The sequence below is a fragment of the Sprattus sprattus genome (genome assembly GCF_963457725.1).
Source record: "Sprattus sprattus genome assembly, chromosome: 19".
Classification (NCBI taxonomy): Eukaryota; Metazoa; Chordata; class Actinopteri; order Clupeiformes; family Clupeidae; genus Sprattus; species Sprattus sprattus.
In genome coordinates this window covers 4,350,391-4,412,894 of record NC_137917.1, presented here as the reverse complement: position 1 = coordinate 4,412,894, position 62,504 = coordinate 4,350,391, and the positions used below count along the sequence as shown (strand labels likewise).

At 43.7% G+C, this 62,504-nt stretch overlaps 2 protein-coding genes across 2 annotated transcripts; one reads left to right on the top strand and one right to left on the bottom strand.

Moving 5' to 3' along the window:
• The first annotated feature begins 13,070 nt into the window (after nucleotides 1–13,070).
• On the top strand, nucleotides 13,071–17,329 carry LOC308380028 (acidic leucine-rich nuclear phosphoprotein 32 family member E-like). Its single transcript, XM_080857308.1, has 7 exons — nucleotides 13,071–13,247; nucleotides 15,146–15,295; nucleotides 15,545–15,667; nucleotides 15,901–16,036; nucleotides 16,585–16,727; nucleotides 16,825–16,882; nucleotides 17,113–17,329. Exons 1-7 carry the CDS (start codon nucleotides 13,194–13,196, stop codon nucleotides 17,202–17,204), a joined length of 756 nt encoding a protein of 251 aa, XP_080713434.1. The 5' UTR covers nucleotides 13,071–13,193; the 3' UTR covers nucleotides 17,205–17,329.
• Nucleotides 17,330–28,832: 11,503 nt separating this feature from the next.
• On the bottom strand, nucleotides 28,833–48,868 carry plekho1b (pleckstrin homology domain containing, family O member 1b). Its single transcript, XM_080857747.1, has 6 exons — nucleotides 48,572–48,868; nucleotides 47,733–47,879; nucleotides 36,602–36,742; nucleotides 33,250–33,354; nucleotides 30,521–30,622; nucleotides 28,833–29,942 (listed from the first exon to the last, which is right to left on the bottom strand). The coding sequence occupies exons 1-6, from the start codon at nucleotides 48,596–48,598 to the stop codon at nucleotides 29,160–29,162; spliced, it is 1,305 nt and encodes a 434-aa protein (XP_080713873.1). The 5' UTR covers nucleotides 48,599–48,868; the 3' UTR covers nucleotides 28,833–29,159.
• Nucleotides 48,869–62,504: the final 13,636 nt, after the last annotated feature.

The following is a 62,504-nucleotide window of genomic DNA, read 5'->3' as shown; positions in this document are numbered from 1 at the left end:
ATGAATGCTCTTTACAAATACTATAGGACAAGCGCACTGGATAAACGACTCCGCTTCTTTAAAAAACAGCACTAGTATTAGGGTTGTAAGCGATTAGCTGTCACATAGCTTGTCCTTTATTAAGATGAAGGTGTATATGACCTCTTAGGCAAACTTCATTTAAATTAATTGATCAAAATTAAATGGTAAATATACATCTTAGTTTTAAATTAAGTGACAAGAATGCATTCACATGCACATGTACGTACACAACTAAGGCATGTGTAAAAATAACATTTCAGTATCCACAACTGAGTAATTAACAAAAATGTGTTTGGGATTTTTATTGAAATAACTCAGATTTCACTATGAGGAATGGTTATTCTATGTCCCAGCTCTGTGAAGTATCTATGAGAAACAAATCCAGTTGGTGTATTTTGGAGGTTCACAGAAACACTTAACCAGTCACAATGTCAATTTGACTGATGTACTGAAGTGATGATAAGAGACCACCTGGAGGACTCCTTACTGACCCATGGTGATGTATGTGTTTATGACGTAAAGTTATTGGGGAAAGCATGTTTTGAACTTCTCCAGGTCATACCCTAGGTCATAAAAAAAAATGTCAAAGGTCAAACCGGTTTAATAATACTTAGGTGTTTGACAGCTGAGCGTGGCTTTAAATTAGCCCAAAATTGCTAGGAGCTGACTTTATTACCAGTGCACCATGCTGTTTTAGCCCAGTCCTCTTGAAGACCCAGTGCGGGTCTATGGCCCCATGAGGGCTCTGAGGTGCTTGGAAGGGAGGTTCAAGATAAACAGGGCTGGGATGGACACAGATGTGAGGTATTATTCTTTGGGACCAGACAGCTGGATCTGATCTACTGATCTGTAAAGGATGTGAAGGTACAACATGTATTTACACATGTACATTTACACATTATTGTAAATGTATTATTAAGTGGGTGTGTGTGTGTGTGTTTGTGTGTGTGTGTGTGTGTGTTTGTGTGTGTGTGTGTGTGTGTGTGTGTGTGTGTGTGTGTGTGTGTGTGTGTGTGCGTGCGTGCGTGTGTGCACGTGCACGTGTGTGCTTGGTCCTTTTGCACATATATGTTCACTTCATGTGTTCAGACCATTAACAAAAGGAATGAGACAAATCGATTTAATCAGATATAGTAAAAGTGTGTTTATGCTTACTGCGAAGAAGACTACATGACATATAAAAGTAAATCTCATTTCAGTTTTAATTACATTGAGGGTTAGGTCTAAATATTTATTGATGAAAAACCATACTAAAATATAAACAAGTGTAAGTCTTTTCACAAGCACAACCCCAACCAAGAAAACATTTCTTGAATAATATAACATCCCTCATAGGAGGTCCAGTAACCTGTCTGTAGAAAATAGAGTCAGGAGTAGAAGTGCTTCTGGAACACGTAGAGCACTGTACAAGTATATTAGGCGTGCTTGGATTACAATTACTGATAAAATCGTTGGCTTCATAATATTGTATGACTTTTAACATAAAAATGTATGGCTTTTAAATAAAATGTATTTCTCCCTTGTCCCTGAGATCCGTGTTAGTGTGATGTTCATGACTGACGATGTGCAGGCAGTGCGGGTGATTTAGAAACTCTCTCTTGGCATCTTCATTAAATAACTGGAAAAAATACATAAACACATTTTTTGTGAGACACAAATTCCCACCACAAAGGCAGACACATTTGCTTTTTTGCGTATTTCATTTGAGGCCCAAAACAACAGGGCCGAGGTCTTAAGGGTGCTTACGAGTAGCTTCTAATTGAGTTTTTCCTTATTGTGTTATATCTCTATGCCAGATCAAACTTAAGTTAGATGAAAAAATATACTGTGTGTTGGATGTATAGCAGGCACAAGATGACTTCATATCCACCACAGATGGGAAACTTCCTAATTCACACTGTAAGCAACATCCCAATGAGCAGCAGCGAAAAAACAAACAGAAGTTCTCTGACTCTTTGCCTCTTTTCCTCTGCGATCTCCATAGGTTTCAATGTAAATACATGTTTGGCTGACGGCCAACTGCTTCCCATCTGTGATGACAAGCTCACACGGTCCTCGCTGGGCTCAAATGCTTGGACTGACCTTTGTGTGTGTTCTGTAAGATTTAGTCCCATTTAAAGTGCGTGAAAGAGCTGCTGGATGGAGAGGGCCAGGAAGATGATGGAGGCTGAACATGTGACCTCTGAGGCCTGGAGTGGAGCAAATGACCATTAGAATACACCATACAGGGAAGAGGATAGTTACTGGCTTTGGCATTTGGATAACATGGCAAGTTTACTTGTGCATTCACTTTGTAATGAGCTGTTTGGTGTTCATCACCCACTGAGCAACAGAAATATATATCTGTTAAAGGTATTGGCTAACATCTTTAGACTTGGTAGAGTAGCACTGATTAGATCCCTGGTTGATTTCTAAATGTCCTCTAATGACTGTGAAAAACAACCATAAATGATGTAAGCATGATGAAGTTCTCTTTAAATGATGACATCACTAACAAAGCTGTGCAATACACTCATGCAGCTACAATGGCAGTCACGCTTTCTGACTGTTTTAATCTGTTTAAAACAAATTTTCACTTCTCTTAAATATTCTTCATAAGGATATAGTGACTTAATTGACTGATGACTGATTAACTGAAATAACATTATATTGTGAAAAGCGGTACCCAAGTACCTTGTCTGTTGCTTCTTCTGTTTTCTCCGAAAGAATTTCAAATTGTTCATAGCTGAGAGAGGAGTTTACTAAAACCAAAAATAATTTGAACATGATGTAATTTAAGTGAAAGTGGATACGGCATACACATACAATTAAAAAATGTATGGCACGAAGAAAAAAATTGAGGTTACATACTGTAATAGTAGTATTCAAATGTAGTATTTTCATAGTCATAGTCAGCTGTTGTTGCTTCATAGTCATCAACTTTTTCAACACTCCTGCCTGTAGATGATGAAAATGATAAAAGCTCACTTAATGAATTCCAGTTTAAAACATGCCTACACATCTTGTAGCATCTCCTATTTGAAAGACAAATATTGGTTAATTACCTGTGCATAGACAGATACAGACTATGTGCATCTACAGAGCATAAAAAGCAAGGCATGAGGGAAACCAACACTCCATTCAGTGTTTGGATTCAGACATGGGAGACATGTGTTTCACACACCCTAAACTGTTACCCAGATAAACATTTCAACCCCTCTCCCACCTTATACCCCAACAACATCCAGCAGTGTTAAATGCTTTGTTTTGATAACCCATAATGCTCCATAGAGAGAAGGAAGGACAGATGGAGTGTGTATGTGTGTGAATGTATTGCAAGTGGCTGTGTGTGTTTAAGGGTGGGCCATTAAGTCACGCCTTATAGGTGCACTCATACTCCGGTGTTTCCTGAACCCTCTCAACCCAGTGAAGCAATCTTCTGTGAGTTATGCATCTAGAGAGGCAACAAGTCAGAACAATGGGGACACCCAAAGAGGAATCTATCCCTGAGGAAAAGGATCTCCAGCCCTGGCCAAGGGGGATACAGTGGGGTGGGAGCCAGGCCCAGCCCTATCAATCACACTATGAATGGAGGGCATAGATGCTTTTGTGTAGGGCGGCTAATTTGCCACAACATGAGAGAGGGAGGGTGAGCTACACAGACAGTTTTGGGTTACAACCACTGGAGTCTCTCCTGATGAACTCACTTCATGTTTGTGTGATATATATAATATGATATGTGATTTGTGTAATATGTAAAGAGCAAATCTAGCCATTGTAAACTACAAATCTGCACGGATAGCTGATGATTCCGGTGAAATGTAGTCTAGTGTATGAGTGGAGCATTATGAAACTATTTTAAAAATGAAAAGAAAAAACATTTGTGGAACACTCAAATTAGCTGCATCACTGACAGACCGAAACTTGGGGGAAAAGTGGTTTGGGAAATAGGGAAGTTCTTTATGCCACTGAAGGCATAAAACAATCTAACCTTAGTGCTGCTTTTGACGCTATAGAGTTACAACCGGCCCTTTGAGGGCAACCATATTGCTGATGTGGCCCAGGGTGAAAATCAGTTTGACAGACAACAATGCAATTATGGGTTCGGTGAAGTGCACTTCTTGGCACTGAAATAGGTTTGCTTTGTGTCAGTATGGAGCAACACAATAGACTTTCCAAAACCAGATTCAAGTCAATGCAGTTTCGAGTGTGACTATTATGTAATTAATGGTACACCAGTTTCAATACAGTCCCTATAGTGACTATAATGCAATTAATGGTACACCAGTTTCTAATAATGCTTTGTATTACCTTTGTACGCAATGGTGGGAAAACAAACCACAGTTGATAGCAACCACAACTGTTGCTCATAGTGTTTTTGTAGACACAAGCCTGTCTGAAACATGTCAGAACAGCCCTGTTTGTGTGTGGTTGCTGCCCTCTCACCTCACATCAATACTTCTTGAGTAAAAATGCTATGCTGGCAATGAAGAATGTTTTCATTTTCATGATGCAATTGAATCACAAATCAAGATCTGAACATTACCCCCTTTTTTGTTCAACTGTCACCATATTTAGAAACGTAACCACTATTTCCTTCATCCGCATAGCCCACAGGCAAAAAGAGGCAAAACTGGACATGTCTCTTCGAATATGTTTGAATACCGCTTCACCCTTTCTGACAATAGAGAGACCTCCTTCTTCTACGGCAAACTACATGAATGAGCATGTGAATGAAAGGTCTTCATTGAAACAAAAGGATTTCCTTCAAAGCAAATAACAAAATGACACCATCTTCAGTAACTGGCAACGGTTGGTAACACTCCCATAACCTGGCAGTATCTCAGTTATCTATCAGCTGTGAAATTAGACATATTGATGATCACTCATGTGTTGAAAATGGTGCTGTAGAAAATGAAGGCTAATGGATCTTCGTGTCATCCACAAATGGAGGAAGCTACCTCGAAGTGCATTGATAAGATCAAAAGTCACCCACTCCTCACATTAATACTGATTACCAAAAGAAAAATTAAAGTGGTGATTTTAAAGCCACAATATTAGCAAATGCACTACATTATCATAATTGATAATACATAGTACTGGGCACTAGCCTACATCTTACACGTATGAATATGTAAATATACAAGACAATAGCTGTAATGTGTTAATAAGCTATCTCTACTCTAGCTTTAATCTTTGGATAGGATTCTTGTTCAAGTTTGGGTTGGTGCAATTCACTGCTGTCTCTCCAAGGTGTCAGGGATATTTCCAATGCTGCTGGATATATAGACTCCAAATGACAAATGACACCTGAGGTATGTGAGCAATGCCAGATGTGTGGCCATTTCCATGGATTAGCCTTATCACCCAGTCACTCGTTTTTATGTGAGGCTGACCTTTACCTCTCAGTGAAGTTACATAGCCAGACAGGGATTTGCCCAACTTTGCGGATGTGCTGACTTGTAGTGTTTTCTCTTCCCAAAATTGTCTTCCTCCTTTGCATCCAGAAACTCCCTTAGAAGTCACAGACAGACAGACAGCTTTGAACTGGACTCTCTCACAACGTTCAGTCTCTGTCTAAGTTATCTGTGTACTTTTTCTCTCTCTCTCACCAGATTCAACAGTGACATTAAATGAAGACCCCCCCCCCCCCCCCCCCCCCCCCAATGAAAAGCATGATGCAAAACTAACAAACAAGCAAAACAAAACAAAAACAAGTAAGATTAAGGGGGGGAATTGATTTCCCAGAGTTGTAAACCAATACTGTCTGGTTGCCTGGGGTGCATCCACCACACACCAGCCCAGGGGAGGCAGATCCACTAACAAACAGCTGTATTAAGTCCTCTGAGGATTTGCAGCCTCTCTTTTTGGCTTTTTTCCCCCCTCTCTTGTGAAAACTTCAGTAGACCTTACAGACAACATTTGGTACTATATTTTCTTTCACAGCAGGATTGTCTATGTCTATGTTCAGACTGAAACTAGATCTGCTCTTTTCTCTGGCACTGTTTCCACACATACCCTGAGGACAATTGTCATCCCTGACTCACTGTGCGTTGTGAAAACCCACATGTCTGTGGGTCTGAGTTTGGGGAGAAGTTAGTGTCTTTTTTATTGTGGAGAGCCTCATAAACCTCATGCCTACGCAACAAACGTGTCTGGCAGCAATGTGTGAGAGCAAGTATTGTCAGTAAGTTAGTGTGTGTGTGTGTGTGTGTGTGTGAGTCTGTGTGTGAGCCTGTGTGTATGTGTGTGTGTGTATGTGTGAGGAGAGCTCTGGCCGGCAGTACTCACCCCAGCAAAGAGTCATGAGAGTTCCAGTCACCCAGAGAGAGAGCAGTCGCCAGCGCATGTTGGAGAGGAGAGTGGGGAGTGCAGGGGAGAGTGGGAACAGAACTGCAACTGGATGTCTTGTTCTGTGCGTGGGGGGTGTTTGTATGTGTGTGTGTGTGTGTGTGTGTGTGTGTGTGTGTGTGCAGGGGTATGGGAGCATACTGATGTACATGGGTGTGGGGGTGGAGGAACAGAGAAAGAGGGCAGGGCCAGAGCCGTTTGGTGCAACTTTATCTGCCTAAGAAAGAAACTTGCAGTTCAGCGCTCATCTACTGATTCCTATCAAGGTCCTCATTTTTCTGGCAGGCAGCGAAGGTGAGAGGAAGGAAAGGTTCTCAGGCTGACAAATCCAGGCATGTCAAGGGAGCAGTGTTATCTCAAGTTCAATCATGACATTTGATCTCTGAGCTGGAGTACTGATGGAAATATAGTATGGGGGCTCATCATTTAGGATTTAAGATTACATGAGTTTTTAAATTTCACATGTCATGTTGTTATGATAGCACATATATCAGCTCAAAATGTAATTTGCTTATTAATACATCACTTACATTTATAATACATTAATTTTATTCTGCCAGTATGCCATCAACAGCACAGTTGAAGACAGTAAATGTGCTCTCTTAAACTGTAATCACTCACTCTTAAAATGTAATCTCTCACAAACACAGAGAGAGGGGGGGAGAGGGAGAAGGAGAAATCCCAGCAATAGAAGTATGGAAAAACAGACAGTGCTCCACAGGGACACCCCAGAGGTCTCTCCTCCTCCGCTGCCCTCTTCCTGTCCGTCTATTCTCCAGCTGCTCCTAGAGAGGACCTGAGCAGGGCCAGAAGAGAAGCCACTGATTTCTAACCAGTCCCAGCTGTGTAAATCCAGGAGTAGGTTCCCAACCAAGGGAGTGTAGGGGGGACTACCAGGACTGACCTCAGAACAGTCACTGAAATCATACAGGTTTTATTTTCTAAACTGAAACACAGGTCTTTCATTCGAAGGTTCTTTCCTTATTAGAAAACTCTATTCAGATAAGATAAAAGACCGTTAGAGTTCCGACACTTCGCCCCTCCCTTTTTTAACGACTGTACCCATCACTGTCACCCAGACTGCAACCGTTGGAGCACGCCCTTGCCTGTAGCACCGGGGTGCCAGCAGTGCTCTCGGGAAGAAGGCATGACAATGAAACTTCATACCTGAGAGGAATCTCACATGAGACAAAACACTACCCGCTCCTCCAGGATGCTGCCCCTGCCAGTAAAATGGAACCTGTCCCAGGGCCATTCCAGAGTCACTTCACGCACGGTGCCAAACAGCTTTGGCCCGCACACCAGAAAGAATCCCACTGTATCTGTGAAGCAGGCCATCCCTCTTCATTAGGACTGCTTTGAGACTGAGCAGTCATTCATTTGGACTACATGCCACCCCACCCCCCCACCCCCTGGGTTACAGTTAATTCCTCAGCAGGGACAGAGGGTCTGGTATGTGCTCCTTTAGCACTGTTTTACAAGCACATTTAATTGAATGTGTGCAGACTTGTGCATATTTTGTATATTTTGTATGGAGGGATATTTCATTTTTTGTTTCCTGTATTATACTAATCATTGTATTTGCTCTCGGATTAGATTGCCATGTTTGAACGGTAGATCATTTTTAAAATTAGTTTTAAGATTCTTAAAAAAAAAAAAACATTGTATCTCACTGTGCATATCTGATCCCACTGTAATGTGAAACTCAATATAATAATCCTGCAACGGCACATTCTTTGGTATGTTACAATGGCATCTGCTCAAGAAGGAACAAAATAAGAGGTATGTTTTAGAGCTGAATTACCTTTGAGATCATCCAAAGAGGACATGTATCGGCATTTCATGGACTCAAATGGAAACAATAGTGTTTTGTTACCTAGACCTAGCCAGAAAAAAGGAGATGAGAAGAAAATGAAAATAAGAAGGTTATGTTCATTCTTTTGGATCTTCTCTCGTTTGGATCTATAAGGTGACTTCAGTTTACTCAGACCTTTTTAGAAGCTCTGAGACATATCCAGAGCATTAATACTCTATGTTTTATTTGCGAATGGAGTGTACAGCATTACATCAGCATATTAAATTACACTTTTTACTGACTGTAAATACATCCCAGCTCACCGGAGAATCACCATGGAACGCCTCCAAAATATAGTCCATGAGTCTCTCCAACTCCCCTTTACAGGATGTCTGTCAGAGAGCTGGTTAAACTGTCAGCAACCTCACGGTTAGGTTATCTCATGTCTGAGGAGTTGTCATCGTCCTGCCAAACAAAGCTCCTGTTGTAGCTCTGCTTTTTGTCTTACACAGACTCCATCAGGAGAAGCCCAAAGACAGGCACAAAATCAGGACCCTGATAAAGGAGCTCAACCATTCGACCACTCTTTGCCTTTGAAGGTTATCAGTGCATCAGTGAAAACAGCAGCTTGTCATTTGTGTGGAAATTGACGGGAAGCAGGAAACAGGGCCTCTTTCTGATCGACCTGTGGGTAGAAACAGATTCTCTATGATGTCTGGTAAACAACATTCTTTTGAAATATGATACATGGTTGAATGTGAATGCATACAATATATAGATTCAATAGATAAGAGCATAAGAAACAGACACACAGAAAAAGAGAAGGCACGACAATGAAAATCCAGGGCGTGAATCAAATTAGCCTCTGGTTGTCAAATGCTTTGAAGTCCATATCAGAATACAGCTGTCTTTCTTGCACTAGATAGTGAGTCATTGAACTCTGAGGTTAATTTGTGTCTGTAATCTTTTGTCTCTGTCATGCCTGCAGCCAGTGGGGGAAACACCATGAAATAAGAATGGCCTAAGTGATGAACCAGTGGCATTTATCAGTCTGGTCAAGCAGTTACCAGAGATGGAACATGTGACATAGTAATTACATAGCCTAATTCTGAATTTGTCTATCGTCTATTTCACATGATTACACAATGCCCTTTTGTCCTGTATTTTTTTTCTAGTTAACATTTGCTGAATGAAATACTATTTTTATGACACGCTGGTGGGACAAACTCACACAATGGAAAAAAAACTGAAATGAAAGTATACAAAAAACTCACTCTCTGTGAGGAATTTTTAACATATCTTTGGAACATTTGGAACATTTCATAACAAGTCGGGGGGGGGGGATTCTGACCTCTGCTGAGACCCAGGGACAGATGAGAGGAGCCAGTGCCTCCTTACCCCGGGAAACCGTGCAAAGAAGGGAGTACATTTGTCAGTCCAAACATACAAACAAATGCATGAGCTCACAACCTCAGGGCTACTAACCCTTCACTGAAAACGGCCCCATCAGCCCAGAGCGGGGTAAATATTACACATCAGATACCTTAACTATTGGCAGAGTGCATGCTGAAGGATGTCTTTATGGATATCTTCTCAAAGTAAATGTGAAAATGTAATTGGAACAAAACACGGTGGAAGCCATTTCTATTTCTTCAAGCAAAAGGATTCGTGAAATTATTGAAATAAACATGTAAACTGTCACTTTTACTGTTAAATGATATGTTTGGTTTACACTAAGAGAACAGCACCATGTTGCAACTTTCATCTCTGACACATTCTTTCTAACGCTTCTCTGAATGCTGTGTTGCTGTTTCACAACACTTGAGAGAATGAGAATTTCCAGTGACCCAGAACAAAAACTCAGATGTTTATGGAGACGTCCTGCCGTGTGTAAAATGACTCCTGATAACGACTGTGTATCATGCCAAGATCCCATGTTGCGAATCACTTAAAAAACACAGAGCTTCTGGAATGCCTTTCGAAAGGGACGGCCCAGTGATCCATGTGTTGCAAGTCAGACTGTGTGTTCAGGTGCTATTCCCATCATTAGAATCAACTATAACTCCTCATCTCACTGACACACCTTCAGAGGGGCTGAATGAGTTAGCAGATGTTCATGGAGTCCTCAGTATCTGTCTCATTGATCACACTGTAATTCTCACAACCTAAAGGTATGCGTGTTGGTGTCATTAAACTGGGGTACTTGTCCCCCTTGAGCAGCTCAAGTGGAGGGGCTTTATAACAGAGGACCTCTGGACTTCAGTAGTAGACTATATATAGCCACATGTTCACGGTCATTGGGTCATAGTTGCCCTCAGGAACATAGGCTGGGTTTCGTTACATTAACTCTCAGCCCCGTTGATGTGGGAAATGTTTAGCACTCCATTCCAGTCTCTGATCTCTTGGGCAGTGTTATCAGCTGTATGTCTACACATATTATGAGCTGCTAGGTGACTGAAGTAATGCCCCTAACACACACACACACACACACACAAACCTCTGATCTTTAAAAGTACATTATAACTCTCAGGCAACCTAAAGGAACAGATTTGTCTCTCTATGGAGACTCAACCAGTATATAACAGACTCTTGCCCACAAGTGTAGTAAAAACATTCTTAGGCCCATGGATCATTTCTGCCTAATGTCTGCTTGTCAATGATAGCATACATTTCTCATGCCAGCTGTGTCATGAAGACAAAGAATCCCCTAAGCTTTGCTCCAGGTGCTGTAGAAGAGGACAGATGCCACTGATGCTTTGTAGTGACTAAATAATGCATCTGCGCATTTGACACTTACCAGATTTTCTACTGACCTGTGATTTTGTACACAGAAATCCATGTGGTTAACCATCGCCCTAATCAGCACTCTACTGAGCTATGTACAGGGTACAGTACTTACCCTCAGGCATGCTGAGTCCACTTCCTGTTCAGCAAATAGCTCAACTCTGTAGTGTCATGTAGGCCACAAATCAATGAAAGCACTAGGTTTTCATAACGATCAAATACTTAACCCCAGACTCAATTAAAGTCTCCTCAAATCCATCTTGCAGACATTGAGAAGGTGAAGAAACATTTACAGAATCTGAATGCAGTCTCGTACAAGTTTTGACAGGTAATAGATAGCCTAACCAAGTATCTTCACTATCAGCTGGACTATCTGTAAATCAGAGTTAACTACAAGACAGGTTTGTGTTTCAAGTCAGCGCAGGCTTAAAATATAGGTGGGAAATCACAACCGATCACAGATGAAAGAGCGCATGTTGTTGAGTTCAGAGGTGTGTCAGCGCATCAGATTGTAGTACACTATCGTATCCATGTTACAAGGTATGAAAAGAGCAATACTGCGGACCTGAATCAAACAAATCACTTGTTAAATCTTGATTGCGAAACTCCATAATTGGCCTCAAGTCAAATAATACTAATAACAAATTAAAATATCTTAAGCATCTGTTTACACTATTGATTTTTTTGCTTGCAGGAGCTGGCTTGAACATACGTAGTTCAGTTCTTATTTCGGAACATAGTCAGTGCTCATTCATTTTCAAAGGTTGTTTTTCTGACTCTGAACAATGATTCATGGTGTGTTTCTCGGTTTATTGGGTGAGGTTTTTTTGCCGATGGAAAAAGAAAGTGTAGGCCTAATTGTTCTGGTGGTCTCCACTCCCTTCCCCACCCATTTGGATCAGCCAGACAGGTCTGGGCCCAAGGGTTGGCCATGAGGACATCATCTTCCCCTCAGGTCACTTCAGCAAACCATCCCTATTCACATTTACCAAAATCTCTATAGTAACCCAATTTGTACGACTAGTAGGCTGGGGTACAATTTTCTCAGTGACAAAAGATTTTTTTAAATTGCGATTAGAGCTTAAGAGTCCGTCACCAACACATGCTCGCAAATAACAGTTTTTTTATGATGGAATGGGATTTTATCAAGTCAGTAGGTGGATGATATTCTGTAGATGGCTGTGAAAAAGTAGAACAGCTGTTGCTCATGTCTCCCTCAACAACAATTATGCAAAAGGTTTTTTTATTTTGCAAAAAGATTTGTGTTCAGTCTGTGAGTAGAGGTGGTTGAAGACAAAAATATGTTATTACACAGAACACACACTACAGACGTTCAAAGTGTTTCACTACGTGCACATAGGAACTAAACTGCAGCCTTGTCTTGCCTGCCACCTACTGGACATTGTCGATACCACAATTCGATCTACCGCTCCTGCTGTTTTGTAGGTCACGGGGTCAATGTGTTTCGTATGGTCCTATTCCGAAATGTTCTGGTATTAATCATTTCCCATAGAGGTATAATAGAAAAAAAAAACATTCATAATCATGTCAAATTATGACTGACTCTATATTATTCGACATGTAAAGATAAGTGGGTTTGTTGTGAAAAATGGAACCTGGTACTTATTCGCCTGTTCGCAAGGACAAATTCATATCCGTGTATTTACGGCAGCCATTTTGTTAATGTAACAGCTGAGCTAATGGGTATCTCGATTTCGTTGAATAAAAAAGTAAAGAAAGCTCATGGGTAGTCTGCAGGCTATTTTAAATTCCATCAGTGGCGCGGGGAGCTTGCGCTGGACATTTAAATCATGTTTGGATCATTCAGATTAAAAACACCGTAGGCTGTCGTTTATGATATGTCCATCTCTCTTCATGGCGCCAATGAGAACAAAGAGGAGGCGTTAACCGAGTTTAAAAAAGCCATAACAATAAACTCATTGGTGAACTTCTATTGATTATCCATGTCACTCTGGCCTATCCCTATGCAGACTTTTGCCATATTATGATAATTAATATGACGTTTTCAAGGATGCAAACCCGTCGACCAATACAGTTGTTCAAACATTAACTGACCTCCTACCAACGTAAAAGAGGCGTGGTTTACCAAAGGGGTTTGGTTTGGAGTTAACATGGTGGCTTAGTTATCGTGTTGCGGCCATTGACTAACAGTGCGCGGATTGTCCAAGCTCAACACTTTCTCTTTCTTTAATTTTAATTTGATTGGATTTCGACCTTGAAGTTTCTTTAAACCAACTCAGAGATGGATTTGAAGAAGAGAGTAGAAAAAGAAGTTGGGAGTCGGGCCCCGGAAGAGGTATGGGATTTGGACTATTCATAAGCATTTTGATGCTAGCTAGCGTTAGCCCTTTACGTCTAATGTTTGGCAACTTGGCTTGCAAGCCAGCCTTGAAGAAGTCTACAGACATAGTAAACAACAACGGGGAGTACTAAGCTGTAGCTTAAACTTTGCATTATGCATGATGTGAAACGTAGTGTGGTATAGTGTGAAAACAAACGAATTTAATATTCGACTAAATTCGTGAGTTCTTCAATAAAGATGGTCCCGAGTCTTCAAGCAGTCGAGACGAAGCCAGGAAAAAACGCGGTTATCTGCCTTGGCTAGGTTAGCTGGTTAGCACGCTTCCTTTAAAATCGAAGTAAGAGGCACAGAAAAAAAAACCTTGATGTAACGGTTGTATGTTACGTTAGTTTCATGAATTGAGGATTTTCGGAGTCTGTCAAATGATGAGCTACATGGATAACTGACCACAGTGCCTGAAGCATTGTTTGTGAACTTGGTGTCTGAGCCAGTCCCAGTGCAACCTGAGGGCGCGTTGTTTAGCGAGGCAGCTAACGTCATTTAACTTGCTAACCTACCCGGCTAAATTAGATACAAGCAACGTCCCTTACGCCCAATTAAAGCTCTTGAATTTGGTAACCAATTTCGGTTCGCCCATTGGGGATGAATGGTTATTTGTGTTAAACTACCATGGATAAACATGCAGGCCTAAATGCATAACCTACAGGCATTAGACAGGCGTCTTAACCGTGGGTAGTTCCCTCCTAGTGTTTGCCGCTCTTATGCTGCGTTCAAAACAACGGAAAAAACGTAAACCCAATTTGGGAACTTTCGCCTTTGGAAGACCATGCGTTTACCTGTTCAACTTGTTTAAACAGTCTAACTGCACACAGCAACCCTTTTGCCCTCTGAACTATGTTAACCTTACATTAGCATTTGTGTTCGTTTAAATCATATCAATAGCCAACCATGTTCGATTAGGCTAATATCAGTTATTCCAAACATGTTTGAAAAAGCGGTAACCGCGGCAACTTCACTAATGTAGAAATGAAGAATGCAAACATCACATACCATTGTAAACGACTTGTTAAAATGAATGAAATATTACTGTTATAATGGAGGTCGCCATGGTTGAAGTTGTGACGTCAAGTCGGTTAAATCGAGGCGCAGAATATCCGCTTTTCGGGGGAAAAGTCTGACTTGTGTTCAAGTGTGTTCAAGTCGGAGCTTGCATCGTTATTTTCTCAGTTTCCGACGTGTCGTGAACACAGCATTACTCCTAACGCCACGGAGTATTTACAACTTTCATGCAGCAGGTGCGTTTGTAAACAAACACTAATGCGACTAACGTTGACTAGTCGAGTTAACATTCTGATGCACCAAAGGTGGCTTGTTACTTGTGATGTTACATCGTAACACTTATTCGCGATTAGTTTTGGATGTATTTATCATTAATCATAGTTCCTCGATGCTGCGACGGATTCGTCCAAGTGCACTGTCACCTCCTTTTGACGGAAAAGGTTTCCCACATAACAAGGAAGCGCAGCACAGTTAGCTCGGTAAAGCGTCTTCTCGTCATACAGCTGCAGACGTCTTGGTATGTTATGTCTAGGTGGTCTGCATACTCTTATTTGGACCCTACTCACTGCTTTTATTGAAAAATGCATGTAGAATGTATGAGCTCAATAGCCAATTAAATTTCACCCACCTCCCAATGCTTCCGAAGCAACATCTTGATTGGCAGGAATGGTGCATGGCATTATTTCTAATTTACACTTGAATTTAAGTGCATGAACAGAACAGGCCGCTTGAATATGGCCAGGAGCAATTTGATAAGTTTGACAAAAAAGTGTATTTGGAATAGTGTCCCAGGCCACCTTTAATGGCACTGACTGACTGTATTGCTTCCACAGGTGTTTGAGCTTGTTGTGGACAACAGCCGCTCTAGTGACGGAGAGATAGTGGGCCTGTCTGATGAATACAAAGAGCTGGAGTTTCTGAGTATGGTGAACGTTGGACTGACCTCTCTGGCCAAACTGCCATCGCTGCTGAAGCTTCGCAAGGTGAGTTTGAATGGTACTGCTTTGAAGAAAAAAAACAACCACAAACAAATTCCAGTGGAGCTTCCAGAGTTGCACAGGACAATCTTCGTTGTTAATGAATGTTAGTTTCATTATCTCTGATCATTATGTTTTGTAGTTATGTATTATATTGTAAATGTGCTTACTACTTCACATTGAACGGAAACGTTTCCTTGTTGGGTGTATTCAACTGCAAACCTATTCACACCATTAACTGCTCACTCTGTGCAGTTGGACATAAGCGATAACGTCATCTCGGGGGGCCTGAAGACCTTGTCAGAGAAATGTCCCAATCTGACCTATCTGGTTCTGAGTGGAAACGACATCAAGGAGCCGAACGCAGTGGAAGCGCTGGTGAGTTGTGCAGAAGGATTTAGTCAAACCGTTTCCTCGGTTCGGCCTCTTTGCACGTTTCCTTTGGATTCATCCAGGCACAGAGGAAAAGCCAGCCCTTAGATTGTCACCGGAAAAGTCATTTAATATAACACTGCCTTTTTCATCAAAGATGTATACTGTGGTGTATGTGACGCTGTCGTGTCCTGTGTAAAGTCTTTTCCACATTCAAGCTTTTACTCTGTTTCCTGCAGAAAAACCTCAAGAGTCTGAAGAGGCTGGACCTGTTTAACTGTGACGTCACCTCGAAGGATGACTACAGGGAGAACGTCTTTGAGCTGCTGCCTCAGCTGACCTTCCTGGATGGGTTTGACCAGGATGACAATGAAGGTGTGTTGAGGTTGGGGGATGCAATAGTACATGGCTGGGTACATACTCCGTTGGGTACGCCCCCTACAGTTTAATACACACACGTGAACCCAGATATTACATTATGTCATTTTCCTATAGTTTCCCAAACTGCATACTGCATGCATGTTGCACAAAATAAATAGATCATTGTTTAAAGGATGATGCAATTTTAATTTAAGTAAATATAATGATGGAGACCTTACTGTGGCCCAGAAATGTGATGCACACCAAACCATCCCTAGTGGACAAAGTACTATGGAAGCCCTTAGGGACGGGCATTTTCAGCAAAAAATACTATTTGATAATCGCTCAGAATTATTTGAATATTAGTCACTATTCCCTTTAGCATAATCAGTTATGAAACTTGTTGTGTGAGGTTCCAATTGCTAAATCAGTCCAGGCAGATAGAAAAAGAAATCATGTGATTGTACAGAATTGGTGATGTGCTGACCACCCAGACGTACCTCTATGTTATGGGGAGTTGAACCTGAAGATGGTAAAGACACGGCTTGTTTTGTTTTTTACAGATGAGGAAGAGGATGACGGCGAAGTCCCTGGGGTTGGAGATGATGACGACGATGATCTCTCCGATGATGACGTCTCAGATGATGAGGTGTCAGATGGTGAAGAGGAGGTCGGTCTGTCCTACCTCATGAAGGATGGGATCCAGGTAATCAGTGGTCATTTAATATCCTTTGCGCTTAAGGTCTGTATGGTGAAATATGTATTGTGAAAATTCCATGTTTCACATCAAATACTATTGACAGGACGAGGAAGATGATGACGACTACGTAGAAGAGGAAGAGGAGGATGACGTTGATGGTGGTGAGTTTTATTTCTAGTTTGTGCTTTAAAAACTGCATTTTTTTTTTTATTGTTTTCAATTTTTCCATTTATGTATTTGAACACAACGCACGTTTCTTTGTCATTTGACATGTTTCATATTTTGTATGTTTTGGCCGTGGTCACATCCTACTTATTGATGTAGTGTTGGAGCTGGGTGTAGGATTGAGAAGTTGTGTGTGAAGCTGAGCTGTGTGATTGGTCTCCTCTAGATGTCGATGGAGCTGTAGCCCAAGGAGAGAAACGGAAGCGGGACCCAGTTGACGAAGGTGACGATGACGACGATGATGAGGATGACGACTAAAGCACTGTCCTGTGAAGCTGAGCTGCCGTGTCCCAGAACTAAGCTGTAGAAGAGAAACGTGAAATGGTCTTTTCTATTTTTTTTTTGTTTTCAGTTTCCTTTGTATCATAGGTATCACTGTAGTGTGCAAGTGTTTTTTTTTTTTTTTTTTTTTTTTTTTTTTTTTTAATATCATTGTTTTTGTTTTGTTGTTTTTCTACATCGGCCATACAAAAGAGGTCAAGTTTCTTTTTTTTTTAATGAGTGGTCATTCCAAATATAGCATTTGCAAAGTGCATTCTGAGTCTCATGAAGCCCCTTTCGGCACTTTGATGTAAAGTTTCATTCATATGGCGGGCACAGTTTATATCAAGCGAGGAAGATTTCTTTTGGTAGGCCAGGCTCTAGACATCTTTTTGTATAGTGGACATTTGCCATTTCTTGTGACTTTCCCTAAGAATCCAATTCCCATGGTGTTCAAATCCATCTGTGTGTGCCACCCTGTCTGGGTTTGCATCCTAAAGACTGAAATGTTGGTAACACGGACATCTGTGTTTATGTAAGGTGAAAGTATCCCTGCATCGAATTAGATATTTTTGCCCAGAAGCAGTTTACCATGTACTCCCTCAAGGAATTCCTCTCCACCACCCTATAGGAGTCAACCTTATTGTGTGCTATCGTGTTTAATTTGTCAGACGGAGTATTTTAGAAACTCACTCTTTCTAAGCGAACTATACTGCTTGTTTGTAAGGCGCATTTTGTTGGGTGGCGTTGAGTAAAAGAAAATCAAACAAACCAAGTAGGCAAGCAAGCCTTTGGAGATCTCCCTGATCCCAGATCTCCCTGTCGCCCTCTCCCCTTAAACCCCAAGGCTCAGTGCTGAACAACTTCTGATCAGATGTCAGATCTTTTAGAACACTCAGGTGGACCAAACTTTGGAGGCTTCAGTAACTCCAGGAGTATAATCGGTCATCTCACTCTGTTACTGAACTTAGTATCGTTCAACCATTCTTTGGACAAAAAAAAAACAAACAAATGCCTTTTCTGTTTTGCATTTCCTTTTTAGAGTGAGCATTTTAAAACTTGTTTCTATGACTGTGTAAATAGATAACCTACTATTCCATCATGTGTAGTTCTTTTTATGAATTGATTTGTCTTTTTAAAACATGCAATATCTCTTGTCCTTTTTTCTTTGTTCTTTCTTTTTTTTAAATAAATGCAAAGCACAGGTCAGGATCAGATTCAGACCCATGACTCCTCAATATAGTTTTATTTTTTATGTCCTCTGCTGTTGAGAAAGCTGTGTTTGGAGTTTGTGTGCTGTAATCTTCTAAAGTGTTTTTAAATAAAATAATTAATTCAACCAGTGCATTGCTGCTGTTGGTGTGATTCTCATTCAGAATGATTATATCCAGCTTCCATCCCAGATCCTCTAAAAGTATTCAACTGAATTAATTTCCTAATCAGACAACCCAAAACCACATATGCCTGTAACATAAAGATGCATTATAATTAATATTTAGTGATAAAGTACACAATGCTCTAAGTGGAGAATTTGTGTGTTGGTATAACCACATGTGATGTATGAAGTGGTGAGAACTCATCCACTAGATGGAGTCAAAAGATTTTCAATACCACTTCCATGCAGCAGGCGCCACTGTCCAGCGCCTCCTGTGCCCACTCTAGACTCCACTCTTCAGCGCTGGCAAACAGAATGCCCATCATAGTTAGGATGGCTAAATTACTTTCTCTGACTTGATCTGTATAATTGTTTTTTAAGGAGGATGAAACACTTCAAAACATAAAACATGTCACCGTAGAGAGGGTTAAACATTCTATTGGAATGGACTGTTTGATTTGTTACGTACTTATGTATGCTTCTGCACAGACTCGCAACAGTTTGCTGGTGAGCCACAGGCACATGGTTGCCAGATGAGATCCCCCAGGACAAAGACGGGGCGTTCTGATTTACAACTGGCAACAAGGCTCACTCAGAGGTGATGCAGCCACTATCGCTAGCTCAGACCAGGCCAGAGCTCCACAGAAATGTTTCAGATAGACCACAAGCATTCACTCAGTGGCAAAGCCTGCCAGAGGGATCATAACTTATCCTGGCATTTGAACGCATTCCAGAGCCACAAAAGCCCCCGTGTCATGTCTGAGTGTAACATCTGCTAACCTTTGCCCAGCTGAGCTGCGACGGGTGCTACAGACGGAAACAGACCCCAGCTCTGTGACTCACTCCGGGACCACAACTCAGTCAGTGTGCCTGACCTCTGATGGGCAGTGTGGCAGGGTAGGTCACCTCGAAGTCTGCTCATGACGTTCTTCTCTCTGTGCTGGACTTTTGCTCCAGGCGGGCGAGTTATGATCTGGACTGAACAGCTGTGGAAATAAAGACTTTTATTATGGATCCTCAAATGAGAGGGTATTTGGTAAGAAGATGGAAGGCTTTTATTGTTGATGGTAAGTATGTTCTTTGTCTGGAAGCTGTTTGAAACGTTGCCCATGAGACCATGGTCCTGCTTCAAAACAGACACATTCTTGACATGCTGACTTACCAATGGAACATCATGTTTATCACAAAGAAACTATCCATTTATTGCTGACTGAAAATCATCAATCATTTGTGTCTGGTTGTAGCTAATCATAAACCATAAATTAATAAAGGATGCCACACCCTTTGAGGTCAGGAATTAACTACAATCTATGACTGTCACTAAACTGCTCCGGGTGAAAGCATGTACTGTACATTTTGGCTAGCCTGTCAATCACCAAGCTTTATCTACTGAGATCAGACAAACAAATGAGTTCAGAGTTTTGCATGGAACACCAGAGACCACAAATCTTCTGCCGGCCCTAGCTAACTGAGCAGTGGGCAGGGCTGACGGTTGAGGCCTCTCTGTGGTTTAAGTGGCCCCTGCAGGTCCCTACGCTGCTTGAAAAGGCAGGAGTGTGTGTGTGTGATGTGATGTGTATGTGATGTTATTTCTACTCTAGTGAGGCTTATTAACGAGGCCCCATGCTGTGGAAGAGGAGAGAGGGGTACCACGGTGCCATTTAATCTAATACAGCACACAGCAATAGCACTGCCTTTCTGCACCCTGAATCACAGGTGTCTGTCGACAGCAAGACCATTTCTCCCACAGCACACACACACACACACACACACGTGCCCTCTTCACACAGTCACATGTGGTTGCAGGCAGTTACTCTCATACACACAAACATACACGTGTGCAGCACATGCATGTGGCAGCAAGATCAAACAAGTCACACATGGAATGGATCCCAGTATGGAAATGTGTGTGTCTGTGTTTGCATGTTATGTATGTGTTCCCTAAGAGGATGTGATACCTCCATGCTTTTCTGACTTCCCAGTCCAACTCCATGAGTGAGTTGTTATTTGTATGAGAGCAGAAGTATGATTGCCTATTGCCTGTGGGGTCTGATCTTTTCTATCTACTGTTTTCCATTGCGGAAAGTAACAACAGATCGAGACTGAAGATAAGACATTCACTGTCTCACACATACAGACAAAACCACCCATACAGCAAGCACATTAGAAACGTGTGTTGTCTTGCACTTTCATATTTAATTTATGGTCTTGAGTAACCGTAAATGCTTTAAACCCTGACTCTTCATTGACCATATGTGGCTCACTTTGTCAAATGAATCATGAATAATTATGTACATCAAGCTATTCTCCTGCTGTTCCCCCACCATCTCTGCCTGTGCCCACACCTCACTGCCCCCACCAATTAACCTCCTCTCTCCCCCTCTCCACCCCTCTCCCCTCTCCTCTCTTTACCCCCCTCCCCCTCCCCTCTCCTCTCTTTACCCCCCCCCCCCCCCCCCCCAACCATGTTACCCAGCCAGCAAATCAGAGCGGCTCACTGGCTCCATGCCTTATATGGTAAGTCTGTGCTCTGAGAAGGGGAAGGGTTTTATCAGAGTGCCGTGCTTGCTAGTAGCTGAGGGCCCTTTTGTTGTTTTTTTAATGTCTGCCAGGCTGTGTACACTTGCTTACTCTCCATCTCCTCAAAACGTGCTCGCAAGCTGGTGGTGATAGGCTCTCCCTCCCTAAAGCATGGTGGACTTTACGTCCACATATTTCACCCGACACATGTGATCTGAAAGATTTTGACGGTGCTTTGTCCGGATTTGATACACAATTGTAAACACCTATTGTTTTGTCATTTTTTTTTATGAGATTCATTTCAGTGTGCCTTAAAGCTTGTCTATCTTGTTTTTGTTGCGACAGGGAGTTTTAAGCTGTCTTTCAAGTGTGACAACCAGCTGACGAGGCAAAAGACTGAGGGGGCCCACCCAAAAAGAAAGCATGTCAGCAAAAACCTTACACTCCGTGTGTTTGTTCAGTCTACTCCAAGGCACAGGCCGGATACAAATAAGAGGGAAATTATTTTGCCTGTGAAAGAACACCAACTGACAAAACTGAAGGCAGGTGTGTTGAAACGCACATACACCTCTTACAGCATCTGTTGCCCTTTTAGATTCAGACAGGAGGATGTGGTGCACAATATCCAGACGTGTAGTTCACACATTCTCAGTGCTTTGTTACGGACATGCACTCAGACAGAACTATGTGTCTTACACCTAGGGATGACTTCAGGACTCAGACAGGGTCATGTCTTTTTGAGACAGGGTCATGTATGTATAAGACACTCATACTGTCTGTCTGAATCTAAGATTGTGTGTGTGTGTGTGTGTGTGTGTGTGTGTGTGTGTGTGTGTGTGTGTGTGTGTGTGTGTGTGTGAGTGTGTGTGTGTGTGTGTGTGTGTGTGTGTGTGTGTGTGTGTGTGTGTCCATGGCATTTGTTTCTTCTATTCCTTCCTCCTCCTGCTTTTGCTCAAGCAGTTCCCTGGTGCCCTGATTTCTGCTGTGAGGGGGCCAGAGAGGACAAAAGCCCAAAAACATGGCAGCTGTGAGGGGCTTCTCCCCCTGGGCCTTCAGGCTTAATCAGGCCTGTCTGTTTCCTCATGTTCCACCCCCCCTCACCCCCTGAGACTCAAATCTCCAGGACAGAAACACACCCCTGACAGGACCCGGCAGACGTCTGTGTGCTTGCATATGTCTGCGGGGGTCACAGGATAACCTTGCGGTGCGCACTGCTCTGGTAAGTGTCCATGGCACAAAGAAGCAGGCCTCAGAACAGAAACAGTTTAGACTTTAAAATCGTCTGTTTCTTTTCTTCAGAGAGAAATTTCTAGTGCATTCAAAGACTCTCAGTGACCGCCTCCACCCCATACCGTCTTCAGATTCAAAAACAGAATTGCTAATGTTCTTTTAGGAAGTCAAGAAATATAATAGCACAGGCAGCGTATCTGAGAAACAAGCAAGTCATGACTAATCAGATTAACAATGAAAAGTCCTACTAACACCAATTTTTTTCTGAATAAGCTTTTATTACACAATGGGCCTCGTGCACAACCCAAATCTGCTGAATTATGAATCTCACTTGATCATACAGTAGATTGGAGGCACGTGGCTGATTTAGCATAGGCAACACCCCCTAAACACGTGGTGCTGTGCTGTGTTGTGCCTTGTGCCATGTAAATACTCTGGCCAAGAGTTGGAGAGATGGCACCAAAACAAAAGTTGTAAGAAGAAGAACTTCAGCAGTAGTGAACTTGTCGTACTGTTGTATTAACTTGATGTTAATTTGATGTTATGATATAATTTTTTATGTACCTTAAATTTAAGACATATGTTTCTTTTCGCTGGACAAACAATTTGTGAACTTCGAAAACTAATCTTGGTAAGAGTGTTCTCAGCCACTACTAAAATGTTCTCTTATCTAAGCGAAAGGCAAAAATAAAAAAACATAGGTGAATCCCAGAAATCAATGGTTGCTAACAAAACAAGATTTAACCGTGGCTACAAACAAAAACAAGAAGAAATGTGTTTGTCTATCGCCTCCTGCATTAGGCCCAAAGTGTATTAAAAGTCCCTAACACTCTCTGCTTGTCAAAAGCCTCAAGTCTTGTTTTGACCTCTGTTGGGTTCTTTTTAAGAGAAAGTGTTTCTAGAGAAGTCAAATTGTTCGTGTACTCTAGCTGCATCACACGGAAGCACTATAAATAGCCCTGATAGAAGGGCAGTGTGCTCACTTCAGTGTCCCTCAACATAACAAGATTGAAACCCAGAGAACAGCATGGCCACTCTGTAATGAGCCGCATAGCTCGCTGTCTTAAAAACTGAGTGCATGCCGACCACATGGTGTAATTATAGAGCTGCAACCCGGTTCTGTGCTCTCTTCACTCATGAGTGAGATAGGCTTCTTGGTACCAATGGCGGCCTGTGTTGTTCTGTGTACTCGATGGCCAGGCCGGATACAAATGAGAGGGAAATTATTTTGCACCAAAACAAAAGCTGTAAAAAGAAGAACTTCAGCAGTAGTGAACTTGACGTACTGTTAATTAAACCTGATGTAAATTTGATGATGTGATATTCATGCGTGTCTTGTTGCAGTGTGACGTCTCACAGGAAAACAGAAAATATCGCATTTTTCTTTAACAAATCAAAGAGGATGCTGACATTATTTCATTCTTTGTAAGGGACAGTGTCACTGTACCGGTTTTGACTAAGGTGTTTGAAGTTTTTTAGATGTCTGCATGCACAGCAGTTTTGTTTTTGCCTGTTCTGTAATATGTGGGTAGGAGGTTTTTAAAGTGCTACATTCATTTTCATTCTACTGCATCTCACATCCTGTCCTTTTTTGATGTGTTAGAGGTCGCTGGGGGCTTCATATAGACCTGATGTGTGTGGGGAAACATGGTACCACACTCCATTTCATGTCATTAAGCCTTAAATACACATAGCTGCAAGCTGCAATTCCCAGCATATTGTGGACGAGGAGACTCCCTGACTCAAGGCAGTAGAATTAAGAATATTGTGTATTTTTGGATGGCACCAAAAGATGAAGTGGCATCAGTCTTATGCTCACAGAAATGGAAAACACCAGTTTGTCTGCTCTACTCTACTCTGCTTTTCTTCTCTGTCTATTCCATGTGTGTCAGAAAACAAATGCCTTGAGGATGAATGCCAAACCAAATAGCTTTGTATGTAGATACGTAAGTTTTGCATGGTAACATTTACATACGGTAGCAGCCCGGGTCACGAGCTTGTTTGGAATATCGTGTGTGTTCAGGGAGGGCTATCCATGGTACAAAGACAAAGCATACACAAAAGTGTAGGCAAGTTTTTTTATAGACACTAGTCGTTACTTGCATGTTTGACATTTCCTGCTGCAAGCTTTTCCCCCCACATATCCAAGTGTTATCTATACATTTTGCTATGCTAATGATTCAGTGAGAAGACACAAATCCCACCACGACTAGGCTGTGTACAGACACATACAGTACATTAACCGCAGGAGCTTTCCTGTCAAGTCTGGGTGAAATGATAACATCTGGAGTGTGACTGCCAGGGACTGTTCACTGTCTGAGAAGCATAATTAGCTGCTCTGAACTGTGGCAAGGGCTTTCATATTAAATTAGACATCTCTCTCTTCTTTCTAATTCACTTCTGAAATGGTGATAAAAGCGTCTTTCCACTAAAGTAGAGTTCAGGTTATATTAAATGAAATGATTTTAAGGCATACAGAATGTGAATACACTTTTGTCAGTATATTAGCTTTGTGACACTGCTAGACCATGGATGTTTAATACATATCCTATTCTTGGTATTTTTATGTTTCTTGTTTGACATATGGTTTGATTTTAGTTGGGAAAACATCATGATAAATTCTTCCTGTTCTCCCCTGTTCCAAATACTCCATCCCAGCCACAGGGATTATCTGCGGTCTGCTTTGTATGCTGAGATTCCGTATGGACAGGGTGGGAAATTAAACTCGGAATGTGGAGATCCTCACCACTCTCCAGGAAGTGTGTTATGAACATGTTGACACCTCGTGCACACTTTTTAATTAGGTGAGCCCTTCTCACTTGGCACTGCCAACACATTGGGGGTGGCTGCTGGCGAAGCATGCCAACAGCTCCAGCCTGAGCCCTCTGGAGGGCCTGACTGATGACACAGGCTTCCTCATCACCACACAGGCTGCTTCCTATCGCAGGAGGTAGCACACTATCAAGGCCACATCCTTAGTGCTGCAGGATAATGATGTGTTTCTTGAACAGAGCAATTTTTTCACGGCTCCTACAGCATTTCCATGGGGTGGGTGGGGGGAGATTCCCATGGATGTCCAAGCTTCAGTGTTGTCACTTTGAGGGATGCCACTCATAATGAGCATTCTGTGACTGACAATGAAAGGAGGCACTGATTCAGTTCTCTTTTTTAAATAGCACATTTATTCAAATAAACCCTGAACGTTCAGGGCTAACCTATAGGAGGGAGGGTTCCAGAGTAAAATACCATTTAACACATTAGCGCGTCATGTGTATTAATGTCACCATACATTCTCATTTCCACAACTACAGAGTGAGCATTATTCCATTAAATCCGTAGAGATCATTCAGGAGAAAAAAACCTGTGTTGCTGTATAAAAATACCCTTGCCAACCCAACCTGAGCCTTAAGGCTTAATCCACTGCTGTGTAGGCCTGAATTTGGTACAAACAATAGAAAGACATTGTTCAAAATCAGAGCAATCCTATACCAAACCTCCTGCCAGTTGAAATATTGTGGCCATATTCAGAATCACACCAGGCTGTGAATGAACTGTGACATTTCTGGAGACAAACTATTTACATGAAAAACCCTAACATTCTCCAGTACTACTGCAACTCACACAAACTCCTTTCCCTGAATTCCTTCTTTCCCGGTTGTATTTCAATTCCAGGTTGGAGTCATTATTTAATTTACGACTCATCTGAACACAGATCTCAGACTGCCTAATTTCCTTTGGCATACCTTACAGTTAAGCAGTTATGGCTCAAGGTAAGTTTTAAAGTACGCTAGGGACTGACTTAAATCCACTGATTGTTTCTTCCGTCGTTGTTCCTGGAGGACATGCAGTGGACTTGCTTCTGATCTGGAGTCATGCCCATGTGCATGGGTCTCCACCCTGAGCCTTGACTTCCTTTTAGTCATGACTGCACTAAGATCCTTTTAACTGAGTTCAGAATGTCACTCTATGTATCTGTCAGCTGTCTCAAAAACAGTTGCTGATTGGCTGGGATTGTTTATGACTCGGTCCGAACCACTATGTTTGTTTACCATTTACAGAGCCAGGACTGTGTAGGAACGCCAGAGTTTATTTTTAGTGCGAACACTGAAAGGATAGCTAAAGGACAATGACTAGCAATTCACTGAATCTGACAAAAAGTGTATGGGATTACAATCGTGGACTGCACCTTTAAGAGATTACAGACATTCTTAAAAATGACCTAGGTTGACCATAAACAGGAACAGATGGATAAAAGACCACCACAGCTCTTAAGTGTGACCCAACACTACCCAGGAATCTTATACGGTTTCACAATGCAGCAATCTGTGAATGAGTGGGTCTTAGGGAGAGTCTTTTAGAATGGCTGCAGTGATTACATAACACAGCAGTCTGTTTCAAAGGGCTCTGAGTTGAGATTTCTCAGGCGATTAACCGACTGACCTCTGCCAAGACAAATTACTTCTGATAGAAACCTTCTTAGAACTCTACTTTGCTTCCAGGACATTCAAGCTATGGATACTGACAGATGCTGAGGGTACTGGGCTCAGCTGTCTGCTAGCACTGTCAGACATGCCCTTAACATCGTCATCACCATCACCACCACCACCACCACCACCACCATATAATGCCAGAGCAGACAAACTGAAAAGGAAGACCAGTAATTGTAAGATACAGGTGCACAATATCCAGCTGTTTTACTTGAGCAAAACTACAAAGGTAATCACTGGCAAACAGGGATACGGTTGCATTCAAGAAGCCCATGATAAAGAGTTCTGTTCTTTCAGACAAAAGGAAAAAGGGGTGAGCAATCAGGAACTAGAGGGAATGCTGCATGGTTTGGAATTGGCCAAAAGAGAACCATCACTCCCACTGTCATATCGGGGATCCTCGTGCTTTTGAAAAACTTTGGCAGATCCTCTTTCCACCAGCCATTAATCTGCACCCCTTTGTGTGATTTTGAATTATGGTATTCAGAACTTTGCTTTGCAAAGAAATCAGACATTTTTATTTGGAAACAGAGACTCCTCCTGTGTTTTTTTTATTGCCCTACAAAAAGCACTTTAAACAATAAAAATACAAAAAAATATATATAACACTGTTGGTAATTTAAGTGTGATTGACAGAACAGATTGAACTGTAATCACGGAATTGTGCAAACACATTAACCTACACAGGAACCGTAAAACAAGGAGTGGGCTACTGGCAAGACATACCCTTTGGTCACATACTCTAGACCTATACTGCGACTCAGTGTTGATTCTTGTTCATAACTTTTTTCCATGTTTGTAAGCAACATTGCATAGTTACCCAAACTCTGAAAAACAAAACAAAACAAAACAAAAACCCGCCAAAGCTTTTGCACAACCCACAGAGGTCAAGCATTTCCAGTTGACATCGGTCTCCTCGCAGCATTCAGGAAACTGAGGGTGGTACAGCAAGAGCTCACACTGGTGTTTGTGAGAGCAAGATACTGTGTGTGCACAGGCTCTGTCAAGGTCCACTAAGGCAGCTTAAGTGTAGTTTTTATATTTGGATGACACCAGTTTAGGAAATGCCACTTAGGTGTTAGAGGTTGGGGGCCTGCCGTCGGCCCTGTGTTTTCCTGGCTACAGTAGATTGTCTCTTCTGCCACTTAGGTCATTTGTTTGATTTGATGTAACTCCTCAAAGACAGCGTGCCAGTGTCACTCCGCTCCGCTCGTTTTACAGCATAGTCTATAGTGCAAAATGTGTGATCATTACTCCCCTCCCCTCCCCTCCCTCTATCTGTGACCTCCACCCACCTCCCCCTCTCTTCTCATTACTGCATGGAATTGGAAGTTGGATTCAGATTTGCGGTTCTACCTGATTCTCTCGGCACCTAGAACTGCTCCGACTCGCGCCTTCATAGGTATTGAGCAAAATATAAATACACATGGCTTGTTTGGTGTGTCTGTGGAACAGCTGGGTAGGGCTTTGTCCTCTGATCTGTTGTTACAGCTCAGCCAAACCACTGCCACGCTTAAGCGTGGACCGCCGAGAGTCAGCACACCAGGCAGTTTCAGGTCTAAAATTGGCTTTATCATAGCGGTGCAGGGACCTGAGGCCACATCCAGGCCCAGCACGCATCTCATCTCCGCCCCTGTGCTAATCTTATCCCAACCACAGGCACATCAGCTGAAGTGATAGCGCCGCTTCCTCCAAACACCCCTGTGGAAACAGGAGCGAACCGCTCGCCCGCCCGCCCTGTTGGCTTGGGTTTGGGGGGGGGGGGAGACCTTACATTGTGTTCTGGAACATTAAAAGGAAAACATTCATATTCCAACAGGCTGGCAGAAGGGGGTGGGATGTATACCCTGGCAGCTGCTGCCCTGCCCCCCCCCCCCCCCCTGATTTGGGCTGTCCGTATTCATAACCCCCCAATAATTGACCCCCCCATACTTTCTAGTGCTGGTGCAAGCACTGAACAGACACACACCCCTGAGAGTGCAGTGATGCAGAGCAGTTGGAGACAGAACCAGAGACTCAGACTCACACACGCACCTATCTGCCCTCCAATACCCCAACCTACACAATGTATCCTTCTCAGGGCCCCAGTCACAGAAATCAGCTCTGCAGCGGGGTGTGTGTCATTGCTCCCACCCACACATGTCATATTTCTGAGACTCACCAACAAAGTGGTGCAAAAGCAGAACTGGAAATATATTCAGTTTTAGTTCAGAATTGCTTTAAGGTTTTCCTTCCTTCCTAATTTTGCACACATCAGGTGGGGGTGGGGGGGCATTGCGTTAATCTCATCATTAATTAGCAAAGCGATCATATGGTCCATCTCCTCTTTCAGCCACGTCATCACATCAGGCTCTTCCGGTAGTGAGTCTGCTGCGGGCTCTTCAGCTTGCCGCCCAGCGTGGTCAGGTTGCTGTTGACCGATGTCGCGGTGGTGATGTTGCCGTTACTGCAGGCGGCCGTGGCGCCAGTGCCGCTCGGATCCAGCTGCTTGCACAGCGCCCGCAGCTCTTTCACCTCCTCCAGCACGTCTCGCGCCTGCCCCCACGTGGAGGTGGCCTCCTCCAGGAGCCTCTCGGCCTCTGCCCGCACGCCGTCGTCCTTCTCGGCACTGCCACGCACCTCCGTCAGCAGCTCCTGAGTCCGCTCCAGCTTCTGGCAGATGAGGTCTTGCAGCTGGCTGATGGGTTGCAGGGAGGCGGCGGGCGCCGACGCCGGACAGTGGGGCATGGCGGAACGTCTGGAGGCGGCGCGCGTCTCCGAGTGTGACAGGATCTCGTCCATGGAGGCGCAGCGGCTCTTCTCGGCCGGCGTCAGCTTGCGACCGGGCTGAGGGGTCCGCGCTCCCTGACCTCCGCATGGCTCCTTGCCGGAGGAGTCCCAGGGGATGTCGCTCTGGCGAGGCAGGGACTGGGACTTGCTCTGGGCCTCCCAGGAGGTGGAGGCAGGGGAGGTTCGGGCAGAGTCCGGGCTCAAGCGCTGGGGGTCTGAGGCGGCGGGGGTGGAGTTGGAGGAGCAGGTCGGCTTGTCCACTGTGATCCGCAGGCTCTTTTCACAGGAGTCGGGGGCGTCCTCCTCGTGGATGAGGTCGAGGGTCAGCATGCCTTCTGAGTTGGAGGTGGACGCCTGGGGACAGAGAGAGGATGGAAACTGCTGATGAGAACTGCAGTGCAATGAGTTACATACAATTTCAGCATTACAGAGCAGCTTGCCTTTGAGAGCAGAAACTGAAATCAATATCATGAGGATATCCAGTAGCTGGAGTTACACAGCCTGGTGAAATGCACATTCACAGCAGGCACTTTAATCTATTAGGAGCTGAAAACCAAAACAGCTTAATTCTCCACAAAGCACACCTCTGTCTATTAGAGAAGATAGTACATCTCTAGTACATTGTGTTGCTGGGGAGAAAAACTAGGTCATTTGGTGAGCCACTAAAAAACAGGAACTGCTGTCCGCTGGTTAGTCTTGGTGTACGCTAAAGCTGTTGCTATTCTGTTGAGTGTCTGTGCTGTTGCTATTCTGATGGGCTCAATAATCATTCTAATTCTAATACACGGACTCAGCACGCATACATTCTTTTTTTTTCAATTGTTCTAGAGTATGTTCGATCTGTTTGGTTTCAGCAGTGAAACTTGTCTTTCATGCAAATCCTGCTGCCTGACTCGAACAGCATTACACAGACTTCACTGAGTCAAACGCACCACAGCCATGAGGTGCCCACGGGTGGGCAGACGTCTTGTGTGTGGGATCTTTGCACGGTCACGTGTTGGGTGGGCCAGGAAACTGTCCTCCTCCACTGTGACCTAAGAGAGAGAAAGGGAGAGAGAGAGAGAGACAGATTTATAGCTTCAGGAGTCAATCGTTTTGTGTGAGGATTTCAAACATGAGAAAAAAAGACACAGACAAACAAACAGACTGTTGGGCCGAAAGAGAGGGACAGAGAGAGAGGAACAGAGAGAGAGCCTCCCTGGTGTGATCGCGTGGAAAGGGAGCGAGTTAGGCGCAAACAGCGTGCCTCCACACTACCCTGAGGGGAATCAGTGAGGGAGGCGTATTATTGATCATGTCATCGACCAGCTCATTGATTATCTGCATGTGGCGAGAGAGAAGCACAGCCAGGCTCTAGAAGCAGAGATGCAGCCTTTGAAACTTGATATGAAACCATGTGCAGAGATGTGACAACATACACACAACAGCTGCAAATAGAACAAGCTTTGAACAAGCAATTAGGCATTTCAATGGTAAAATGATGCAGTGACACTTAGCATCTGAATAGCCTGACTTAATTCCATGACAGTGTAACGGTTGACGCATAGAAAAGATTATTTTTGGGGACCAGTGAAGGGGGATGCCATAATATTTTAACGCCTGTCTTCTCTCCATCTCCTAAACAAGAGGCAGAACACTGAGGCTGAAAGAGTCAGTGTGCCTCAGACACACTTCAAATGAAAAACATGCCCTGGAATTCTCATAAGCAGTGGCTTTTTATGAACGTAATAACACACAGACGGGAAGCCACAAAGTGGTCTGCAGTGACAGCAGCCTGAGAAGCGAGGCCTTTGATGTGAGCGCCACGGCAACAGCATCACCTCACCCAGTTCAGGGGGAGGGTTGCTGCTGATGCTGCTGGCTGGCTGGCTGGCTGGCCAAAAACATGTGGCTAATCTGCATTTTAAAGTGGTTTGGTGTATGGGGCAGCCTCAGCAGGGGGGAGGGGCTGGGGGAGGAGGGGAGGGGAAGGGTTGGCCTGCATTGCAAAAGAAAAGACATTCAGTCCCTTAGATTCGTAAGGGATTTTGTTTGTGGGCAAACAAAGAAGCAAACTTAAATAAAACAGTCTATCCCCAGTCCTGGATGCAACGCAGACCCAGGAGTTAGGAGCACAGTTGGATTCAAGGCAGCTGATGCCTGCGTCGGGGGGGAGAGAGAAGACTGACTGCTGTTCATCTCTCTGAATCACACGGATTATATCTTCTTCTATTGAGCATTCATCCTATGAGCTGAGTCATAGTGCCTCAAAGCACATTCACCAGCGAGTGAACACACCTACTGACATGTCCACCCTGCATTTGTTCAACTTAATTGAATGTTTTAACTAACGGGATTGAGAGGTGAGCGTGCAGTGAGTGGTGACCCACAGAGCCACAGCAGGTACTGTTCTGCGGCGTGCGAGAAACCGAGGAGCCTCTAGAACCTTCCTCCCTGTGAGACGCTGGGGTGTCAGTGTGTGAACCCACTGACGCGTTAAGAGCCCTGCCTCTGATAGCGAAGGCCCTGGATGTCCAGGACACCGGATGCCTGCGCTGTAAGGTGATACGCCCCCACAGGTCAGACCGCGAGGGGTGAGCACAAGAGAATACAGGGGTCTGTCACCTGGTTCTCTCTCCGGTTGAGGGATCCTGGAGAACGTGGGGGAATCACCTAGGGGAAAGCTAATAGCCCGCTAGATATGAGGGGGTGACTGCAATCGTGATCATCGCTGATGGGGCATTTATATGCAGTAGTGTACCCCCACGCACTCCCACTCTTGAGCACACACATGTTTGCACCTCCACATCAATCCACCTCATTACTGAGAGAGCAGAGATGGCATAATTCATTTCAGCAGGAGTGTGTGTGTGTGCGCCTAGCAGTATGTGTGTGTGTGTGTGTGTGTGTGTGTGTGTGTGTGTGTGTGTGTGTGTGTGTGTGGACACTGTTTGATTGGTGTGTTGGGTTTAGTGTGTATATGTGTGTGCGTGTGTCTGTGTGTGTACGCTGTTCCATGGCTTTCTCCATATATCATAGGTTGAAGGCATCCGCTGAGTCACCAGCTCTGAGATCATCGGTGAAAAATGTTTGGCATCAGCTATCGGGGAGGAGATGGAGAACAGAATTGTCTGCTGTGAATGACATCCGAAGGGAGGGCTTTGATCCCGCTACACTGGTGGGGCGACAGGCCACATCTGGCAGACGCATTTGCAACCAGCATCATCTGAGTTCTGCTCTATGTGAGCTTTGAAAAGAAGCGTGAATACCACAATATAGGCTGACAGAAACAGCTGCTTTCATTTACTACATTTCTATGAAGGCACAGGGTTCTTTGGCTCGTTTCTCCAACATGGATCTTATCCTCATATGATGGTCTCTTTGGCTATCACCTATATAAAACCATTCTGCTGTAAACAGCCCTTTGTAGAAATAATTATAACCAGGACACTATATGTGGTGAGCCTATGCAGAACATTAAGTGCTGGAATTTCTGTACGAGCCAACTTGCTCTGTATGATTACAATCAGGAACACAGGCTGAAGCAATGATGTACCAGATCTGTGTTTGATCACACAAGAGAGACAGAGGGGATTACTGTACCTATTCACATAATATTATATATCGGATTGGGGGGTGTGGGGTTGGGGGGCTGGGTGGGACCAGATCTGAAGAAGGTTACCTCATCCAGGATGCGATTTTTGCCCTTTGTGATGGCTCCATTGATTGCATTTATCCAAGACTCCTTTTCCTCTGGACTGACTGCCAGAAAGACCAGATTCGGGACCTGAGGGATAGAGTGGATAACGATGAGCAATGACCCAGAATGTCATCACAACACATGACAGCACCACACCCCACATATTTGATGCTAATCCTCCGAGCGAGCCGGAGCAGTGGGGGCTAACCCTGGGCTGGGCCCTGACAGACACGGTCTCTACATGTGCTCCTCTTCTGAAGCCCAAACACGGTGAGTTCAGCGGCTAAAGGAGCGAGGCCATATGGTTGTTCCCCTGCCCTGCTGAGTGAGCAGGAACATGAGGAAGCAGACTCCGTGTGAAGGAACACCGAGGCCAGCACTTTAAGGGGTGAGTCCAGTGAAACGCACACTTGGGCCAAGTCTGCTGCTGATACCCACTCTGAAACAAGTTCCCCCGCAGCTAGAGGAGAACCACATCGTCGATCCTGTATTACTGAAGCCATCATGATGGGTGCAGAGAGAGAATGTGCTTATTTGGTTTTGACTGCCACTTAAGAGTATATTCTTTATAAAACTATATATTTTATAAAGCTGATTTCTAGGATAAATATGCTGCCATGAAGTGAAAAATGATCTATTTGTTTTAATGGAGGGGATAATCATTGCTTGGCTACTACAGCATATGGGCTATTAAAATCAGCATGTGATGAGAAAGTGTTTGGGCACACTGACATGAAAAGGAAAAGCGCTACCACATGTTCCTATCATTAATATGTTGAACTGTTGAGTTATTAATGTTGAGTTTGCCTTGAGGTATTACATAGAAGGTTGCTTCATGATATCACATATGAGACGCAGGCATTTGTTGTGGTGACAACCTTGCTGTTTTAAATAGCTCAGTTTGGCATAACAAAATACACACATTCCCACATTCTCACATTTACCGTAAAATTATTCACAAACCCCCTTGACTACAAAAACGAATTCACACCCATTGCCCTGCTCTCAACGGCAATGACAGAAACCTCCTCCTCAAATATGAGACGCTGAGCTCCCGAGGCTGTGGTGAGGCAGGGGACACTGGGACACTCGGGATGCTCCAGATGTTGCTTGGTAGAGTGGAGCACTGGGAATCATTAGCAGAGTGATGATAGCAACACCATGCATGGTATCCCCCCCTGGGGTCCACAGCGCACAGGGATTCAGGATTAGCCACCTGCCTTGATGCGGGATTGCAGCTGATTGTTTGGACCTTAAAGGTTTTATACTCTCCTGGAAACAATCCCAAATTGCAGACAGAAAGCGCCAAGTAGGTCGGTTCCTATTCCAAATCATCTAAAATCCATGGTACCAGTTTTATAAGTCGCTTAAAAAGGATTTTGAAGCATTTATATGTGCATGTTTATATATATTTTATGCAATAAACGTAAATAGATTTCAGTGTTGCTCTTATATGTAATACATAATCCCAGAGCCTTGGCAAATAGTGAAATAATTTTCAGTGGGGCAGTCTGCCTGTATTCCAACGACTTCTGAAAGATGATGTTGCACATCTTAGCTTGTTTCATACATGTACCTATAATATTGTCTAACTTCCTCATACTGTAGTTCCTCATGTGTTTAGACTGCAACACTCTCCAAAAACAAACTGAAATTTCCACACAGATTAAAAACCTAAATACTGAAAATGGCATTCGAAATGTTCAGCAAAATACTGTGTGGGCGTGGCACCAAATGTATTTCTATCCAAACTTTTTAAAGAACTGTTTCTGCACCAAGTGCTAAGTGAGATACCAGTGAATCTCTGGAAACAACAGAGAAAGAGCATTCGATACAAACTGCTTATCTTTACAGACACAAGTGTCTGATCATCACAGGCGATTAGCTGCACTAAACCACACTCGAGGCCAACTTCTGTAGACAGGGTTATGGCCCATTTGGCTCCAGGGCTAAGGAGAGGATGCTAACTTCTGGAGCTCTGCACTAGCCTCTGTTGTCTGTAGATTAGCGAGGCATACTCTGTTCCCCTCCACAAGCTCCTTATCGTCCACTGAAGTAAACCCCTATGCTGCTGCTCCTAAGGCTGGCTCTCGTGTATAATGATAGTGGCTGGAGAGCTCTCATGCCTCTGGAGCTGGGTGTTTTCCGAGTGAGCTATTTTCACTAGCAAAGGCCAGTAATTAATAGGATTTTGTGCCAGTCTTGAAGTTTTGGGAATTTATGGAAAAAGATTCCCAAAGAAAATAAACAACTCTGAGGTCCCTTAAGTGCTACATGATTTGAAGGACTCACACTAAATTAAACCTGAATTCACCAAGGTATTTACTCAACTGTGAAGCTTTATTCTATAGGAAAATTCTGAGGAGGGCTGGGAAGTAATTTAACACCACTTTTCCATAAACACCTTAACCTAGGCCTGGTTGTGATGCTACAGTGGCTATAAACCCAACCGTGAAAACTTTGGAGGCTCTGTTACATAACCTATACCAGATGTGACCGCTCTCAAAGGGGATGAGTCAACAGTCCTGTGATTCTAGACCTTGACATGCCCTCACATCATTACACATTCATAAATGTTTGTCCAGGCAGTCCAACCTCATAAGTTTTGTAGAAACAGGAACAAATTCCTTGCATAAGCCCCGGCTGCTACCTTCCGGGATGCAGAATGGTGAACTAGCTTGTACTGGACATTAATGCTACATTTCAACACCAATATGGATCAGAGATCAAACCACCAAGAAAGACCAAGCTTTTTTATAATGGCTAGCCCTGTTGGAAAAGCAAGGCCTAAACTAGTTACTAGTTGCACTGGTATATATAACATAACATATAACAGGTCCTGACTGGCTTAGTTGTATGTCTTCTGGTCTGGTTCTCTGCTCATATTTATCAAATTGATTCTGCCATTGACACGTAAGCTTGAACTTTCCTGTCTGTTCCTTTCTCCACTTTTTAGACGCTGGGTTATGGCTCCTCTCATCAACACTGTTGAGTTGGGAGGTGACGAGACTATAACAGCATGCTATGCTAACAAGGGTAGAGGCCAGTGCAGAAGTGCCACTACATCCCCAGCCGGCCTGAACCCATGTTTCCAGATACATGAAGTCTTACCACTCTCAACTTTTGCAGTTCATTACCTCTACTCATTCACCAGCACCTGAACCCAGACCAGAAACTAAGCCTGGGGTTACACAGCTCAGCTGAAATCTGATGTTTTGTTGCCGAGGAGCAGCAGTTCTCAATTACTCCCTTCAGAGATGCCCAGCTAACAAGAACAGGGGTTGGTGAAGAATCAGCATTAGTCCTTGGCCAGGACTCAACCTACAGCCCTTACCGTGTTGCCAGGTTGCCGGGAGCGCAGCAGGGTGAACTTGCTATGATTCTTCTTGCTGCGGCTTTTGGCTTTACGTAGCTCCTCCGAGCGCTCGTAGTCCGTCAGGTCGACCACTTCCTGAATCTTCTTCTCATCTTTCACCTGAGAATCATAAAAAAACAGGGTTACAAATTGCTGTTTTGTTCTAAATTAAGTGATTTGCAGCTTTGTCATCATGGTGGTATCTTCATAATTGAAAGTATAAGGGTAATGCAAAGGTGTGTACCAAATTTGCTTTCAGACACATAAATGCGCTCAAAAAATTGGCATCCCTCAGGTGATTTATCAAGTTCTGTTGTGCCAGGAAATTGTTGTGCACAGAGCACTAACAAGATTAGGGTTGGCAGCTGTTGTCTGAGTCTATACCCCTCTTGCTTGATCCCACAGGGATGTACTGCTTGAACCTGATGATTTGCCCTTAGGGCAGTGGGATGCTACTGTGACCACTGGGGGAAAGGATCATTCCCCTGATGACTCTCAGCAGTAACAGCTACACACTACTGATTCCTAATGTCATCCTCCGTTAGTTGGGCTCCAGGCAACCATCTCCAGGAAAACCGATATACAGCGGAGGCATATGCTGGCTTTGAACAGACTTTCTGAGGACACAGTGGAACACCACGGGGTCCTCAATATTTATACACATCACACAGAGAGCTATCCACTGTTCGTCCATGGGCCAGCGAGGACCAGCACTGATGTTAAGAGTCGTCTGTCATAGACTAAATATAAATGCAGCCTGTCGACCAGCGCTTGCATGTGATGCATACAAAAAACGAATATAAGATGCAATTATATCAGTTGTGAAGCTTAGCTGGTCTGTGATGATGCTAGCAATGTCAGAGCAATGAGTTTACCATCCAGGGGAAAACAAATACTGATAAACCCAATAAAAGCCAGAGCTCAAAGTAGAGGTGAAGATTCAAACTGAAAATAGAGGAGTTAAGTGTGTCCTGACGGCTCTCACTGCTTTTAACGGCAACATTTCTGAGAGTCCTCAGAACTGCACTCTCACCCTAAAGTCTCACAGTCAGGTCTCCCGCTAGCCAAGTAATTGTTAGACACATTTATATGGAACAGAAGCCTGCAAGACTTGAGAAATATAGCGGACCCTCATGGTGAACCCATGAAATTGGATTTGAGAGTCTTACTGATGACAAAGGTTGGAGCTGACACTCAACAGAAGGGTTGGGGGAGGCAGGGGATGGGGTGGGATATCAGTCCCCCCACACTCACACACACATTCCCCTCTCCATTGCCGAACCTCTGCACCTGGGGTATACCCACTCACGAATGCCCCCCTCTGCGCATACACTCATTGGGAAACCAGTCGCCTCTTCACACTCTGTCACTTCGCATCACTGACACTGCACTGGAAGGAGGGAGAAAGGGGCGGCAGGGTGACAGAGAGTCTCCTGAGGCCCTCACGGCTCTGGTTGGTGAGGCTCCCCTCTCAAAGCGGCCGTCGCTAGTCTGTCGATGACCCCTCCTTATGCACCACTCATTGAACTGCTCAACTCAGCCACAACCTTTCAAACGACTAGGATAACAAGCACAGATCCAGGCCAGATGCTCTTGTTTTTCTGCTCATGTTGGAAATATCTTTGTGATCACAATTTTAAATCCTTTCCTGCCCTCACCTGCCGGCAGTGCCAGAAAATGACATTTAGGTACCCACTGAGATTTACAGGCAATAAAGGCCAAACAAGGCAAACCCAATTAGACCCTTTCGGGCCAGGGTGGACAGCACAGCCCACAAACAAAACTCATTACTGCCGCAATCAATTTCCATTAGCTAGCTAGGGCCAAGAGAAATCAAAGTCTGGCAGCCTTTCACTTGTACATATGGCTATGTCGAGCCAAAGGGGCTCAATTATCGCACCAGTTCAAGGTCCTCGCTATCTGGGTGACATGACTGGATGGGGATAAAAAGGCCCCCAGGAAACAAGTGTTCCGACAGCAGGGCCATAGTTTCCAACACCAAAGGCCCATTAGCCAACAGTGGGGGCTGACCCTACTGGATGTGTGTGAAAACAGAGCGGACGTCAGAGATGGGACGACTAGGTGACGAGCCAAAAACAAGGGTGGTCTTTGCTTACGTCAGGATGCCTTTTCTTTCGAGCAGATAGTCCGTGGGAGTGGTGGAAAGTCTTTGTCAGTCAACATCCGACTCCCTGAACTTCAGCCTCACACTCACTTGACCCTCTTTAAAGAGTCGTCAGCAGGGTTCAGATCCGTGGGCTCCTGTTCATGTCCGTGTTCATGTTCAGCCCTTTCAAGGAAACATTGATCACCCCACACTATCTTTTCACCTGATCACAGTTGCTTTTGTGAGGAGCCTATTCAGGGCTCTATGCATTACACCCCGATCCACATCTTTCCCCATAGGTGGTGGAAACTCGAGTGTCAGGGAGGCACAAAAGATGTGCAAAGCTAATTCTAGCCATGTGCACGCAGAGGAAGACCTTTTCCGTTGCGATGCTGAGAGACTTATTAATATTTCATGCACCCACTATTGAGCATTAAGCTTTAAATAGGGGCAACCCCTTTCAAGGAAACACTTCTGGACACAATCAGTAATCTCTGAAACCTGTGATGATCGGATGGATAAGAACATACTGATAAACGGCTCTATTGCCTTCTCAGAACCTCCCTCTCCCACTATTCCTCTCTCTCTCTCTCTCACTCACACAAACCATATTTAGTTAGGGAAACAAGATGTCTAACGGCTCATGGGGCGGCCAGTCTTTTTGCCATATCCTGTTATCATGCTCAAACTATATTTGAGCTGCAGTTTGGATAGGGTTTGGGTATAGTTCTTCATAGTATTTTTCAGAGTATTTGTATGTCATGTATTATAAAAGTTAATTCTTCACCATTCTTCAATTTAAAGGGTTGCTTGTGTTCTACTCCCCCACCCCCAAGACCATGAAAAGTGTATTGTTTGGTCTTTAACTACAGGCTGTACAGATTTCTTCACCAACATTAGTGTTGCACAATGCCAGATGTATTGTTTACTTAGGCTGTTAGTGACTGTTTCAAGCCTTGTTAAAAATACTGTCTGGTTCCTCTTTAAAGACACATTGGAGAGCCCCTAAATTTCACAAAAACCCGTGGCTCTGACGTGTATATCTAGATAGCCTTTACCCCTAAATAACACTATTGTTATTGTATAAAACTCGAATTGTGGTCCACAAATTGTGCAAAGGTAACAATTTCAACAAGACATCAACAAAACTCTTCATCTAATAAGGAATTGTATGCGCCTTTGACATCACATCTGATTTAGCAATTTTATTAAGTCAATTTTAAAGACTTCCTCAGGAAGTAACGATCGATTAAGTGTATAAATATCATAAGCAAGGTTAAGAAGATTGAATTTCCGAGTAACAAAATTTGCCCAAAGGACGCACTGTTACAAAGCCATCTTTGTCTAGTTCTTTATCTCTCTACCCCTCACTCCCTAAGCAGAAAGGACTGATTGCCCTGGGAAAGCGTACTCTTGGTTGTCTCATTAAAGTTTCACAAGGCCCACTGCATCAGCCCTGGTCAGCAAGGAGAAGCGATATGAGAATGGCAACATTCACTGTGATATCAGCGCAGCAGTAGATAGAGCACCAGCCGCCCTCACCACCTCCACTCAGACCCCAGCTTAAACTCTCCGACTCCTGAGAGTCGGAGAACGCTTGGCAGAACAGCCCAGCACGTGTTTGCTTACCCAGAAACAAGTGAAGGCAGCAGAGAGAAAGCAATGGAAGCACATGTGACTGAGTGTGTGTATGTGTGTGTGTGTGTGTGTGTGTGTGTGTGTGTGTGTGTGTGTGTGTGTGTGTGTATACAAATGTGTGTGTTTGTGGGGGGGGAACTTTATGGGTGCACCTGTGTGTGTGTGTGCATGTTTTACAGTAAAACGTCAGCATTAGGACACCTAGGAAGAGATCAAATGATTCATGCATTCAACACCGCCAGTTAAAAGAGGCAGCCATCTCCGACCTGCAAGATCTGTTTACAGTGAGAGGTCAGGAATAAAAGAGCCCCAATGAACCCTGACCCCAATAGAATAGAATACTATAATCTGCCACCTCCACTCTCTCTACTCTTTAACTTAACATTACACAACATTCTGTGAAGTGGATAACTTCACCTGCCAATATGTTGAAGTGTTTACTCGAGAGGCAAGTAAGGACAGTGAGCCAAAAGCCTGGCCTCCAAAGCCTGACTGAGCCTATTAGGATGGCTCGTTCCTTTGGCTGCACACCGGAAGACAACCGGGAGGCACTTTGCTAATCTCCTGCACCACACCACCCCTCTGCACACCCCCCTACTGAGTAAGCCCCCCCCCCCCCCTTCCTGACCCCCCGTCATGTGCACCATGACTCACTCTCGCGGCCTCCATTTACACTTCTATTTGGGGGAGAAATCAGCTGATAGTGACTCACTGCTGGCTACCATGATTCCCTATTGCTATGTCACAGCAATGGGAGTGGGGCACTGAGGCCTTTTTCCTGGGAAATGGCATCACACGCAGGCTGGCAATGTCACAGATTTTTGCCTGTGCTGTTACGGTCATTCCGCAGAACAGACCCACCCAAATGACGACCTTGTCTGTCTTGCTCAAGTGATCCACACATTAACGGTTGACTCATGCCATCCATAGGCCTACTGGTTTAAGGAGAACATGTTTTCTATGTGTCGCGATGAACCACGTAGAGTGAGCGTGTAGTTAATGGCTCAATGACATGAGGTGACTTTTCAAGGGAACAAATGCAGATGGCTCTTCAGGACATGTTCTGACAGAGTCCAGAGTTTTGTGACAGGCCAGGTCTTTGCTCACTGACATCATGAATACCACTACTTTGTGCTCAAACAGGTTCTTTGTGCTCAAACAGAAATTAAATACTTTATGAGCAGTCACTTTAGCCCATACATGTTACAAATATTTAGATAACCATGGTAGCAATTGTTGACTTGGTGATAGACATGTAGCTGAGAGAGTTTAGGTAGAAGCACAATACATCACAGAAGGAATTTACAATCTGTATTCTTTTGGCACGTAAATGGAATGAGATTTGGTAATTGGATTGAGATTGTTACTTAAATAACAACTAGTGTATCCAAGCAGTTGTTGTACTATAGATTATCTGAAGTGACCTTAGTCAAATCAACACTAGAGCACAGCTGGTGTATGTGTGTCCTCAACACCGTCACTCCTGTCTTAGTTAGTTTAGTTTCTCATGTGGCATACCAGATCTGTTTCCTTTCCTTAAGAAGAAGGGGAAACAGCTCCACTGAGTCTGATTTACACCGCTCCCTTTCGCACACACACACACACACACTCTGCAGGGGGGTGAGCTCATCTCATTACACCGCTCTGCACACCCAGCCTCCAACTGTGGCTCACTCTCAGGGAGATAAATACCTCAATCTGCCAAGACATGAACAACAACAACGCATCCAGTCCAGCTCGGCCCATCCCAGAGCAGTGGTCCTGGAAAGCCATTCTGACAGCTCTCAGCCAATAAGCATGATCCTAATTTACTAATGTCCTCTCCGTTAATTAGTTAGATATGCATAAGCCTGCTGACAAACAAACAAATTAACCAACAAATGGCAATGAAAACATAACCTAAGCGGAGATAACAAACAAACTGTTTAGAAACATTGGAAAAATGGTTGACTTCTGGGTTTATGTTTGGTACTTGTTACAATACCTGTGCTGTTGATCATTTGTTTGGCCTCTGTGAACAATGATGCTAATTAGCAAATGTTACATCATCACAGTTATGAGACTCTCCAGAATGTTTCCATATTTACAGCTGATATCAGAGCTCTCTCACGTCGTTGAGCTGTGTGCTCCTCCGACACTCACACTAATCGGGAGTTACAGAGTTGTGCTGGAGTTATCAGTGAGAGCAGCACGCTGGCAGGAGTCTAGAGTGACCTAAATACATTAAAATGAGGAAAGTGCATAGACCCTTTAGAGCCTCCCTCCATTACGTAGCTGGTTTAATGGCCCCCTCCATGCACAACACAAACCAGGAAAAAAGCACATTATGTAATGTAAGAAAAAGCTTTGTACATTTCTCTGTGAGTGTGTGTGCGTGTGTTTTCATCATGTGACATCATCCCATGTGGACATGGAATACAGATCCTGAGTAAGGGGAAACGGTCTCCATCTCTGAGAGTTTGTCTGTAAATCAGTTATATATATGGGCACACCCAACTGCATTAGGCCACCTACCACAGCATACTCTAGACGGATTTATTTATAAATCTAATTCACACCTTGAGGTGGGCACAGGCGGCATGTGGGCAAAGGACCTTGAAGTCTCGCTCTGTGCCAACTCTTCATAACTTCTTGCCAGTTGGCATGACAACCAGCTAGCCTGCCCCCACCTTTGCTTTTCGATACTAAACTCATTTAAGCTCTTTACCATCATGCCATTTCAAACCCATAAAGAGAGACAGGGAAAAAGAGAAAGGGGAATAAAAAAAGAGAGGGAGAGAACTATAGATGGGCAACAAACAAAAACAATTTGACAGATGTGTTCCAAACAAAAGACGAAGGTGGACTAAATAAGAGTTGGTGTATGTTGCTCACATGTGCGACAGGAAGTAAGTGGAAGTGAGAGGATGTATTTTCTATTAGGCGAAGAGCTGCAGTTCTCTGTGTGGCACTGTGTACATGTGTTGGTGTCTGTGTGCATGGCGTTGCTATAACACCCAGGGCTGTAGCCGGCAACACACTTCTCCTGAGCGTGCCCTCCGCCGTCCCCCGTCCTGCCATGGAAAACGGGCCGCTAGGCTAGGCTCAACGCCAGCGCTAAGACAGAGAGGTCTGCTGTGTCGTGGCCCCACAGAGTCTGCACATAGAATAAACGCGTACGATATACGACCTGTCCATCTCTCTTCTGTTTTTTCTCTCTCTTACTCTTTCTCTCTCTCTATTCCACTCTCACTGCTTTCCTCTTCTGGAGAGAGAACAATTGGAAGAGCTGTCATCAAGGAAATTGGGCAAACTCTTGTGTTTCCATCCCTTGAAAGAGGAGAGAGTCACGCTGACAGCTACCTGCAGGACTTCAGCAGCCTACAGTTTGAGCGAGGAGCGATCTGTTAGACACAGCCAGGGCGCCAGTGTCCCCTCTTTGGGAAATGAATCACTAACATAAACAGAGCCAGTGAGGGAGAGGTCTTAACTGACTCCTTGCCTGAAGAACAGCACTACTGTAAACCACTGACAAAGTGATTTAATAGGCAGGCATCCATTCACTGGGGTGCATGACAACCGTTAACTGTCTCATGATGCTACATGCGATTAGCTGAATTACAGCAGTGTCAGACATCTACCGTGTGCTCGGTTTTTGAAGTCCACGTTAACTCTTACATTTTTTGAAAACAGGGAAACGCACTGAGGTCTGAGAGGAACCAAGCACAAGAGACGTTTGTGATGTCACAACTTGTGAACACACAAAGCAGAACTCACTTCAGTGGTTATCTCAGTGTGGACCCACGCAGCAACCTCCTAATTTGGCATTGTGTTCAGTTCTGTGTTGCTTATCTGATTCACTTGTGAGTCTACAGATATGCTTACAGAGTTCATGATTTAACTGCCAAAAACCATGGTTAATCCCTTGTATAGTAACATTAAGTATTCTGATGCTTGTGTCTGTGTTTCAAATAGAGGTGGTCAGGTAGAGCTAGCCAGGGCCTTTTACTGCATGAGTGCTCATTAGGGGAGGCATTTCAGCGCGCACGCTGAGTAAATATAATGGGCTATGTGATCAGAGACTACATACAGCACACATCACGCACAAGGCTGGGGTTTCAGCACCTAGAGCTGTAAAATAAGCTCACACAGCCTGTTTCAAACCACATTGCATGAGTCACTAATGCACTGGCAATACGCTCATACTAAGAATATGCATTGGCTTGAATTCATGGGGGGTGTAAGAATGTGTCTGTGCTGGTGTGTCTCGCATATAAGCTGTGTGTGAAACGCATGCAATCATATGTCAAGTGAAGTCACATTTATTTATATTGCATATTTGAATACAACAGAGGTTGTACCAAAGTTCTAGCTGAGGTGAATTAATGTAAGATCAAAATAAACAAGAATCAAAGAATAGAATAAGAGATTGATGCTCAAGTCTGGAAGATGTAAAATCATGGACCACCTTCTCGCACAGCAATTATAGCAATTACTCTCAGCTGGTAAAACGCACACAAAAAAACACAAACAACACTCACCTGTCAAATTATGAATCCCCCGAAGATTCTTTACTACAGACTTTTGGTATGGTGTGAGTGGACCAAGCACACTACTAATGTCAGGGGAACCAAAGATAATAACCTCTCTCTTATTTTCATTCAACTTTATGTGAGTATATGGTCAGCGTAGCAATGATAAGAGATCCCATGCATTCTGAATATCTGGTCAAGAGGCAATACATAAAGTGAGAACAGAAGGGGGTCCAGTTTTAAAAAGGAAAGTTGTTGCTGTGACACAATCTCTGCTTTACAGTATTTTCTAGATTTTTAAACAGCTTTCTGATCATGGTTAGAGCAAGGGCACACATAGACACCTATAGTCAGCCGTTCTCCATATTTGTCTGTCAGTGAGTATATGATATGAATTGTGCCCCACGCCCCTACCTTCTCTCTGTCTCTCTCTTTCTCTCTCTGTCTCTTGGGTCTCTTTTGTGTGTGTGTGTGTGTATGTGTGTGTATGTGTGTGTGTGTCTGAAAGAGAGAGAGAGAGAGAGAGAGAGAGAGAAAGAGAGAGAGAAAAAGAGAGATGAGGTGAATGAGACTGTAACCCATCTGAGTGAAACTTAAGCCCAGCTGCCACATGCCCCACCTCTCCCCACACAGCTGTCCCGCTCCGGGGCGGCTGCTCAGCTCTCGCTCGCCACGCAATCCGATCCCATGTCCAGACGAGCACAGGGAGAATAATGCTGAGATGACATTTAGTCCAGAAAGCCATTTCAGTGTAGTGTAGGGAGGATACTTCCCTTTGTTTTACTAAAAGCCTCCGCTAATGAGTACTGTCATTCTGAGCTGCAGAAATAAACCACGTTCATCAAAATTATATAGAAGGCAGCTAATACGTACAAGAGTGGAAAGTCTACAATTCAAACATGGAGGGTGAAATATTTTCAATCAACTTTAGCTTGATGTCCACACCACAATGAGTCTGTCACATGGTGGAAACTTAATTCAGTGAAACATGCACAACCCACTAGTGCTGTTTGATATATTCTTTGCCATTCAGCCGATAAACTACAAAATAGTGGGACAACAGAGTATTTCAAAGACAACGTGATTGAAAAGACGTACATGATTCAGACAACACAAGCTGATGCTGTTGAGTATCCGCGGTTTCTCTGTCAGTGATTCACCTTTAGGCTGCTAAACTGAGATTTGGCCAGGTGAGTCTGTGTGATTCTCAGTTACTCCCAAGCAACCCATCTGCAGAGGATCAGTCTGGAGCTACATAAAAACATTGTTGTGGCTTTCATCCTGTTAACCAGGTGAGTTTTGTTGTGAAGGAGAAAATGGCTCCCCATGTGAGAATGAATCACACTCATTGAGGATAAATGGCCAAACAAAGTAAGACACATTCATTGCAGCCAAGTATGTGTTTCGGAGGGCTCAACAATACCAGTCAACTTACTGGCTCTCATCATGTCACTCAAGACATCTCTGCTCTTCCTCGCCATTTACCTACAAATTCTAAATGGCCAGGGACGCATCGATCCACTCTTGTCTACCTCATCTATTTGTCACGTTTCTTGGTTTTGAGCCGACTGCTTGTTTGCCATTGGATAAAGGTGGAAAACACTCTCTAAGAGGCAGATACCACATTCTTGGCTAAGCTTCAGCTGAGCTTGGCAGAACGCTAATACTCCGCGTCTCTATCCAGGCACACTCCATCCACGGCAGAAAAGCCGGAGCTCTTCTATCCCTGTCGCTGATGAAGGTGACGAAGGTTGTGATATGAGCAAACAGAACACGGGACACACCTCTGTACAATTAACCCCAGGCCCCTTCTTTCAGACAAACCTCAAACCCAGATGGAATACAAGCGGCCAGGCTGCTGTCACTGCTCTGGGTGGAAAAGCACAGAGCTGATGAGCAGTGGCTGTGGCGGTGAAGCAATTTCACTCATTTTGTCCACACTGAAATTCGTCGCTCTTACCACTGATTGAATCTGAGATTAGATTTAACTCAGCTAGGGAACTAAATACCCATGGTGTAATTTGCTGATGTGTATGTTGCAACAGGGAGCACGTGGTTTGGCTGCAGTGCTATGCATACAGCTGGTTATGCCTCGGCCGCTACTTCTGCCCTACCAGAGAAAGGTGACTCATGTGTGGGTGGTCGAGAGCGCAGGAACCTCGTGAGTGGGTCAGTCACAGCCAATCTGCAATTGTTTCCCTTTTTCTCTCTTTGTCGAGACTATAATTATGGAGCTGCATGAGGTGTCACTGTGCATTCTTACCACCAATAATGGGCAGACAATAGAAATAGCTGCCCTACAGATGGGTTGCTAATTCTGGTCTATCTTCGTTTTCTTGATTTTAGCTTAGTTTCTCATATATTTTGATTACAGAGGGGCAAAAGCAAAAGACTACTTGTCACAACCACTGATGCACAGTTTGATGGCAGCATTTAGACGCCCACCACTCTGCAACGTGAACTTGCAGTCTTCTCATCCAGCCCTGGGAAGCCTGCGCTGATAAACTCACAGCCTCTCTAAATTCACTGGGTCAAGTCAGCTTGACCCCATGACACCCAAGTGTAGAGCAAGACAGTAGGGAACATGACTCTGGCATTCCTTGATTGCTGTTTGACACCTGCTTTGGTCCCTAAAGTTAGCGTGGAGCGTACTGTGAGCTCAGTTTCACATCGGCTGGAGGTTCGTAGGTAGCAGTCGGCTACATGGGATGTAAGCTCTGTCATGTGTATCAGTGACTTGCATCCTTCAGATTTCTTGAAAAAGAAAGTTTCTAAATAGACCACACCCTAATTTAGGAACACTGAAACAGTCGTGACACAGTTATAAAGTAATAGTAATAGCACGACGGCTCACCTCTTTCTCCGAGATGTAGAGGTGGTCTCCTTTAAGCACAACAAAACGGTTTTTCCAGATTTCCCTGAAAATCCCTTTGCCACAAAACTTGCGAATCCACCCGACTTTGTCTGGCTGTGAGGACTGCTGGTTAGCATCCTGCGGGCCCTGTAAGAAAGACGGCGGTTAGAGAGATATAGCCTAATTGACCAAGGCTCCCTTATTGAGATTCAAACGGGAGCTGTGCGAAAAGGGGGAGACTTTTGTGAAGGCTCCTCGGCCCTGTCATTCTCTTTGTCATGTAGATATTATCACATTCCTGGCGGGCACCGTTTTCAGACTAATGTTTTCTCTTTTTACGACTCTCTCTTGTAATTTCAGAATTGAATAGTAGTCTGACTTAAAATGTTAGGACTGAATGGTAATACAGTCTGATCAGTGACCTATTAGTTATCGTACACGTTCATACAACAACACAATGGTCCGTGAATGAAATTATATGGAGATGTTCCGCTAAGTTAACGTTACTTCCCAGGCATTTGCTATAATATGAAACATTTTACAGTTTCATATAATAGTTCACGTTAGTTGCAAATTAACAAGCTAGCTACCTGACCTACAGGACGTTCACAAAGGAATAGCCTACCATGCTTCTCCTTTCACAAATGCACCAGTTAAGCAAAGACATGTAGCCTAACGAACTAAATGATGTAGCTCCTCAAGTAGTATATGGATGAAACTAGTCTCTGTGTTAAAATAACAGTTTTTATGCTGTTACCTATGGTAAATACATATTACGGAAACTGAACAAAAAACGCACACCCACTATTTGGCAACAATGTAACGGTACCATGTCTTACCCGTTTTGCCGAATTGTTTTTCTTCATTGTAAAGGAATACAAAAACTGGCGTTTCCTCCAGACGTGCCCCAGACTCGTGAATTTAGCTCTTTCCGTGTAGAAAACGGGAGAATGGCATGCGATAGATTCCAAGAAAACTACGGTGCCTGGTCCGCTTACTTCCCCACGTTCGACTACCTTCTTATCCAGCCTCCTCTCCGTCTCGCGGTTGCCTCCTGCCTCCCTACAGTTCTCAATCAATTGGACAGCTATGTCGGTGTCTCACAAACATATCACCAAACTAAATAGTAAGTCTTACGTTACACAAGTCAGTGTGCCACGACCTCTCCCGTGCGTCCCCAATAGCACCTACTCTATTGACTTCGTTCCCGTTGTGACACTGAAGAACTGAACAACTTGCAATCGGGGTAACCCCGCTTTGTCACTCCACAGCTCCACCTATGGCTGAAACCCTGGATGATGTCATTTCGGAGAGAAGTGGCTGTGTAGTTGTGGACATAAGCAGCTTGAAACAAAGAACAGATTTTATTCTTCGCAGCCATAAACACATTCCATCTAGGCGTATACCACATTTTTTTCAGTTTATTAACGCAACCTTTATGTCTTGTTTCATGTCACCAAAGAGTCATCGTCTTTTTAATATCACTCTAACATATACCACAAATCAATCGTAGGCACTCCTTTGGGTTATTGGCTTATCAAAAAAACTGGAATCCTACACCTAATAAGAGTGACATACTGCCTTGTCTCCACAGATCATATAGGCTTTTATGACCCATCTACAGCCTAGGAAAACACGAACATCACTGATTAAAGTAAATGTCTCATAATGAAATTCACCATAGTCCTTTCTATGTTACTACATAACTCTTACCAGCCTTTGTTTTTGTCAACACAGAACTCGACTATTATTATTGGTTATCAAAAAAAGGACTTAACTGCTTGTGTCTGGGCCAGTTGCACATAACTCTGATTTGGGAACATTTGGGGTGGCGGACACCCTCTCAGACTCTGCTCCCAGCTCTGTGCCACTGCTGGTTGTTATTGAGGAGGATTAGGGGTCTGAGGGAAGCAGGAGGGGGGCAGAGGGGTTAATGTGATTGGCTATGTCATGGTTTAGGGTGCTTGAATCCAGTGTTAAAGTACTGAAGGTCTAACCTCAATCGAAATAGACACTTGATATGGATTTTCTCACTCTCTCATACCTTTATTTGTACAGGCAGAATTTATGCATTTTACATAACACATAGAGCACATCTTGTGATTTTTAGCATGTATGTGGAGAAGTTGATTTAATTCTGTGATCAATGAACACTTCTGTGAGCCTCTGTTTATGTCACTGTCTTTCTGTCTTTCTGCTTCACTCTCTCTCTCTCTGCCCCTCTTCTTCCCATCCCTCCTCCAGGAAAAGATAAGGTTAACTCATTCATGAAAGTGGTAGCTTTCAGGAGGAGTGGGAAAAGCTGGAGTAATAACAGCAGAGTTGAAACAGTGGCATGACACCCGCTAATCCAGCCCAGCCTCTGAATTAAGAAGCACCACTGTCCCAGTTCCAATGAGGCTCTTGCGCAACCATAACGGCAATCAGCTTACAGAGACCGACCTTACATGCATTGCACAGGCCCAGTCAGTCGTTACAGAAAACAAGGGACCTGAAGTCACTTTCCCCTGCGGCAAGAGAGAGTGAAGGTGACAAAATGTCTACTTAGGGAAAGTCTGAGAGACATGCGTGGGATCCTCTAATTATACTCATTTGCCCCCGCCCCCCTTCCCTCACTCATGTTGATTCAATAGGGCATTTAACACAACAATTGAGCTTCTCTGCATTTCAATATGGATGCTGTTCAAAGACAGTGTACTTGAAAGAAAATAACCAGAGGTTGTATTCTGTGTTTGGATGAAAGAGTATGAACTAGATTTGTTTAAACGAAAGACATGACAACCACGAATAGCTGGAGACCTTCCATTTTAGTCACCAACAGGTCCATATTAGTGTTTTTTGGATGAATGGATACATTATCTGCACATTGAAGATTGAAGCTGACTGAACTTTAAGTGTATTGAGTTAGTCAATCTGTTTATGTCCGCGTCTATTCTTGCCAAGCAGCCATTATTACCATCGTTTCCTCACTCCTGACAAGTGTGATAACAGGTCACTCTCTCTGTACCCCCCAGTCTGGCTCCATCCACCCTGCAGCCATTTTCTCTCTCTCTCTCTGCCACCCACTGCTTCCAGCATCCTCAGATGAGCCTCGGCCGACGAGACAACTCCAGCTCTTCAGAGACGTTCCCTCCTCACAATCCTCTTGCTGTAGGAGAGAAGGTCATTCCTATTAATAGGTCCAAACAACTCCTCAGCCAGGCTGGTCATCAGCTGTAGCCTGTTGCTCTGTGTGTAGGCTGCTAGGTGACGGTGTCTGAATGTGGTGTGGGTGGGAGTTTATCTTGAGTCCCATTGAGAAGGCTCCTCACTGCCTGATTGCCTGATACATTTTATTCAAACACTATGGACTCCCCCAATTACAATGATAACAAATCAAATAGTTGGCCCACTGTGATGATTTGGACATGTAAAACACTTTTGTTCATCCAAATAAGATATCATATGAACCTGTGTTAGATCATCAAATGTATAATAAATAGCTAGTATAGTATATGAATGATAGCTGCGATACACAACACTAGCATTTTACAATATAAATCAACATATTGCTTAAGACATAAGGTCAGTGGTTAACCAGCTTGTCACTTTCCCACAATGGTATTCCACCATTTTATGTTTTCAATATCCGCTCACAGAGTTGATTGATATTCAAAATATTTTCTGTCTCAGAGGACATTGTACTCAGATCAAATCCTCAATGGTAAGAGGATTGAAGTATGGCTTTTTTTAAGTCCAGGGGGGCTACACAGAAAATAAATGAATACCTCAGTTTGTTAAGGAATTTCATCCTGACAAGTTGCAGAGAAACGGGACATTAATCATAATGGAACATTCTACTGAGGTCTTTTCAGATGCATCTGCTGGCATGAAATGACCATGAGCTCATCCAGGCTTCCCAGTGTAAATCACACTGTCACACTTATGGGTTCATAGGGCAGGAGCATCAAAACTGATGCTCGGCTTGGTTATAGATTCAGAGGTCCCCCCCCCAACTCGTAACAACCACTGGATACCGTTTGGTGGATTAGAGGGCAGATTATGGCCCAGACCAGGGGACTTTTGAGGGGGTCGTCGGGGATGCAGATGGTTGGTTGGGTTTATCCTGCAATATAGGGCACTGGGACGCGAACAGACAGAATCTGGGAAAGATGGGGGCTGGTTTGGGGAGGGTTTGTGAGGGGTGGGGGGGTGACATTGGAGGGGGGGGGGGGGGTCCTTATAAAGGATTTGGAGGGCCAGGGTGCTGCTGATACATGCAGATTATAGGCTGAGACCTCAGACCTCTCATTTCCCCAAGCTTGTCATTGGCCTGGGCAGAAGGCAATGCAGGGAATAAGGAGCACGTCATGTCTAACCCCTTGACCCCCCTAAGTAAATCCGTTAGTGAGTTTGGAGATGGATGTTGCAAAGATTCTCAGATTTGAAATCGGATTGATGGCTGAGATCAGCCACGGGTCTTTCATTCGCGCTAATCTTGAAGCAAGCATGAGACAGACATAGAACAGAAGATGATCCAAGGCCCAACAACGCTTTAATTTTGTTATGCAACAGCTGGAAAGCATATATAGGTCATGGGGTAAATGCCTCCCGCTAGACATTGATACTCAGAAAGCATGTTGTTTCCAAATTTGCATTTTTTTTTTTAGATAAACAACACAAATCCCCTCAGTCTTTTAAAAGCTGTCTGTGTCATAACTCAGGCCAAAATTCCATCAGTGTTTAAGTTATATTGCAACACTAACAGAGCTGGGGTAATAGACACTGTTGTGGAATTTCATTCCCAGCCAAGCATGGTGGACCTGATCCTGATCATTGGCCCACGGTAACCCCACTGTCATTGTGTTCATACCAGCTCTATTAGAGGGGCAGATGACCTTGGGTGAGCACAGAGTCAGACCACTATAAGTCATATTTATGAACCCTTTCAGTTCGTCTGACTCCACAGATAAAGGGACAATTGATGAAGCTTGCTAATAGTCCAGTATCAGCAAAAAACAAACCACAGCAGATACTTAAATGGAATTAGAATGATGCTATTTTGGGATAAATGATATATGAATAATAAATGGCAGAGTAAAGCATTTATAAGTGGCCCTTATGAGATGAAGGACTATGATGACATGTTTACATAAATGCAGTTCAGACCCAGTGGACTGCTTTAATGTGCAACATCAAATGTTTTATTGTGCAGTTTCACATTTAGGTCTTCACATAAGTTATAATTTAGTTTCATTATTTTAAAGCCTTGAACAACCTGTTTAATAAAGACTGGTTGCAGTGGTCTGTGCTTTAACGTTGGTTAATAAAACAGTCTATATATATCTTCATGGCAGTATTATAACTCAATAAGCTGGTTGAGGTCATAGCCCCGTCTGAACAAAAATAGTCAACAGTTAATGCTGCAGATACAGGCCCCATGGGTCTCATCGACCCCAAATTGACCTTGTTATGACGTAAGTGGACGGGGCACCAGAAATAGCATGCAGTGATTAAGTTGTCACGGTGATATTGATGTGTCTCCGTCACGAGTCATCTCAAAAAGACGTGAGTGAGAAGAGGAAGTGTCACCCAAAGGCACCTGATGATGGCCCAACGCTGTGTAAATGCCCTTTTATGGTGAAGGAGTACGCTCAGAGACGTGTAATAGCAGTGTAACAAGTTGTGTCAATGTTAGATGAAGTTTGCAGTCGAATCTTCCAGAACAGTCCTCACAACTGTGCATGGCATCTCCCTGTACTTGGCAAAGAAATACTGCCCAGATATTGATGAGGGGAAATGGCAGAGGAGAAGTGTATCTGACAGCTGAAAGAGATTTCTTTCTGTGTTTGTTATTGGTTTATGGTGTTTTTGGCCATGTAAATATAATTATTTAAAATTCTGAGTCTGTCTCTGAATGATGTTACAGGGAAATACTATTGCATTCCAGCTTTCTAACCAACAGAATCAGACTCTCTGTGGAGTTGTAGGCAGAATAAAACTGGCCTTGCAGTCAAACCCTCACCTCAGAGTTGTGCAGCCCCAGACAGCTACCCCAGAGAGCTCCACATCCCTCAGTCCCCTGCGGTGTGGGCTGACTCGTCAGAAAAGTAGAAGCTGCGGCCAAACAAAGCCCCCCTCACCCTGATGGGCAGTGCACCACTTCCATGTCTGCAAGAAAAACTTCCCCTTCTGTCTGAAAAAAAAGAAAGAAAGCTTTCTGTTGTAAAAATGTCCGCAGCTATGCGGTCAGTAACAGTACAGGCTGTTGCTAGAGTTACATTTTTTCACAAATCTTTAAAGGAGATTTGCAACAGTTATACATGGCAGCTCAGACAAGATTGTGTTACTCTGTTGAGCTGAATTTCTGGCATCTAGTGAAGTCTTCTAATCTGTGGCACCGCAAAGCACAACATGCTAAAACTAAGACTGCAATTATCATCCTCTCTGCTGTCCCTGAAGTATAATCATGACCCTGAAAATAAACGGCTGTGTGAAGTTCGGGCGCTTGAGTGAAAGAATGTGGAAAATGTGTTGAGAAATGCTGAGACAGTTCTCTCATTCCTTTTCAAGTGTTTTTGCTGAGGTTTCTCACACAGGGGGGAAGAAAATGTTGATCTAGAGAAAGTCTATGGATTTGGAGTGTTTTACCATGGCTGAAGTGAAAAGAGAGCTTGTACAGAGATCTTCACCATCTCAGGTGATGATATCTCTGTGTAATGTTTTACTTTTATTAGTATTTTATATTCATTGTGTTGCTACTGTGAACACACATGACGCCTGTGGCAAAAGTGCCAGTGTTCAACAGAAATGCAAACGTAAAATAAAATACCCATGCAAGCATGTAAAATAAGCACATAAAATTATATAAAATATCATAACATGTTATATTTCATATGTAAATACTATCACACACAAAAATACAGATATGGCTGCAGAACATCAATCTCAGAAATCCCATATGCCTCTCTCTCCTTCTCTCTCCCCTTCTCTCTCTCGTTCCCTATCTTCCTATAGCCCTCTCCCTCTCCCCCTCTCTCTCTCCCCCTCTCTCTCTCTGTTTCTGTGTTTGTGTGTGTGTACTTCTATCTTTGCCCTACTGTCACTGGTTGGGACACGGTCACCCTACACTAGTCAATGAAACATTTAGTGTAATCCCATCCCTACCAATGTTGGGTCTACTGGTCAGCCTTGGGCCAGTCAGGGTGGGGGGTCAGATTATTGAGGAGGTATTACAGTCCTATTGCATAAGGAGAGAGGGGAATGCACTGTTCCATATGCTTTGCTCTACTGGATTAAGCAATGCTGCTCTATGTTTGTTTTCCCAATAAGGATTATATTCATATACTGGTCAAAGATAAGGCTATTTTATCACACATATTATAACCATTTTCCCAACATGGCTGAAGCCTGGATGTGTAAAATGTGAATAATATATCGAGACCAAGAACTGTGCCCGTCATAGACAGAGGGAGTACACACTTTGAATGTTTCTTTTAATAGAGGCATTTGAATAAAACATTTGCCTGTCTTCTCTTCCAGCTTTTTTGTGTCTGCCAGGTTGTTTGAGAGAGAGAGAGAGAGAGAGAGAGAGAGAGAGAGAGAGAGAGGGATGGGAGCTATTGAAAAAACTGGTACTCCACAGTGATTTTGTCAGTGGGCATTACTGACCCACTGAACATCATGGGCCCTGTATTTTTAATCTCTCAGACGATGGGAAAATGCTCCAAATTGCACTAAAGGTCCTCATCTGGATTATATAAGAGGCAGCTGTGGATTATGGTGGGAATAATGTACAGCAAGTGCTCTGATTACACTCCCTGATGCCCTCTCACACACATACAGTAATTCAGCGCATCAGGTTAAGCTAGATATCAGGCCAGTGAGAAGACATGGACAACAGGCACGGTTCCAAAAAGGCCCTCCTGTTCCGACAACGGAACATGGGAGAACATAACAAGGTCAGGATTCCTCTAGGGTAGAGAACAGGTTACGGTGATTAAGATGCCTAGAAATTAGTGAGTAATATGCATGCTGTGATTCTGACTTGGCTCTGAAAAGCCATCGTTTTGTGTATAGGCTTACCATAAACAAAGCACCCTTGTGCGTGGTTTTGTGATGTAACAGTTTTTGTTTAAGGGAAAAACATGCCTGAAGCACTGAGGCTGAATCACATTATGGGTGTGAGTCAGCACCTTCTGTCATTCACAAGGTTCTGACAACAGATAACATTGCTGTCTTTGTGATGAGGATAAAGCCTTTAGATATGTGTCTGTAAAAGCTTCATAATCTCTTATAAAATCACCAAATACATGAAAAAAGTTGAGATGAGTCCTCATATGGATTATTATTGTCTTTTTTCTAATGCAAGCCACTTTTAAACTTCACAAAGATAATGAAAGCTATTTTTTATCCACCAACTGTGTATTACTGAAAGCTGATAACCAAATATGGGTGGTAATTGTATAACGTCACTGTGAGTCTGTTTCTGCTCACATAATCTTCAAAGTTTATTTCCTTATTTCCTCCTCCCCTTTTTGAAATTGTTTAGGGGTGTTTTGCAATACACACACACACACACACAGACACAGACACAGACACAGACACACACACACACACACACACACACACACACACACACACACACACACACACACACACACACACACACACACACACACACAATACAATACAACAAGTGATTAGAAGAGTGCTGACAGCTTAATTGCAGTCACTCCTCAAAAAAGGAGAGAGGAGATGAGAAAAAAACAAGGGATCATGAATATGCAAGATGGAACAGCTTTCTGTTCAGGTGTTAATCCAGCTGTCAGGGTTTTAGACTAACTGTTCACTTGAGGACAAAGGCTGATTGAATGACGACCCTTTCTGTAAACCACTTAGGTCCGTCCGCCGTTCTTTCTTTTAATTTGGGATACCAGATTGAACCTGATACCAGTTGTTGTGCAACCACTTAATTCAATTTGTCCACAGAAGTAAACAACGGGGAGACAAATATAGCCCTTCACTTCTGTTTCGTACCTAAAGAGATCTAAACTCTCAATTATGCTCTTTAGCACTTGGAAACTGAGAGTTGCATTTCCCCTTTGGGCTTACGTCACGCCCCACCTGCCACATGTGTGTAGTGACTGACTGTGTGCAGGCAGTGAGAGTATTTCTTCAGGTCCAACTCAGTAATGCTAGCCCTGTCACCCAACACTAGGCGCCCCATCAATTATGGAGCAGGCCCATCGTGGGAGATGGTCAGTGTCCACACACGGCCCAGAATCTGTGGATCCCAACCCCACAAAAACTTGGCCCAGTGAAGACATCCCCATAAATTAAATTGGGCACTGAGTGTTCACTTCGTCTGTTTTTTTGCTGTTGAATATGACTATATGAGTACAGCCTCTAAAGATGAGATTCATGGAAGAGATCATGACTTGTTGCTGGTGGTGTGTCTGTTTTTTTATCAGCTCGGATTTGATTTCATCTGCTGCAGAGAATCCCGGGAAGCGTATAAGAGATTCGGTCAGCGAGTTATTGACCTGTGCAGGCAAAGGAAACACTCGATATCTGGAGCACAGAGTGAGATCACATTTCCCCTTGCTTGAACACACTGTAATTTTGTGGGAAGTGTTGTTTCCCTGACAAACCTCTTAAGCTAACATATTCTCTTTCACCACTGAGAAATCCAAACCTGCCACCAATCCAAACCTGCCACCATGCTTTTGTTGTTTATTGTTGTTTTCTCCAGCACACATATATCAGCACCATACAGTGCCACTAACCAAGAGAGGTTGTTGACCTTTGCATGTGAAAGGGCCAGATCATTCCAACAGCATTCACCTCCTGCTGTGACCTTTAGTGATGAAACCTATCCATTTACCTCATGGAATATCCCCGCCGGTTGCTCTACACACTAAATATGTCTGCTTCATTTTGATAGCAGGCTAAAACGATCGAGGTTACAGGAGTCTGATCTGGAATGCCCTTCACGTACCATTAAAGCATCTTTTATTGACTCTCAATTATTTATAGGCCTCGATGAGTGAGAGAGAGAGATAGAGAGAGCTACAGTAAGAGAGCGAGAGAACTAGAGTAAGAGAGAGAAGCAGTTTGTATGTTCTCTCCTTTCCTGCTGCCTCTGCTAATGATCCCTTAGTTTAAAGTGTCCGAGACACTAACATAACGTGTTAGGTTTCAAGTGAGAAGGCAGCATAACATCAGAATGATATTGAAAAAATAATTTTCTTAGGAGACTCACAGTAGCCCCTGTAGTCACTGTAAACCAGCTTCCTAAATCCAACCTCTGCATGTGAACAAGCCCTTAACCACCTGGGCTCAGCTCTGCAACAGCTTTACAGCTGTGCACTCATCACAATTCATTATTCAAAAGTACACTCTTTCTGTAATTTCATGACAGTCAAAACACCATCATATATTTGGCTGGTAGGTCTTTTTCAAAAGACTTGCTCACAGGCATTATTAAACTGGCAGCTGAAACTTTTCCATAGGAGTTTTAAAAAGCACCTCACATACAGAACGTGTGGTTCCATAGCACGGCCCCCTGAGTGTGTGTGTTTTTGTTTGCTCCACAGCCGTACGGCTGCACTCAGCCGCGCCCTGTCAATTCAGGCGCTCTGCAGTTTATATATGATATTGATCTGTTCCATCCCGCCCTGGCTGCACTGTGGCAGTTATGCATGGTCAGGCATGTCATTATTCCCTTCATCCGAGTCACAGACAGCCCAATTGTGTTTTTTTTCCATTTAGAGAACATTGTTTGCCACTGGAAATGTCTACCAGCTATATTAGGTTAGGTAACCCAATCAAAATGTTTTAAATCAATACTGCTCTCTTTTCTGCTGCACCCCACCCACCCCTCCCTGTTTCCAGGCGTGTGATAGAACAAACAGAACACAATGTCACTGCGAATGTCACTTTCAGTGAACTTGTTATTTTTTTTTTTATGTCTTTCTGAATAATGTTCTGTCATGTTTCAAAGACTACCACGCAGCTTTTGAAAAAAACAGGACTTTGTTTTGTGAAGTGCAGGCCATGTAACTGAATGCTAACGCATACAGGTGGTCGACCTTAGAGTACACATGGAATGTTGAGCTCTGACCACACAGAATGCCTCATGGATAATGGAGGTGACCACTGCTTCCTCTGGACACAGACATAAAACCATCAAACATAAAAGCCTGTCCACAGAGGCTCCCCAAGATGACATTACGGGAACTGCAGAGGCCTGGGGGGGAAACCCTCCAGAGACTTATCTGTCAGAGAGGCAAGATTGTGTAGACTCCTGGGCCATTTATATGGAAGGTATTATAGATGCAAACAAGAGGGATGTGTGTGTGTGTGTGTGTGTGTGTGTGTGTGTGTGTGTGTGTGTGTGTGTGTGTGTGTGTGTGTGTTTGTTTGTTTGTGTGTGTGTACATTGCCTTTTACAATCGTATTGTCCACATAACTGTGAAAGAGCTGTGCAAAGTTAAAGAATCATGTGTAACCTCTATCAATAAAGCTGTGCAAGTGGACTGCTTTTATCCTGTCAATCACAACAAATACCGTTTATTTAATGTTCTTACGGATTCACCAAATACTCCTGATATTGTCACATTAAATGAAATGTCCAAATGTGTTCTTTGTCTTGAGAGGCTGTTGCTTTGATGCCTATGTGGACTTGTGCTTTACTGACAAACAGTTAAAATACCAGCCTTAACTGAATGCCCTCACACAGTGTGGAAACAGCTGAAAATTGATGGCTCTGATTCATGGAAGTCTAGGGGCATGTTCATAGGCTCTGTGTTCAGGGTCTACAAATGGTTGAACTGAAAAAGAGAGCATCAAAACAACTGGCTAGATATTACTCTATTGTGATTGGCATTTATATCTGGACTATTAGATTTATAATATGTGTGCGCTTTTTCTTTGCAAAATGTGGCAGTTTTGTATAACATAGCTTAAGACTGCTGGTAGCACAGTCTGGATACTGTGATATTTTACTCAGTATTTGCCCATCCAAATGAAATGATCAAGTGTGCATTTGTGTTTGCGTGTGTGTGTGTGTGTGTTGGTGAGTGTGTGTGTGTGTGTGTGTGTGTTTGTGTGTGGGGGGGTGCTTCATTACAAGAAGATAAACTCCACTCTTCCCAGGCCATGGTGATCTGCTGTTTAAATCAGCCAACCCTGCACTTTGCCTGGCCAGTGGGGAGAGGGAGGTGGCAGTTGAGTCTATCTGAGATGGGTCTGAATCAATAGAGCCTTGCACGGAGCTAATCTACAACTCATTAAGACAGGGGGGGTCTGTGGTGGGGCAGGAAAGGAAGTAGCGGGTGGGGGTCTCTAGGGCAACTGAAAGGAGAGTGGGTCAGAGAAGGTTGTAACTGAGAGAATGAGAGACAGAAAGACAGAGAAACAAAGGAAGTGTCAGAGTAAGAAAGAGAGAGAGGGGAGAGAGAGAGAGAGAGAAAGAGAGAGAGAGAGAGAGAGAGAGAGAGAGAGAGAAAGAGAGATGATATAAGATCCTGCCAACACCAGTGCCATGGCGCTCCTGACTGATGTCATGTCTGCTTGTTGGTCTTGGCTGGATACAAAATGCCCATTGGAACCTGCAATTACACTTTAACCCTTAGAATGCTTTGGCTGTGTTTAATGAGTGTGATTGTGTTGTCTTACTTTAGTACTACTAGTAATTTATTATAAACCTGGAAAAAAATCATTATGCAAATTAAGAAAAGAGCTGTCATGAAAATGACAGTGACAACACCAAATCAGGAGATGGGCAGAGGATGATGAATGTGATTAGACATTTGAGGACATTACAGGTCAGGGGTCGGGATAAAGTATTTTTATAACAAATATAGGGGAAATCATCAGTGGCCAAGCAGAATGTCAAACTGCCCAAGTGGCATTAGGTTAATTGATGTAAACGCTTCAATAGGTAAAAGAAGACCATTTGTATTTTACAAACGTAACAAAAGGCTTTAAAAGGCTAAATTAATTTTGATGGTCAAGATTTGTGCATGTCTGACAATTGTTGCTGTCCGTTGCATTTTGCAAGAGAAAAAAAGAATCAGAACAACAACAAAAATGTGACTTTCCATAATGCACTATTTAATACGCAGACAAAAGACACACGCACAGGACTCTGGATACCTAACGTGGGAGTACTGTAAAGACTTCCTTGTTCTAGATTAGTGCTAATGCTCTGATGAGCTTCTTTAGAGGCCACCTCCTATTAAAACCCTCCATTCCATTAAGCCATTCTATATAGCTCAGACTCAGGCACCTGTGAAAAATACCCAGCTCTCATCATGTCCCACATACCACCCCATCGCCAGTGGCCCCACATCACCACCACCACAGACATCATTGGTGGCAGATGGCGGCTGGCAAAAACAGCCTTGTCCCTTCGTGCGGTGCCTTCAGGAACGCAGGCCTGACGTGCCACGCCAGCACGAGATGCAGCTTTGGATGGGTGCTGTGGGCGCACCAATCAGGGCTGTCTCAGCATGGGGCCTCCAGAACACAGACAGGAGCGCTAATGAGCGTATGTGTATGTGTATGTGTATGTGTATGTGTTTGTGTATGTGTTTGTGTATGTGTGTGTGTGTGTGTGTGTGTGTGTGTGTGTGTGTGTGTGTGTGTGTGTGTGTGTGTGTGTGTGTGTGTTTGTGTATGTGTATGTGTATGTGTATGTGTATGTGTATGTGTATGTGTATGTGTTTGTGTATGTGTATGTGTATGTGTGTGTGTACAATATGTGTGTGTGTGTGTGTGTGTGTACGATATGTGTGTATGTGTGTACAGTATGTGTGTGTGTGTGTGTGTGTACAGTATGTGTGTGAGTACGGTATGTGTGTGTGTGTACAGTATGCGTGTGTGTGTACAGTATGTGTGTGTTTGTGTACGGTATGTGTGTGTGAACGGTATGTGTGTGTGTGTGCATGTTGCACGTGTGTTTCTACATTTAGTTTTTCACTGTACATCTGTCTGGATGTGGTGTGTGTCTTTCCAGGTGCTGCTTTGTTGTCTGCCGGCACAGACATGCGTTTGCATGAGTCTACTGTAAACGCTCAACTGTCCTCATTTCCAAAAGCAGGCCAGATGTCTTCGCTCTGGTCCTTGCAGAAGCTCTTTGTGAGCGTCTGACGTGTGATGGCATGCCTACTGTCCACAGCTGCATTGGCTGCACAACCCACAGGATTACACAAACAGACAATAAGCGCTGATCAGAGTTCAGCTTTAATTACACATGATCTATCAACCCACTCACCCCCATCCCTACATACACACAACATCACCTCCCTCCCCCACACCACTCACCCAAATCTTCCCACAGAGCTGCTTTCCATCAGCTAGAGCCCGTCAAAACCCAGATTAAATTCTTAACACTAGCAGCTGAAATCACTTGCACACCCAGTCCCCCCCAAAATACCCTCACAGCAGCCCAGAGAGTGTAACGGCATTTGGGCCTGCAGAGGGTCAGGCTACGGGGTCAGACTGGAGGTGCTGGGTGTGTGGAGAGGAGAGCTTGGTGTCAGGCTCTAGGAAATGGTCCAATCTCAGCATGTATTCTGGTGAGGCTTTAAATCTGGATCTCCTTGGAGTGGAGACTGCACATGGCCACATTTAGCCTAGGAAGTTAAAGCCTCTGGAATGACTGTTAATTAAGCACATCTGTGTAATTAAACAGAGTCAATTATGTACAGTGGACTCATTACATGTAAATCTTTTCTTTGTCCTGTAGAATTTGTGGCGAGCCTAATGAAGCCCCCCCCTTTGCAA

Bases quoted from the DNA above. Each gene is read 5' to 3' on its own strand.
- LOC308380028 (XM_080857308.1), top strand. From the start codon at position 13,194: ATGGATTTGAAGAAGAGAGTAGAAAAAGAAGTTGGGAGTCGGGCCCCG. The intron at 15,296-15,544 runs GTGAGTTTGAAT...CACTCTGTGCAG, and splicing joins CGCTGCTGAAGCTTCGCAAG to TTGGACATAAGCGATAACGT. The intron at 16,883-17,112 runs GTGAGTTTTATT...GGTCTCCTCTAG, and splicing joins GGAGGATGACGTTGATGGTG to ATGTCGATGGAGCTGTAGCC.
- plekho1b (XM_080857747.1), bottom strand. From the start codon at position 48,598: ATGAAGAAAAACAATTCGGCAAAACGG. The intron at 47,880-48,571 runs GTAAGACATGGT...TCTTTCTTACAG, and splicing joins AAAACAATTCGGCAAAACGG to GGCCCGCAGGATGCTAACCA. The intron at 36,743-47,732 runs GTGAGCCGTCGT...TATGATTCTCAG, and splicing joins TCTACATCTCGGAGAAAGAG to GTGAAAGATGAGAAGAAGAT.